A 61,071-nucleotide genomic window follows, 5' to 3' on the forward strand; every position below is an offset into this window, starting at 1 on the left:
TCATCTGGTTATCATTGTACATAAACATGCCACGAACTAAATCAAAGTGAATTTCTTCCAAGATGTTCCCAGAAAGCCTTTCCTATCTGGCTGGTAGGTTGACAGCAGAAGGTTTAGGGATTTATGTTTATCAGTTAAGTCACGTTAACACACCATTTTACTGCAATGTCTTTCCACTTAGTTAAAACCTGCCTTTGGCCTCTGGTCAGCTGAATTATCCCATCAATTTTATGCAAGAATCACGCCTCAATTAGCTCAGGTGTAGCGTAGTTCATGGAGTTAATTGTACCACTGTTTGTGAATGACAGATCATAGGCTGATATTTTCTGTGCTGGTTTCTCATGCTGCAGATTCATCTTAAAGCTCTGGCAGCATTAAGTAAAAGGCTCTAATTAGTACAGGTTAGATGTGACATGCTTCCATGTAGGGTAAACTGAGCTCTGCAGCCTCACCTTTAGGAATGTCATCACTCAATACGTCCAAGAAGTCAGTAGCTGGATTTAATTCACCCATCTCCAGGATGGATTTCTTCTTTAAATTCTTTGGTTCCCTGAAGTGCAGGAAATTGTCAAGCTTCCTTGTCTCTGACTCGGAGAGACCTGAGGAGAATTTCAAAACAACACAGATTTGAAAAATAAATCTAATGTATTGTCAGTGTATGCATCTATGTGTCATATCTGTCATCTTAAAATAAACACAGTACTAAATGAAACACATCCATCATTCATGTGCAGTACCAAGTGTCAACTCTCCACGATAAGACACAAGAACATTAGTGGCGATTGTGGGAAGGATAGAGGTCGACCATTGGGGGGGTTGTGGAGTATTGCTGGCACGCTGTAGGGCGTTGATATATCTAAGGCAGTTTATGATTGCTGTTGCAAAGTATGCCAAAAGGTAGCCGTCTGGGAGCCCACTTTCTCATTTATATCCTCTGCCGTCCAACAGTTGATGCTTCGTTGACCTTCTGATTAATCTACTGTCCACCAACCAACTGAGGGCCCATAGAAAAAGGTTGAAAACCTGCAACCCCCAACAATGGGGGTACTATGGAGGTTAGAAAACTGACATGAGGAACTGTGTAAATGTTGGCGGATAAACAAACTAGTTACTCATCAGTTTTTATATAAAATTAAATCCGCTGCTCTATCCGTACTTGTCAACTGTATGTTTTTTCAAATTTGTGAAACAAGTTTTGATGCCAAGTCTACACAAAGTCAGGATTTGACAATGAGTAGTAGCCCTCTAGTTTGTGGTCAGCAGACAATCAAAGTCCAACAAAGAGTCAATTTATTGTCCTGAGGTCCAGTATACTTACCACCAAAGCTGCGGTTGATCTGAACAAGGCCATGCGGACTTTTGATGAAGGCACCACGAGGTACCACAGACACTTCTTTGTCGATCAGATGAACTGACACAGCCAGCCTCTTCTCCTCATTCACTTTGGTCTGTGACCAAGAACAGTAAGTAATGAAACTGAAATTTCATAGCTCTATGTACAAATAACAATGATGTCAGCCAGAAAAAAATAACAAGTTCAATTATTATGATATAAAACATGTAGCAGTGATAGATTATCTGAATATGCAATAATTTGTCTCACATCCATTCCTGAAAATGTCTTTAGTTATTCTTCTACATAATACATTGATGTGGACTGGTTTATATCTACAGACCACAGGATCATTTAGCACTTTAACTCTGATGCTGCACATGTGCAAACTATGTGATCACTTACCACTACCTCCTCCTCTACAGCCTCTTCCCCCTCTCCTTGTTTATGGGTCTCAAGATGTTCATACACGAATGAGGGGTCTCCTATGAAGCGACCCTTTGCAGCTTTAGACACTTCCTTAATCATAGAGTCTGTGACAGATGGAAGCAGGAACCAGTCCATGCAGTTGAAGCTGGAGAGGACCAACCAGAAGAATAGTGTGTTTCACACATCTGAGTCCAAAAGAACCAAAACAAACAAGTGTGGTGGCTAAAACGATTCACTCTTGTGGCCAACTTACCTGTATAGATTCTTTCTATCTTTCATCTCATCTTCTCCTCTCCCCTGAGCAATAAAATAATCCTCCTTTAATCCCAATATTTTGCCCCAAAACAGGACACGATGGAACTTGTAGTTTTTCTTCATGATCACCAGGGAAGTCTGCAGTGCGGCTCTTTGCTCAACGTTTAAGGTAAGGCCACTACCGGCAACGAGTTCAAAAGAATAGTACAACGAATTTGAATCCATTGTTAGCGACCTTACACCGTAGGTTTTCTTTATTTTAACAATATTATATTCATTAACTCCTTGCTAGTTAACGTTACACCTAACTGTAACCACAGGCACGGACGTTGTGGTGGTTGCTAATGACAACAAACCTCGTTGCCATGGTACCCAGCTTTATTTATTTATTTCAGTATTTAAACAGTCGTGCCATCACTAATGCCAAAGTCAAAACGAAAACAGAGGTAAACATTAACGTTTCAGTTTGTTTGGCGTTTTGTTTGTTTTTGTAAACTAAGACCACGAGTGCATGACGTCATTCCACTTCCCCTAAATGAGCGCGCCTGACAGCTGCAGCAGCAGACGGCACGGGCAGGTCTGTCCAAAGAAAGAGCGCAGAATACCGCGAGATTTAAAAGTGTAAACACACAAGAACATGACTAAAAAGAAGAGGTAATGCTTTATTTGAGCTCAGAAATGTGTTGTAACCAAAACAAAGTATTTATTCATATTACTACAGTGATATATTCCTGCTCCTTCCCTTCCACCAGTCTCAGGAACACAAACCTTTTCAGGGCATACATATAAGACGAAATGCACATGTATCCTCCAGAGGCGTCCTAGCCTGTCAGTAGCCAGTCCTGGCCATGGATTAGCTAGTGAGCTTGGCAAACTTTTTGACTTTTTACCTTCATGGCCTCTTATATTATATTATAGTATATTTACTGTATATTATGTAAATATCTACTTGTTTCTGTAATAACATGTTTAAGACTTATAATATGCTTATGTCATGTCAAAGCCAAAATTCTAAAAATGAACAATGTTAATTTACTTTTCTGTTTATGTCACGTAACCAACAGATACATACTTACAGGCTGGTATATTCTGATTTTTTTTTTTTTTTTTTTTTGAAATCTAGCACAGAAATATGATATAACACTGCCCAGTGCAACAGTCGGTCTCTTTTCAGACAGCTGTGGACTTTTTTTTTGTACAAACATCTGCATGATCACTCCACGCAGTTGTCCCTGAGAAAGACGACAGATTTTAAAACATTACCAAAAACGCTTTGTTCTGTGTCTTCTGACATCCCATTCTTTATGTATGTACCCATGTCATCAATGCCATGTGTGTCTGCTTTTGTATACAGCAGCTCACAGAAAGAACTAAATGGAACAGAGCCTCCTAAAAGAAGCCAACTTGTCGCAAGTAGTTATGAAAGGGCTTAATAACCCATATTGGCATCCATACTAACACTTGATCTTCATGCTGTTGCTTTTACTCACTCTGACAACATAAGTTGATTATTTAGAGCTTGCAGAAATACATTCACATTCCTTATCCATGCAGTGCATGATCATTAGAATAGATATAGTTATTTTCGCCATGTTTCTCTATCTTACAGGCTCTTGCTGAATTCTCCAGATGCAGATTGTAGCCTCTGCGTTGGCCACAGGCACTGCTCGTCTTTCAACCATGAAGCTTGCAGAGAGTGAAGCATCCAGAGAAAGGGAAGGGCTGAAGGCTCTGGCGGTTTCATGCCTGACAGTTCCAACGAACATCTCGAAGACAGAATCTGGTAAGCCATGTGAACATCTGGCAGGATGTATGTGTACTGTAGATCTCTCTAACGTGACTGCATTTCTCGTGGGAATATGACAGCAGTTCCAGGAAATCGACGCAGGGTGCATTTCCTCTGCGCTCACAATTATTGTGTGTATAGTATATTTCCCTGAATATTCAAGTGTTCACAGACTAAGGAAATAAACAAATACCTATGACTTTCTGACACTGCAGCTGTGCAGCCATGTAATTATGGGAATTTTTGCAAAATTTGACTTTCACCCGTTACATCTTGACTCAAGTTTTCAGTCCTCTCCTGTCTTCATAGGTCACGGGTTGCCTGTTAGTTCTCCATACTTAATTTCATTAATTACCAGTTACGTTCTTCTGATTGGAACTGTATTCATAGCAGTGATGTAATGCTATCCAATCATCTATACATACAGACAGACTGAGCACAGTTGAAATCACTGGCTCCTCTGTGCGCTGCATGGAGCAAATCTTGTTTAAGAGACACTGAACGAGCATCAGTTATTTGGCTTATCCTGGCTCTGATCCAGTGGTCTTAGCCAGTATAAGCAGCGTGAAGTTGGCTTAAGTTACACTTAGAAAAACAGGATTGGCTACTGTCCAACAAATGATTTTGGACAGCCTGCTTGTGTTGGAATAATCCTGTGCATGGGGATCCTGTTTTAGCCCTGATAGTGGAGCCTTCCGCTGTGTTAATTCATGCCATATATATTATAAGCCCCAGAAATTATATACCCTGAAAGCACGTGAGGCTTGCAACAACACAACAAAAAAAAGTGGGATGTGCTTTCATTTATCACCCTTCACTCCTACCCTTTAAATTAGTAGCCCCTAAGGTTTTAAAGAAACCGCTGTACTATTTATGATCAGTGTATTTCTAGTTTCAATTTTTCACACACGATATTCACAGGAAATGAGGCATGTGCTATGCTTAATCAAGTGTTAAGATTTGCACACCTGTCTCAATGATATCAGTTTCGCAGTTCACAGTCCGCATACCTAAAGCCGTATCAGTGCTGTGTAAAATTACTGCTAATGCAAATATAAAATTTCCTTCTCAAGTCAACCAGATTAAAGTAAAGCAGCAGCAGCAGCAGAAGGGGATGTGGTTTATGTGCGTGCATTGTTTTCTGTGAATCCCTTGCACATGTGTGAGCAATATGAAAGATGCAAGATGGATCATGTCAATAAAATAAAATAAAATAACACTGAGGAGAAATGACACAGTATACATACATATGATGGCTGTACAGAAAATACGAATCTTTTTGGTTTTAAGATCCTAAAGGTTGAATTGAATTGAAGACCCCGCTGTAGCAGATCTCACTCAACAACAGTAATGACAAAACACAACAAGCAGGTTTTAATTATTCCTAATGTCCATTCATTCCCATGCTTGTCTATTCCCATGTCACGCTGCCTTTCCAGGGCTCTGTGTGTTGGCTGTAATTGTCCAAACAAAGGGGCCTCGGTCTGGAGTCACATGCCTCATCAGCAGCAGTGATTTCAGCTGCCTGGCCCTCCGCCCTTCTGGCTAACGTAGTCCACCAAGAGCAAAGGGAGGGAGAGTGGGGTGACTTCTCTTCAGAGTACCCCACACAGAACAGAACACACAAGGACTGCCCCTCACCAGCCCACCTACTCACCCATACAGACAAACACACTTTGAGCTTGTGACTGAGGATGGCACCTCATTAGAGTTGGCCATGTAGGTGGAAGTTTTGCACCGACACGCACATACACACCACTCCAATGCTGCGTCCCAATTGGGCGGGAAGGAAGTAAGACTTGGAATGAAGCGGTCTGTTTCTGTCCTTGTCCCACTGCTCTGGGAAACTCACCTCCCGGGCGACCAGCGTTGCCATGGCACTAATCCTGACGAACAAAAGATAGGAGTGCCACAGAGCACGATGCTGCCAGAGGCTCCCATTGGTTGGCACGATCCCACGCGATGCGGTGATTGGACGGTGCCATGTTTATATACAAATTGGAGCAGTCAGAGGTCACATCCATCGATCTTGGTGGTGACATGAAGGAAATCTGACCCCAAACTCTCAGAACTCTAAATGGGTTTAATTCCTGTTTGATACACACACATACATGCACCCATGCAAACACAGTGGCCCTTTCTTAAGTTCAGTGGCCTGGGAGTGTAGAATTAAGTGAATACTGAGAGTGAAGGAGTGAAGTGACTAAATAATAGCGTCTGTGGTATACAAAAGCACAGACTACAACAATACCAAGAATGCTCAGAGGGCACAGAGTTCAGCGGTTTGCACACCTATACAAAAACAGAGTCATAGAGGTTTAGGATTAACACTGGGTAAATATTTTGATCCAGAGAAGGGAGTATTATGTATGCGAGTAATACCTCGCCAACTAAATTGCTGGAGTTTCTTTTGACCCGAGGTGCCGAGATTTTATCAGTCTGGCTTAAATTTCAAAGTTTATTTTTTGACCTTGTCTCGTTTCCTTTTTTTTTATATATATATCAAATATCAATGTTTCTTCTTTTTCACTTTTCAGTGCATGATTTCCATGACATAACCCCAATGCTATATCATCCTAACACCGCGGTCAGCTGTTTCCTGTTATATATTTTATTTTTCAAAGTAGGTGCTAGCAAACCACAATATTCAATTAGGACGAGCGCACAGTTCAGCAAATACAGAGCACAAGTTTCCAGTAATAAATGTATAATGAATGAATATTTACTCTGGTTTAAATGGAGCTTTTCTTGTAAGGACATTATAGTTTTCCCTGTAATTTCTACCAAATTACATAGCTCCTTTCCAAGAAACGTTCTGGAAATACTTGGGAGAATATTAGAAAATTACAGTCCAATACAAATGAAACTTCACCAGACTTAAAACAAATAAAAGTTATTTGTATGTTATGAAAGTCTGTAAAGAAACAGCCAGTTGTCTGTGTTGATACATTTCAATTTAACAAAGCGGGAGAGAAAATGAGAATGAGGGACGTGTGATGTGGCCAAATGTTTAACACTTTTTATTTTTTTGGAAGACCGCACAATTTGTGAACATCTGAGCGAACTGTCTGAACACAAGATGCCACAAACCACTCCCAGTTTGCACGTAATTGAATCAAACATTAGATCAGATTTTCACACACCCACAACTAGAAAAGCAGAGAGCCGTGTGGGCCGAAGCAAGGCCAGTGAATTTGTGGCGTGTTTAACACAGGGTCAGAGTTTGATGTGTGGTTTTGGAAAGCTGCACACTGCAGCTCGAGCTGCTGCTGCTGCTGCTGCTGGACAAAGTTTCTTCCCAGGCTCCTACAACCTCTGCGTTAGTTGTATGCTCTACTGAGCTATCGAAAGCCTTTCCAGCAGGGACCAGGTATTATGTACACAAAGCACAGACAGTGTATCAGGTGTCTAACATCAGATTCCAACCTATTTCACCAGCTCATCCTTGGAACCACATGAGAAAATATCTGCAAGTTATTAGCGCCCCCGCATCCGGACCCTGCACAGCTTTCTCATGTGACTTTGTTGAGGTATGTCTGGTAAGATCAGTTTCTAAATCTCTGTGCATGGAAGTCACGCAGAGCATTTTGGTCTGATCACTAGATTATTTATCAAAGACATGTCACATTATGGCTCGTAGTCTCACTTTTATCATGCCGGAGACTGCAGAGTGCCCATAAATGTGTCTTTATTGCTTAATCGCACGATACAATAAGACCTGAGAAAGAATAAGCAAAAGACTGTTTTGTTTTACTTAATCTTTGATTGACATTACAGATTAAGTGCTGTCAATAACCTTTGCACACTCAGATATTACATTATTCTTTGATAATCCTTAACTAAATATCCATTTAAGTGTGATAAAGAGTGACGGTGCTTTTTGTCCTCAATACTTTTGTGCTGCGGATTCTTTTCTGTAGACAGGCAGTCCGTATGTAAGGCATAAAGTGCGCATTCATTTGGAAAAGTGAGTTTGATGTTTGGACTAGGAAGTCGTCTGTAAGCCATTAAAACTCCTTCAATAGTTACCGTTCCTCAACAGTTTTTTTTTTGTTGTTGTTGTTCAAGTGCCTATGTGGTGAGCACTGCTCCCCGTCCAACAGTCCACACTTCTCCTTACACCACAGCCACTAACCTAGATGTGCTAGCTTAGCACTTCATTACACACATTTAACAACTGTGCTAATTGCTGCAGCACCTTAGCAGCCTTGTATTTGACAACATTGGGGTTTCCCTGCAGAGGCAGATACCGTGGTGAGAAAGGGGGAGAGGGCAGGGGAAAAAGGAAGCAAAAACAAAGGGAACAGAAAGGGAGACAAAAGTGAAGGATCAGATGAGGAGTAGGAGCTGCCTGAAGTGTCACACACTCAACTGGGTCATACCAATGTCAGAATAAGTTAGAACTCCTTAATGGTGCTTTATGAATATATCAGCAGTTACACTACGGTACTGCAGCTCAACAGTGCCCCCCAATGACGTGACATGCTCATAACCGTTAAGTTGCTTAAAACTGCAAGATTTTTTAATATTGAAGTCTAAGCTTCTGAACAATTTAATCAGTCAAACTTTGAGAAATCAACAAGAGAACAAGTTTCCTTTTTGGATTGTATTCCTTATTAAATTCATATTAAAAAAAAAAACATAAAAAACATTACACTGTACCCAATAAATACATTTTGACCCGCTAAAACCATTCCTTCATTGATGCTAAACACCTAAAACAAGGTTTTCTGTACAAAACTCCAGAAATACTGATGAAAAGTTTTCATATTATGAAAATAAAAGCATTCAGCTGATTTTGGTAAACACAGAAAAAATACAAAAAGTGCATCATTGAGTTATTCATTTGTCAGGTGCTGCGACATTAAAAATAAAAACTGGAAACCGGATTAAATCTACAGAAACATGGAGCACACAGCAAGCTGTGTCTGTCCACCTCTTTGGTGTCTGTGGTGCAGTTGATTATCAGCACAAGAAGGGAATTACATTCTTTAGAACATTTTCCCATCTGACATTGGAAACAGACTCTCTGACATGCTTCAAATCCAGACTCGTGTCTCTTTTTTAAAATCTCATTTCTATAATCTGCTTTTATTTATATTGCATTGGATGTTTTATTCTTAATTTGCTGTCTGTATTGCTGTTGTATATGTGTATTATTATTATTATTATTATTATTATTATTATAAAAAGCATACGAAAATGGACCCCTCAAATAACATTTCTATGTACCATCTTTCCTGTATGAAGGTTTTCAAAATTAACACAGAGATATACACTGGATGATCGTTTTAACAGCATAGTGCTGCTCTGTGGAAAACAGTTGACTCAGATGTAGAGTTCATGTTCAGACTCATGAAGGAAGCAGATTTATAATCGGGAGCCGTGCAGATCTTGACTCCCAACTTTTAAATACATTCATCAGTCTGAAACGTTTCCCTCCTCTGGCTCTGGGCATGAGCTGGAGGTCCGGTTTTCCTCTGTAGAGCCATAAGACTTGGGCTGTTTAGGTCCTGGTGGGTTGTCGGCAGGTGACTGTGGATTAAGCACTCTGGGAAGGTAAATCTGTAAAAGCGCAGTTAAGAGGAGATGAGTACAGGAAACAAATAAAGCTCTACTGAGTGTGTTTTCTCAATATATTGTTTTGTGTTTGGAGCAGAACTGCACATAATGGCGAAAGCATGACTTTGACGCAAAAGAAAAGACAAAGCTCCCGAAATTTATAAAACTCAGTAAGATGTATCTCTCTTGATCAACCAAAATAACCGATTAGGTCAAAAGTTCACTGCATGATTAACTCGTTATAACACATCAAGACTTTACTTCTCAGGAAACGGGGATAAAAACTTTGTCCCGGTAGTGTACTTTAATTCTCTCGAATGTATAATTCCCTGAGCCACTGTGTTATTTTACGATAGTTGCCGTTGTTGTGTCAGCTGCAGTCAAAAAATATATCTTTTTGTTAGTCATTATTTTGTTAATGGCCAACATAAGAAGGATGACACATAAGACAAATGAATACACAGGGAGGTGAACTTAGGGTCGGGGCTGTCATAAATATATGAAAACAAGAACATGTACAGTACCATAGTGTTTTCTTCCACCCCTTCTACTTTATCCTTGTCCTCCTCTTTGGCCTGAAAAAAAGAACACAAACCATAATGAGTCTCAGTGTGGAGGACGACAAAAGAGCCGCAACGTATGCACGCGCAAGACAGTACTCACATTATAGTTGTGTGGACTGAGGTACTTAAATTGACCAAAGCAGGCATAGCTGAGACAGATGAGGACAGTGAGACACAGGACCACCAGGGTGAACAGAGATGTTGAAGTCCAGAAACCTGAAACATGGACAGAGTTTTAAATCAGGAAATCTGATCTGACACAAAGGCACCGCATCCCATGACTGATTCTTTTTTAGTTAAAATAGAACACTTTAGGAATAATGTAAGCATTAATGTAAAAAAGGGACTGTTGACATACAACAAAAGATTCAACATCCAAAATATTAACAAGGCAAATTTTTATGTTTACTGTTTTCTTTTGTTGTTAGCAAATTTCATGCATTCTTAATTGGTAGTATTTTTTTTGCAGCTTTAATCACACACTTGTGCTAACCTGCTCTGAGGACGGAAAAGAAGTAAAGCCAAATTAAGCAGATGATGGGTGCGGCCAGAGCTTGATTGACAGCCGCCAGGTGGACCTGTCGGTCCAGCTGAGCAGGCAGGTAGGCAAAGTACAGGTTGTGTTTATCCACCATGTGCTTCAGAAGCATGTACAGGAGACCTGATATAGACAGACACAATCATATAGATAAACCGCAATGGATGTATTGAGTGAGGATGTGTCATGTGTGGTATAGAAATAAGTAAATATCACACAATCAGGAAATATTAGAGAAAAAAATGAAAGTTGAATGCTGTGTTTATGCTTCTGAACACTCACCGAAAGGCATAATTACAGGACAAATGATGCTGTAAGCCATGATGACGGTAAACACGCACAGAATCCAACCATACATGGCTCCATACTCAAACTCATAGGCCTGATTCTGTAAACAGAAGTTCATAAATAGTGAGATGAGGCAAACTACAAACTATTATACCGGTAACTTATCAGTGACTCGAGTTCACACGAAGAGACCGCATAGTTGTTTAGTTATTCCATGATATATGGAATGTCTCACTGAAGACTTCTTGCATTTCTTTTTTTAGAATTTCATTCTAAGTGCTAGTCATTCATGAAAGAATAAATACGACAATAGGCACAATGACGGCGCTGAATGAACAAGTACAACAGGTAACACCATTACAAACCTGTTTGACATATTTCCTCTCAGCAGCAGAGTGAGCGAAAATCAAACGAATGGTGTACAGCAGTAACCCCGGCAACCGCAACAGCTCCATCGCAGAGCCTAGCAGGGCCGCTGTGATCACGTAGTTGACGAAGAATGCCCCTTGGTCAGGTAAAAACACACACCTGCCGCAAGGAAAACAATAAAAACAACAACAATAATAAAAAAAAAACAGCAACCAAGACGCTGTGAATTATGAAAATAATGGATCTTAATTTTGTCTTGTAACTTAAAGCTTTTACTTACTCAAACCTTAGCTGCCCTCCATCTATCTGTTTTTCAAACAACCAGCGAAAAAATGCTGCAAGACTAATAGGTGAAACAGAAAGACAAAACAAAAAGTAAGCTTTTAAGTTCCTCGTCTGAGCACACTGCAGATTAACATTTCACCCAGATCCACAGTGACGGTAATGAAGTTACCTGGTGAGTCCGAGCGAGGGCAGAATAAGCACCATGAAGAGGAGGAAGAAATACAACTTCTGCATCATGCTCAGCTGCTCGCTGGATCTGAAGCACAGATGGCAGCGGAATAAACCTCTGGTGACAGAAAACCAATCATGGCACTACCACTGTGTGTGTCGGTGTGATACCTGCTCCAGTGGGCCTCTGCTAGGGTAGAATAATACACTATTGTGGGCAGCAACGCAGAGAAGGTCCACAGCAGGAGAGTGGGGAAGTACTGACTGATGATGGGGCTCTGTGGTAAAAAAAACAAACAACACAGCTTTAAGATTTGTGCCTCTGAAAACATATCTGCAATCATTATATTGTGCATATTTATGTCTCACGTTAAGATACTGGATGGGCTTTGTCACGTTGAACTTGTCCATAGTGCTAATGATGATGGTGGGAGTCGTGAGGAGGGTGAGTATGATGAAAAGGAAGAGGTTCAGCATCACGTAGCGGATGTACCAGCAAATACCCTGCACCGAGAGATTGTCCCTGTGGGATATGGAAAATATCAGGACAGTTACACACAAATCACTGTAACAGGTGGTAAATAATACTAAGGTAGAATAATAATATGTTTTCTGGGGTTTGATAAATAGGTGTTATCTTGGATGCAGTACTCTCAATATTTGCAGGTGACATAAAATCAGCGTTCACATTATTATCAAGAATAATCGCACTGTAAGCGCCAATGTATGCAAGGGCAAACACTGTTCAATACAACAACATGGATGTTCTATTTAAATCGATCAGACCTAAAAAGCTCGTTCATTTTTAATGAGTTTAATTGAAAAGCAAAACTTTAAAACACTGTATGGTTCTGCTAACAGGGACACTGGATTTCTGCTCAGACCTATTGGCACCAGTAGTCATGTGATGTACTTGGTACTTGGGACGTACACTGTGTGAAGTGTTGGTGCTTCAGACCTTACCAAAACACATTTTTGGGATGTGGCGCAAAGCTGACCCGCCATTTCCTGACTTTCAGAGCTTTGCTATTGGACGAGGGCTGAGGCTCTCTACCGCAGCAGCAGCAGCAGTTCGGGCTGCCTCCCTTGAGTGCATTGAAGTCTTTCAAAATGCTGCAGTGGTAAAAAAAAAAAAACAGTCATGTGGTGACAATAAAATTGAGAGATAACAATTCAGAGGACGAGCATAGTCACGACAGATAACAGCCCTGCTACTGGAAAACACCGTCATATGCTGTGTGTCGACTATTGTGTCCTTGTCGCAGGACTGCTCCATTTTTAAACCCAGACCTATAGTTTTCTGATACATTCACAGCTAAATTTCAGAGCGTTAGTAGATACCGTTAAGAAAAACATACTGTTAAACTGATACTCACTACTTGGCCATGGCTTCATTCTCTAAAGTGACGAAGGCGATCCCCAAGGGATTCTCTGGCACTGATTCAGTCTGCTTCCTGACCTCTTCCAGCAGGTCTTTCTCTTTCGCATTGTAGTACTCAATAGCATCAACCTGAGAATGCACAACCGCGGAATAAATACTTTAATCGTGCACAGATGTCCTTTGCACATTGTCTCTGATTTGCAGTCTTGCAGCCAGGGCAACTCTTCTTAACAGAAAGCATAACAGATCGTCTTTTCCATCTCACCCTCTCACAGCTGCTGCAGCAACAGGCGCAACCGCACAAGCGGGGGCTGATCAATTTTCGATCCCCGGTTTTCTCGAGAACACGCTCATAGTAATACAGGTTTTTTCCTGCTCGCATCCTGGAGTGAAACAAACACAAAGACGTTGGTTTGACCTGGTAATGCTTAAGTAAACTTACCGCACCATTTATTATTAAAATAAGGAAGAGAGACAACGAGACTGAACCACACAGTAAATTTATGTAAGATATAAGATCAGTAAAGCTTTTAGTTCCCTTTTGGCACTTTGTCACTGCACATAGAGAGGTACATATTTATTATCCACAAAACAATTACTAACAATGAGTACACAGTTAGCAGCTCTTACAGATCATGACCTGGTCAGTGACTTAGGTCATGCTTCCTTCTACAAATTAGCACAAAGAAAACTTCAGATTATTTTAACAGTAATCTAATTTCTTACCTCTCCTTATCAAGGTGCATGAGTTTGGCAACGTTATAGCCCAAGGTCACAGCACACACTTGAACGCTAGGATACGCCTCCCTACAGGAAAAAAAACAGCACTGTGACTTTGAGAATTGGTCACACTTTGACTTTTTTTTTTTTTTTTTTTAGACACAACGTTAACTTCATGAAATCATTAATTATAACATTCAGTTTACTAACGTGAAGTGGGTCTTTACATCCTCTGCCGTTGCTGTTTTAGGGACCGAACACACAAACAAGGTGTTTCTGGCCTGTGAAAAGAAGGTCACGATGACATGTTCGTTAGGCCCCAGCACAGGTGAGTGACACTGGTTAATAATTAAATGCTGTAATGCGGTCTGTAATCATCATGTCAAGATTGTTACCTCGTGCCGGTACAGTACAGTCTAGAAAGAAAATGTGTAATGAATAGGTGGAGACTCACTGTCTCTCTGGGAATGCCCTTCATTTTTGAAGTGTATCTTCGAAGCAGCGCGACCGTCAGGGCCAGGTAGAGAACGGCGAACACCGTGTGCAGCCATAACAAGTTGTTGCTAGAAGCAAACATGGAAGGCAGCAGTGGGCATTTTGTTTATGCAGCAAGACATTATTATGTTATAAGCTCCCGGTGTTCTGTTTATTGTAACTTGCTCTGTACCCAGTCACTTCAGGGTTCCACAATGAGGCCTCTTTTGTTTGCTTTGTATGTGTTTGCTTTAGACGCCCTATTCTGCCATCTTCTGCAAACACAATATCAAATGCCGCTGACAAACGTAGCTCCTATAATGTGTTCACCTTTGCTGCTTGGGGCCACTGATATCTACCTTCCATGCCCATGCAAGAAACCCCCAGTGTCATTTTTCATTAGGCATTTAAATTAGACATCTAAACAAAATTTCAGCTCTACAGTGAAGGAATGCTATCTTCAGCTGATGAATATTGCCAAATTTACGTGCGTCCCCTTGCTCAAAGACATGACAGTTGACAGTTGTCAGGACTTGATTGTTGCACCTCACTGTCTCATCTGCAGCTGCTGCAAGACTCCTGATGGGTACCAATAAAAGAGGAAGCATTATAGCCGTAGCTATCAAATGCAGAATTGGTTTCATGGTTCTTCTAATTGTTTATTCCATGCTCTGTGGTAAGGGAAGCAGTGCCCCCAGCCTTCCTCTTTTGGTTAAATGTTACATTGTTACACAGCGTATGCGTTATTGATGGCCTTAGAATGCTCTTAGTTGTCTTAGCATTTCAATATAAATATATTTTATATAAATCCAATATATTATATTATTTTACAAATAGACCTTCTCAGTTTCAATCCTGTTCTGTATTTTTATTTTATTATTGATCTTACATTTTCGATGCAACCTGTTCTACACTGTACTGCTCTGGTGGTTTTATATATATATATATATATATATATATATAAATAAACATAAATAAACTCGATTAAGTAGTAGTTACTCCGTTGGAAGATTCCCGATAGTTGTCCTTCCAAATCCCTGATGACTATTTTCTGAAAAAAAAAACAAAAACAACAAAAAAAAACATTTTAGAACAATATTTAAATAAGCAAAGATGAGCATTAACAGAAAAAAATAACTGATTCAAGTGGACAGCACAGCTTGTGTTTTGACTGCTAGATTCATATTTGACCCATCATAACAATGTCCCCATTGAAAAAAGCTGAATTTGTAATTATCATTCAACACCGCCTGATTGTTATCACTTTTAAACACAGCCTCTAGGTGTTTCCTTGCTTTGGAGGCAGGATGTAGGATGTAATCTCAAACTCACGCAGCAGGTCTCCAGTCATATTGACGGGCATTATGACCGCGAGGGAGGCGACTGTGGTGACTGCCAGCAGGACAATCAGATGACGCTGGAAGGAGAGGTAGTGGACAGCATCCATGCCACACCTGGCTTTCACCTTTTCCTCACTGAAACACACACATATACAGTACTAATTAGTATTACGCATACCTCACATACCGTACTCTACCTTGTCTACAAAGCAGGATGACAAGGCGCCAATTGAGAAACATAGATTGGTCGATGTTACTCACTCCATTTGGATGATGTAAGGCAGCCAAGAGCAGAATCCCTGAACAGAAAAAGTTTTGTATGTAAAATATTATGAAGATTATTCTGAAAGATTTGGTAGCGACTTCCTAAAAGCATGTTGTGACACTTCACACTTCACTGAGAACCATGTCATTGAAAAATAAAAAGATTTAAAAATGTAGTTAGGTGTAGTTCAAAAAGTCACTAATGTAGTTTCAAATCATTTGTTGTCTATTTTTTCTGAATACTGAGTTTGGCTATTAAACTGACGTACTTTTACTTACCAATTCATAGTCAGGGTCATCGGTGTTGGACACAGTTGACGACGTACGCCCATAACGACGGTGTCTTGACCCGGTGAACCTGGCGCGCAAAGTTCGGTGTGAAAAGATTACATCAAACCAGAAGATCTAACTTACAAATAAACTAGATTTACTTGTGTGTGCATCATGGCTGAGAAAAAAAGACTGTTAACTGACCCTTCATTGTCTGCAACCAGCGCTAAACGCCCATAGTCCCAGAACTTCTCCCTGATAATGGCGAAGATCAGCAACAGCACCTGTGGGAGGCAAGAAAAGAGAGTCATTGTAACTGCTATGACTTATTTCTTGCATTACAAGCAAAACATGCTTGTTCTAGTATAATGTTCAAAGAGATATTAATTCAAACCTATGAATAGATCACTCGTTGAACACATTTTGGATTTGAGAGCGGCAGAAGGAACCTCAGATAATCTAGTCACAAAAATTCCCAGATGTCTCGAACTTGATCAGAATTGTATGAGAGGCAGAAACGTACAAGAAAGGAAAGGAAGTTGATCAGCAGGACAAGTGGCACTCCTCCAAATTCGAGTCCTGCGAGAACGGTGGTGTGCTGGGAGCTGAAGCAGGTGGTATTGTCAAAAAAGCTGTTGTTAGAGGTATTTGTGCCCGGCAGGGGCCACAGCTCCCACCACGGGGAAGACATCACTGGACTGGGACCAGCAGTTCTTCTGCAGAAAGAAAGTAGCATACCTTAACATATGACCTCCCACAACCACAGCAGTCAGCATAATGATAAACAACAGAACTCCATGTAATGTCATTACTCATTCAACTTCTTGATATTTATTTTTTCCTTGATAAAATCTCTGAAAATCTTTGTTATTTTTGCCCATTGTGCCTTAAAAATAATGATAGAATGATACATTTTTGGAAAGCACATGTTTGGATTTGGTTGCCAGAGCGATGTGGAGACTAAACAGAGAAACAAATGCCCATGCAGTTATCTTCACAAACAGTGTTGTTCCTGATAATTAATTTAACAATTATTATTTCAATATTTCAGGATTTTACAGGTTATCGTAAAAAAAATATGAGTCCCTGTGTCTCTGTGTTATTAGTTACTAGAAACAATTTTACAATTATACAGTATACATTACAGGGGATGCAACAGAAAATTTGTTAAATTTAAGTTGTAACCAACCTCACCATCTTTGACAGTTTTATCAAGATATTACTCAAATGAATAATCAGTTACCAAACTTGTAGTTCTCAAACTATCAGCTTACAAATCGATGAACCAGACGCAACTGTGAACTACAAGAATCAAGAGGATGTGGCTTTCATCGAAACAACTCAGCAGTTTTAACATTCTGCATGTAGAGATTAGATTAGAGGATGTCGCCAGTGATCACACTATGAAGGCCTGAATAGCTATCGGCTGGTTGCCCTGACTCTCTTTGAGAGGATGTTCACAGCCCGTTTAAAGAGCCATGTTGGTGTCACCGTGGATCATCAGTATCAGTATTCCTACCACAGGAACAGATCCACAGATCTTCTGTGGTGCACACAGCCCTGCACCTGGAGAGCAGGGGCTCTTGGCTCGATTTCATGCACTTCACCTCTGCATTTAATACAACAACACCACAGACTCAGGTGACAAAGCACAGGGTGCTTGGACTAAGCTCCTCCACCTGCAACTGGGTCTGCAAAATCCAATCCATAACACCTCCTCCTCCACAATCTCCCTCAACACTGGCTCCCCCAGGGGTGTGTTGTGAGCCTCCTCCTGTTCACCCTGCTGACATATGACTGCAAGGCACATCACCCCAGCTGTCATGTGGTGAAGTTTGGAGGAGGTGCACCTCTGCATCAACGTGAAAAAAAAACTCATGAGATGGTTGTGGACTTCAGGGGGGTCAGACACATCCCCTCTCCTCTGCACACTGGTGGACGGCCGTTGAGACGGTCTCCAGTGTCAGGTACCCGGGCGTACACCACACTAACGACCTCGCGTGCCTGGTGAGGAAGGCTCACCAGCACTTATTTTTAAGGCTGAGGTGCGTTGGACTTGGGGACTCGGTCCTGGCCTCGTTTTACAGATGTGCAGTGGGAAGTGTCCTCTGCTCCTGCATCGCTGTGTGCCACGGTAGCTAGGATCGTGAGAGGCAGCCTGCCCACCACCACAGACATTTACACGTCCAGTTGCAGGAAAAGGGGCTCCAGCATCATGAAGGATCCCACCGACCCCTTACCCACAGACTCAGGAACCACACGTGGTTAGACTGTTAAACTCTGACGTTGTTCGGCTGAACTGGGCCTCGGTGCTTAATTTCACGTAAAAGTATATGTTGTTGTAATGACAATAAAGTTTTGTTCAATTCTTGAAATCAGCTGATCTCATCTTTGCTTGCGGTGAAAGCTGAAACTTTTTTTTGTAGTGCCAGAAACAGTAAATTTTCCAGCAAAAGCATCAATTTTACAGTTTGTTTTTAAAGTCATGCATTAAGTTAATTCATGCAAAAGTGCTCAATATGCATTAAAATTACCTCACTATTGAGAAACTACGTAGTTTTCAAGAAAGTGGAACAAGTCGGGTCGTTTTTGTTTTAGCTTTGTTTTTTAATATTCTTGGATTATTTAAACAGATGCATTAATGAATGTGCAAGCTGCTTTTTCATTCTGGTTTTCGCATGTGGCCGGGTGGTCGGTCCTTAAACAATGTGCACTGGTTAACATTATGACCACTGATGAATAACATTGATCCTCTTGCGACAATACAACGTTCTGCTGGGAAACGTCTGGACATTTGGCATTTGTGTGACATGACACGTAGCACCCAGCTGAGGATCAACTCAAAAAAACACGAAAAACGGCACAAGGTGTTGACCTGGCCTCCAAATAAACTAGATCCCAAACTGATCAAATATCTGTGGGGTGATCCACACAGGTCCCTCCCCTCAACCCACAGGGCCCAAAGCCCCCCCACTAACAGCAACCTGGTGCCTGGCAGTCAATGCAGACACCACAGGACACCCTCAGAAGGCTTATGTCCATTCTCTGACGGGTCACAACTGTTTTGGAGGCACAAGGGAGACCTACACAGTATTAGGAAGGTGGTCATAATGTTATGCCTGATCGGTGTGTAAACCTACCCAATAAAACGAATCTGTGTTAACAAATCACTAGTAAGTAAATGGTTAGAGGTCTTGGGACAGAGGCACTTCCAGTTTCATGTCAGTTCCCACTAGCGGCTGACCAGCCCTCTGCCCCACCTTTCCTGAAATAGCTGAACCAGACTCAGTCACGCGGACGGACGTGCAAACAAGTTATAAAGTACGGTCTAACTTCTGCCTTCACACGCTGTCATGAAAGCGTATGAGTACAAAAAAGTAACAACAGTGTTGGAAATGCAAAAAAATTGTCCATCTTCTCTTAGTTTGACTGACATCTCTCCGAAGCACAAAGTGAAACTAAGTCTCTTTCTCAAAGAGCTTTTTGATGCTAAACGCGCCGTATATCATTTAATATATATACGTAACGTTGTCGCACTTTTCAGCCGATGTTAAACAAGCGCTTACTATAATGTAATGTACAGGCTAATTGAATCGGTAGTTGAAATTGCTATACAGAAGAGTATGCTAATGACGTAAACAAAAAGTTTTCCTACCTACCACTTTCTTCGATTTAGCTTCAGGTCACTTTAATATGTTCTTATGTTGCGTAATAACTGGATTTACAGGAAAGAGATAGGTATGCTGTACGTCCTACCTGTTTGTCTTATTTATTTTAATTTTTTTTTTTACCAAGAAGTTTGGCGAAACTTCCTCCTACTGTAAATAAGAGTTGTGATGTTGAAGTCCGTCCCCACCTCTCCTTCCCGTTCGCAAACGTTCCGCGTATGCGCAGACACCGCAGCCGTAGCAGAGGTCCCTCTTATCCACGCGTCATCGGAAAGAAGCTGGATCTCGTCTTGTTGACTTTACTTCTTACACGCGAGAGCTGGGCGTGAACTGGAGCAGTTATGAATGGAATCAAGAAAGTAAATAATGACAGCAAATACCTTATCCTCCCTCCCCAAAAAAAAAAAAAAAAAAAAAAAAAAATAAGAAAAACCTGCAATACTGCAATTTATTAGATCTGGTTGATGGGACATTTAGAATTCAGGTATGTGAAGGACTCTAGTCTATCAGAGGGCTGACAAAGAGACAGACAACCATGAATCCAAACCCTCATTTCAATTCAAACTATTCTGCGCAGCATCAGTGTATCACCTCAGCTAATATCCTGCTGGCTAAAGCAATTTCACATAGTGTATTTTCACTTATACTGAGGTGCCTTTAAATATGAAGTATGGCACTTATACACACTGATCAGCCAGTTATACGTTATGACTGGTAATAATCACTGGGCAAGTGAATAATACTGATTATTTCATAATACCAGTTATTAAATAGGTATTATGAAATTAGTGTGTCAGTGGGTGGGATGTTTACACAAAGGTGATTTGCAATAATTGGGTAAAATGTACAAATGGAAGGGATTTCAGAGAGTTTGACAAAGGCCAAATTGTGATAGCTAGATGAGTGGGCCAGAGCATCTCCAAAACTATGTCAGTACCTATCAAAAGCTGCCCAAGGAAGGAAAAGGAGTGAACCAGCGACAGTGTCGTCACAAGGCTCACTGGTGCACGTGAAGAGCAAAGGCTGACCTGTGTGCTCCAGTAAAACAGACGAGCTACTTCAGCACGAATTGCTGAAAAGACTTTTGCCGATTCTGACAGTAAAGGTGTCAGAACAGACAGTGCATCACAGCGGGGCTGCGCAGCCACAGACTAATATAAGAAGGTGGCCTGGTCTGATGTGTCACAATGTGTTGCACCATATAGGTGGCTCCACTGAGCAGGTTTTCCCAAAAGCAAATTTGTCATTCCAGGAAACGGGCGGGATTGCGTCACTTTACTACAGCACAGGTGGCCAATTGATTTAGATGCTTTAGTTCGATATGACTAATCTCAATTCTATTCAATTCAATTCAATTCAGTTTTATTTATATAGCGCCAATAACAATACAAATCGTGTCGAGACGCTTCACAAAAACCAGCCTGCAACCTCCAGAGCAAGCCTGAGGGCGACGGTGGCAAGGAAGAACTCCCTCCCAGTCACATTATCAAAACAATACCCAGACATCAGGAAGAGAACCAACATTTTTTTACATCACACCCATTAAAGTTCAGTGTAGCCGAACCATCAGACAATGGAAAAGATGAGGAAAATGGTAAGTAGCATTTCAAGTTTAGGAAGTTTATCCACAACATTCTCTTCTCTTAACACACTTGCTAGATGAGATGTAGACAGTAGTGCTCAGGCCAGAATTGGATGCACAGCAACACATTTTGGAGGAACTTTGAAGGATCTTTGAGATGCAAAACGGGAAAACGATGAGACATTTTTTCAGTCTCTGTATATTTTTCTCAGTCTTAGCGCGCCTGTTTTTTGGTGCAGACTGCACACATGAGGCCATCGCTCCAGGTGACATTATGATTGGTGGTCTGTTCCCAATACATGAAAGTGTAAAAGTTAGCATTAACGCAGATGGCACTGATAACCGGACCTGTGACAGGTAATGTTTAATTCTCTGATGTGACTGTGATGAGGTGAACTGTGAAATGCAACACATTTTTTTTTTCAATTTACTTTTAATATATTTCTTTTAGCTTTATGTTTAGATGCATTTTGTCTGTAATGTGTGCTAAAGAAGGGTATATTTGTGTTTAATCGCTGTGATTGGATCCTAAGGTTCAGTGTAGCTCGGCTGGTGCAGTCTCTAATAATGGTGCAGGCAGTGGAGGAGATAAATAAGAGGCAGGAGTTGGGGAATCTCACCATGGGATACCACATAGTGGACTCCTGCTCCGATGTTACCACTGCCCTGAAAAACACCATGGCCTTCACAAAGAGAAATGGTGAGTACTCTCAGGACATTAATTACACCATCAGTAATTGTTTTTTCAAAGACATTTTAAGTTCAAATGGAAACATAGTTTTAGAGGTATAAACACATACTTCCATTCAAACAGTCTAGAAAACTGTAATACTATTTTTATTCATTTAATGAAATCTAATCTAATCTAATCTAATCTAATCTAATCTAATCTAATCTAATCTAGTCTAGTCTAGTCTAGTCTAGTCTAATCTAATCTAATCTAGCCAACCAACTTGTTAGCATATACATACATCACTACAGGTTTAAATGCACTGAGTAAAACTGCAAGAATTGAGTGTAATTTTACCTTTTTCTTGTTATTTTGTGTATTGCATCTGATTAACATAAAATAATATGTTAGCATTTAATACAATTTACGTTTTAACAAATGCAATGCAATTTAAAAGAAATATCATTACGCTAAAGTTGATTGACTCGTTTTTATTTATCACTAACTTATTGTAATGTAGCAGAGTTCATTTTAAAATTGTTCTAAGTTTTCTGGGGACATTAGAAGAAAAAAAAACAACACAAAAAAAGAACTTGACCTTATAACACTTTTAACTATAAACTATTAGCTATTAAAAAATAATAATCAGACATTATTAATATTTACACACAGACACGGACATGTCAACAGAAAGTTGTCAGTAATCATGTTTAAGCATGACTAAACCACTGAGAAAACTCTTGTGTGACAGTTTTAAACAGATCGCTGTCTTGTTATTTATTAGCTCAGTGCACCAAAAAGAAACACGCCCTTGAAACGAAACCTTAAACTCACCTAACTAGAACTCAATGTTAACACTAAACAGGCTTTCCAGTTCTCAGGAGTTTTACGTTATACGACATACCGCAAAAGCATACTACATGAATACGTGCTGTAGATGAGGCAAAGAAAGTGGATTTCAAAGGTCCACTCCACTTCACAACACAACACAACACAACCGCTCACTGTGACCTAAACCCAAGCATTTACTGAAGAACTTGTCAGCCACAGACAGACCTACTTGCCTCAAAGTTTACCACATGTTTGTGTTTCCTCTGCACTCTCCTAATATTACATCATTTCATGATCTTGTTGGTTAACTTTACCCATTGACACATGGTTCATTAAATCACTCCTATTGAAGCTGCAATAGCATGCTACCTCACCTACTTCAAGTAGCTTTGCAGCAAACTGCCCTTGTTCAGTATTGAAAGGCACACGTATATTATCTTTTGCAGACTACCAGTCACCAACCAGATACTAATAATTCCACTGAATTATCTTGTATTAAAAATGTCAAACAATGTACAGGTCACATTTAATAGACTTGTACATTGTTTAACCTTGTTAATCCTTTTTGCACGTACTTTGTAGAGTTCTGTGAACTAAACTTATTGCAAAACATATGTTTCATTAGACACTGTTTATATGTCAGTACGTCCAATGCTACCTTATTGAAGACTTAAAACAATAAGTGTGAATTAAATAAAAATAATATTTACAGGTGGAGAGCAGTCCTCCCCTCCTGTGCTGGCAGTCATTGGTGGCTACTACTCAGAAATATCCATAGCAGTTACAAGGCAACTCAACCTGGAGTACATCCCACAGGTCAGTTTAAAAACATCTTATTGTTTATTTGTTTACTGTTTATATAAAGCTGCTTACAGGATTATAAGGTTCATCCTGAAGCATTTGGTTCAGAAGATGAAGCATCACGTTTATCATATTTCTGCCGTACTCTGCTGTACGTGTCACACGTCTAAATGATGTTCCGTTCCTTAATCTCTACACAGATCAGCTTTGGTTCAACCTCTGGTTTTCTGAGTGATAAAGTCCGTTTTCCAAGTTTTATGAGGACAGTGCCAGAGGACGATCACCAAGCACGTGCCATTGTCGAGATTCTGAGAAGTTACCAGTGGACCTGGATTGGGGTGATAACAACTGACAGTGACTACGGCCGCTACGCATTTGAGCGCCTCCGGTACCATGCAGACAAGAACAACATCTGCTTTGCCTACACCAGTATTCTCCCAGGTGTTCTGAATCACCACGCAGTCTATGATGATATTGACTCTACGGCCAAAACCATCGCTGAAAATAGAAACGTCTCAGTCATTGTGTCCTTCGCCAAACCCTACCATATGATGTATCTTTTTAATAATCTTCTAAGGAAACCCGAAGGCAGGGAGAAGGTTTGGGTGTGCAGTGATAACTGGTCGCAATCATCTCTCGTCCTGAATCTTAAAAACTCCAGTTTGAAGGACGTTGGAACAGTCTTTGGGATCACTCTGAAATCTGGAAACACAAGCAATATGATGCAGTATCTCGACAATCTTGATATAAATCCTGATCACCACAAGAACAACACATTCCTGTATGACTTCTTAAAAGAAAAATGGGAATCTGACTCTGGCGAAATTTCCAGTGCAACTGAGGAGTTAAAAAGCAGTATCTATCCATATGCCGTGTTGAGCATTGATTTGGCATTAAAGGCAATAGTGCGGGCTGTTTCTGACCTCTGCACGGAGAGGGACTGCAGGACAAGAAGGTTACAACCCTTGGAGGTAAACACAGACACACAGACATGTATAGTGTAACTTCACGGTGTCTTTCATTATTGTCACGCTCACACTTTTCACAACTTTGGAATTTCAGTTACGTGATGCCTTACAGAAAGCAGTGTTTGTCATGGATGGGAAGAACTATTCATTCGATGGCCGGGGTGATCTCGACACAGGATACGATGTTATCCTATGGAGGCAGACTTCGCCGCATTTTGTGGACATGGCCTACACAGTAGCTCAATACAGTATAGAGGACAAAAAACTGATTTTCACCTCAAAAAATGCAAAACGTGATGTCCTGGAACAGACGGTAAGGACTATAGTTCTGCTACTGCTGAGTCATCTTAATCCTTTATAGAAAATGTATCACACTTTTATATCTGTGTATTCTCATTTCTCTTCTGTCCATGGTTTTATTGACAGTGCTGTCAGTCAGTCAGTATACTTCTTTGGCCCAGACATTTACATGCATGAAGTTTAGATCAGCATGTTGGCATTATCATTGTAGGCTGTACGCATGCTTTATGTGCTTTTGGATCTCTTTGTTGAATGCTAAGGTTTCTCCAAAGGCTCTCATGTTTTTCACATTTATCAGAATTTACCTGTAAAAAACAAAGTACATGCCTGTCTGTTTCTGAAAGAGAGTCCCTTCATTTTTTTCCCATTAAAATCTTATTATATCTTATCCTAACCGAGGGTCTGTGGTCAGATGTTTTACACAGCTATGTGAGTAAAACTGACATCACTTCACTCTGACGAGCATATTTTCTCTTCTCAGGAAAATGTCATTTCCAGGTGTTCACACAGCTGCAGTCCAGGCTACAGCAAGAAGTCAGCTGACGGCCAGCCTGTTTGCTGCTATGAGTGCCACCTCTGTCCTGAGAACTACTATTCCAATGACACTGGTGTGTATTTGACTAATATTCAATCACATTGACTAACTAGTAAAATGCGTGACAAAGCAAAATGTGTCCCAATGCTGATACTGTGACAACTCAAAGATGTAAGATAAATACAACAAAGATTATGATGAGATTATGTATTTATTCTCTGTTTGCAGATTCTACAGAGTGTCTGCGGTGTAATACCAGCACTGAATACTCCTCCGAGGATAGATCTGAGTGTGTCCCTAAAAAAACTGTCTTCATGGACTGGCAGAATATGTATCACATTGTGCTGCTGGCGCTAACTGCTCTAGGAATATTGCTCACCCTTGCCGCTGGTATCATCTTCTTTGTGAGGTGGAACACCCCTGTTGTGCGCTCCTGCGTGGGCCCCATTTGCATCCTGCTTCTTTTCTCTCTCCTGGGCACGTTTGGAAGTGTCATTCTATTCTGTGGTAGACCCAACAAATGGCAGTGCCAAGCACGACAGGTGGTTTTTGGCTTGAGCTTCACCTTGTGCATCTCCTGCGTCTTGGTCAAGTCCTTCAAAATCATCTTGGCCTTTGAATTTGACCCCAACACTAAACGTGCCCTGGAGAAACTCTACAAACCATACATCATCATTGCAGTGTGCATGGCTTGTCAAATCCTGATCTGTGCCCTGTGGCTTGCGCTCTGGCCACCAGAGCCCAAATGGGAGTTACAGCCAAATAATTATGAACGTGTGATCATGTGCGATGAGAAGTTTTTTCCCTTATTCGGGGCCATGCTGAGCTTTATTGGCCTTTTGGCCCTTATTTGCTTGGTTGTTGCTTTCAAGGGAAGAAAGCTACCTCAGTGTTACAATGAATCAAAGTTCATCACGTTTTCTATGCTGATTTACTTCATCGCCTGGATCATCTTTGCCCCTGTTTATGTCAATGTCACAGGCCAGTACACTCCAGCACTGGAGATGGTCGTCATCCTCATCTCTGCGTACGGCATCCTGTTTTGCCAGTACCTCACAAAATGTTACATTATTCTGTTCAGGCGGAACGAAAACACAGAGAATGCGTTCATCCAGGACGTTAGGCAGTATTCCCTGCGTGAAGACAGAGCGGCGAGTCTAACCTCAATGAGTTCTGATGGAATCGAGATCCCGGCTTCACCCATGGAGTCGCTGCCAACTGGGTCGTCATCAAAACTACCGACTGATCTGAACGCATCTATGAATTCGGACGTGTCTTTCCTTTCAGTCTCAACGCTACAGCCCGATAAAACTGCAGAATGACCTCAACTTCAGTAAAAGGCAGGTACCACGATATATTTCAGCTTGGGACTTTGTATCTGACATCACCTTTTTTGCATCTATTGGACGGATTGCCATGAGTATTTATACCACTGTAGCATTTATCTTTCCTCCTTTTCTCAGGATGAAATGTAATCGTTTGGGTGATCCTTAACTGTTGATTTAGCACCATTATTAGGACTACATTTATATTGTCCAGTGCAAAACAAATGATAGTCCTAGTAGCCTCAGCTGTATGTGTGTTTTTTTTTTTTGTGCTAAGCATATTACTTATTAAAAACAAACATGATGAATGTGCTAAAGATCAGCAGCCTAGCTTTGAGCCATTGTTAGCATATTAACACTGACATCTAAGCATCTTATTACATTGTCACAGAGCGCCTGATATTGCTATAGACTATGGTTCAGTAAATAAACTGACTCTCAGCTTTAAAGTAACTGTTAATATTTTTCTTCCATATTTTGGTAGTTTGCAACTCTGTCAGTTCTTTGTCAACGTTTAAAGGTTGAGAATAAAAGAGCTTTTTCCAGCAGTTGAGATCATTTCACACAAACCTTAGGGAAAGTTCCCAAGTTGCAGTCTAACAAGTCAATTTTCCAGCCTTATATAAGACAAAATGATTAATAAATTACAGCTTCTGAAATCCACTTTTTTCTCTCACCCCGTGCTGTAATTACCTTGCGTGTGTAAAAGGTGAGAGGAAAATGTAGGCTGATTATTCCGTGTTTAAAACAAGTGTTTCCAGCTTGGGATTTTCTGATTGTGCTAATAAAACCATCACTCAGCACCTGAGGAACAAATGAAAAAATACTTCTTCCTGGTTTTTGTCTCGCTGAGGAATGAAGGAAGTGCTCAATTAATTATGGGATGGAAGTGTGTAAGAGTTCCAGGAATCACCTGCCGAGTTGGAACTGAAACACGCTCTCACGGTTACGTTCTGTTGACAAAAAGCAAGTCATCACGTAGCACAAGTCATTGTATTTTGGCTATAGTTAGGTTTAGGGTCAGGTTTGCGTGAGGCAAGTAAGTCTTTATATGGTTATGGGTAGTCTGCAAGAAATTAATAAGGGAATGCATTATGTTATGTTTTGTGAGGACCATTGTAAAGAGGGCATATCAGGAAAGACTTTCTCTCACGACTGTGTTTGAAAAAAATAAAAGAAACTCTGCTGATAATATTGGGAAACTCAAAACTGAACAAATGGACAAAAAACAAAAAACAGAATTGTCTACTGCAGACTTTCCTCTCAGTAGTCGCACCCACAGAAGTCAGTAACACTGTCATAAATAGTGGAACGGGTCGGTGTGTATTCTTCACCACCAAGCTGCCAAAGAGGAACTGAGAATAGATAGTCTTCGAGCCTTCTCCAATTTCGTCTGAACGGTGACTGGTCAGTGCTGCTCTTCACTGATATTTGAACCAGAATTAGCATAACATCAGACACAGCAGAGCGAATCCAGATTGTTCCACATTTGAGACATCACATGATATGAGTTGTCGTGGTTTGTAGTACAGAGCATTCCTAACCAATGTCACGGGCTCCTATCAGATGTGCCAGTGTTCAAATTAACGAATCCAATGCAATTAGTCACTCAATTTTCTGTGAGATTCTGTGGTGGCTCCGAGTCTCTCTCTATCTCTCTCTCTCTCTCTCTGCTTTCTCTGGTTTTCCATTATGGGATTTTCTGTTTATCTGTTGTGGTCTTGACTGTTCATTTCTGCTTCCCGTGTCTTGCTGTGTGTATTTGTGTGGGTTTCTTGACTCAGTGTGAATGTGTACACACAGAGAGGTAAGTGTTGTCAGTGTGTGAACGCCAACATCCATCTGCTTGCGCGTGTGTCCGTGTGTGTGTGTGCAGTGGCTGTTCATGCCTCACTGTGGGACGCGTTGATTAGCGCTCACTGCGGCTCAGCTCCCAGCTGTCCTTGCGGCTGGCCGCTGATTGAAACCAATCAGGCTTGCGATGGCCCCATCGCAGTGACCCCTCACCCCACCCACCCCCGGCCTAATCACCTGCTGATTGGCCCACGCAGGGCCCCCTCCCGTCGGCACGGAAGGTTAATTTGACCGGCGGATGAAGGCTCCAGGAGGGAATAGGAACGTGCGCTGGGTGATATTGCATGGATATAGCCCACCTGTCAATCACAGCCACTTAAAGAGGAGCAGCTAGGGAAACACTGACAACCGGGGAGGAAGAGAGAAACAGAAAGGTAGGAAGGAAAGGAGAGAAAGATCAGTGACGCTGGTTAAAAGCAGTTTAGATAGAGACTGCCATTTGTGTTAGTATATCAGGTGGAGTTTTCTCAGTATTAAAATGTTGAAAAAAAGGAAGATGGTGAGAGGAAGAGTAAAACTGCAGAGGAAGTGAGAATGTGGAGGTTTTGGTAACTATATAAATGAAGTTCATCAGAGTTAAGTCACCAAGTCAATAAATAAATGGATATTAGGTCATAATAATTTTATTTGTGAAGTTATAGCCCAGCGCATGTTTATTCTTAAATATTCTCCAGAAATAGATCAACTCAAATCATTAAATAACCCTTTATTTAATCTAAGATTTGTTTTTCCAGCCACAACATTATGACCACTGACAGATGAAGTAAACCACAAACCTGCACAATATTAGGAATGTGGTCGTAATGTTATGCCTGATCGGTGTACAGTATTGTATGCGGTGTACTGTACACTGTGGATGTCGTAGTGTGAAGGTTTGTCCAGAGGGTGGCAGTGTTGTACTCAGTGTGGAAAATCGCACCCATTGTAGTAAAGCGTCTCCCATTGCCACCTTCCTCAGCGGTGATGCTGTGATTTCCTCACCGCGTACATGTGTATGTTTACAAACATAAACCACGAATCAATCCGTAATTGTCAACAATGGAAATTGTAGCCCTGTGAAAACTTGTTTCACAAAGTTTCAGCTGGATCGCTCTTTTTAAGTACTACCTGCAGGAGTTTTCAGGAGTTTGTCATCAGAGGTAATTAGACTAAAAAGCTGAAAGAACCCCAGTAAATGGACCTTGAGTTAAGATTCGTTTGTGTTCGACTGCACGGCACTGATTCGTATTCATGCGGTTCTGAAAAACTGTGCGCTTTGCAGTCAGTTAGATTACAGCTTAGGGCTAAAGATCTCATGCGTAATTAACAAAGTAGGAGTACACCTGAGACTCTTCCTTTCACCATCAACAATTTGACAACATCACACACCTTCCCCCACATTGGTCTAACTCTCCTCAGCCATGTCAGTCCATGCACCTCTCCTTATCCCGTGTCTGCGCGTACGTGTGTGTTTGTGTTTGTGAGCGTGTGTGTGCAGTTTGTGGCAGGTTCCTCTCCCTCCTAGTCTCTGGTGGGCAGAATAATGTTGCCAGATTACCATATCATTACCATATCATTTCCATGTCATTATCGCTCTGCTGCCTGCGATATGTTTCTGTGTGTGCGTGTGCACGTGCGCGCGCATGCGCCTGAACTTTCCATCAGATCTCAACTGTTTCTCTTTCCGAAAGCTCACAAATATATATGTTCGCGCGCGCGCGCGCACACACACACACACACACACACACACACACACACACACACATACACAACCTCCCAGAGGAATACACACATCCCCCTGACATGCTCCCTCTGTTTTCACTGTCATAGACTCTATCTCTCTATCCGTGTCCCACACCCATGTAAGCACATCATAATCTGCCATTCATAATCCTTGCATGTGTGTTTGTTTGTGTTAATCCAAATGGCAATTAGAGCTAACCTGTTGGTCGGGGGGGTCACATATCAAACAATTATTTTAGATAAAAGGTTCTTTTCCCCCCCTACCTGTGAACATAGAAAGAACTTATTTTTTAAGAAAATATATGCTAGTTTCTGGATGCTAAACTACTTATTAAACTGTTCTGAGAGTGGAATCTGATTAAGTTATTGATGGAGTTGCTTGAGAGAAAAAAAAAACTATTTAATATTTTTTTTTTTTACTAAGAAATCCTGCAAAATAAAATGGTTGTGGCCTTGCAAATGTAGATATTAATGTCATCTTACTAATTCTTTATAAAGTTTTATATGTATGGATTTTGAACTTTTACTTTGACAAGTTATTTTGATGAACCCCCCACATAGTTTGCAGCTTTAATATCATTTGACATCCTTAAATAGCTGTGATTTGTGTCCTCTAGCCCTGCACATTCTAACTTAACTTTCCTATGTGTCTACACGGAGTGAAACAAATTTCCAATTCAGTTTAACCTGACACCATGTTTCCTCTTGTCATCAACAATACCCTGCGCTGTGACCTGGACCACTAATCGCGGGGCTATTAACGCATTTTGGAAAAACGTCAACGTCCCATCTTTTGTACAGTGTCAAATGCTGCGGTAATGACTAACAGAACACCCTCCCCTGTAAAACAGTCAGTCAGCCATGCTGGCTCCGGTTCTCGCCCCACAAAGTCAGCCATTTTGGGGTCTGCAGATGCCAGAATGAGCCCATTTAGTGAGAGGAGCATGTTTGGGGTCGTGCCCTTGTTTACATGGGGAGCCAGAGCTGATGGTTTTAAAATGGCGTCCAGATGGTGACAGAGGCTTGATTGCAGCAGAGGGGGCTTCTGTGTCCCGCCCACTCCTGCTGTCCAGCTACTTTAGCTAAAGCTGCATCTCTCTATCTGCTCCCTCTTCCTCTTATCATCAAGCCACCACTCCTGTTTTATCACTCCCTCCTCTGCCCAGCGCTGCTCCCGACCATCACCGTGTGTTTCCTCTGCTCATGTGACTCCATACACTTGTCTTTATGTTATCTCTGCCATTGTTTCCCACCCTTTATCTCTGTCACCCCTTCTTTTTTCCCCCTCCTGTTCCGCTTTTGATTCCCACTCATTTATTTTTTTTTCACTCAGACAAACACTGCAGGTGTGCCGTGTATGTACATTATCCGCACGAATGATTGGATAACAGTGTTGCCCCCCCTCCCCACCCCCACCTCCTCAAATCACAAGCTTAACTAAGGGTGCTCCGTGTTGGAGATGGAAAGCAGAGAAGAAAAAAAAAACAGATGCACAGTTTGATGAATGAGAGCGAGAGGAAGACGGGACGCAGCGGAGAGTAGACCAAGAAGGGTGTCAGTCTGTGGCTTTTTATCTCGGCGCATTCAATGCCCGCTTGATCATTTCAGAAAGGGATGGGAGAAAAGAAGTGGGAGCCGAGGATGGGGGAAGCAAGGGGGTGGCGGGCGGGGAGGGAGGGAAGCGAGGAGAGGGGCTCATTGGAAGTGCAGCGGAGGAGGAAAGACGGGGGAGGAGAGGAATCAGAGGGCGGGCCACAGTAGATACAGATGTTGTGATTGTGTTTGTGTCAGTGTGAAATATGATTAGTGTTCTCTCTCATTAGGGAGCTGATCACCCTCGTGCCTGCCACAAACAACCACACACACACACGCACACACACAGTTGCAGAGGGAAAGCAAAGCCGCTAAATGGCTCCACAACAGGCATCAGGGTGTCTTGACTGTGACCTGTGTGTATGTGTTTGCGTCCACGTGTGTGGGATTTGTTGCGTTTCTGTGTGCGTGTGTGTGTGTGTGCGTGCCGACAAGTGTACCTTCTCTCCCCCCGTCGTGGCGGCTGGTAAGTGATTCCACAGGCTGTTGGCGGAGCTCCAGTTTGGAGTGAGAGATAGAGAGAGAGAGGGAGAGAGAGAAGTGAGGGGAAGGGAGAGGAAAGGAGGACCGAGCAAACAGAGGGAAGAAGGAGAGCGGCAGGGAGAGCGAGGGGAGGCAGCGGCTGTGTAATTAGTAGCAGGTTTTCGCAGCCCTCTGCTTCTGTTTAATTAAAAACTGCAAAAGGGAGAGAGGAGACAAGGAAGGAGAGGGAGTCTGCGAGAGTGAAAGAGAGTTTTGCGTAGTTATTCGTTTTTTTTTTTTTTTTTTTTTGCCAGGAGCAGGTGCGAGGCTGGTGCTGGGAGAGATGCCCAATAGCTCCAGGCGTCTCCCACCTGAAGAAAAGTTAAAGGGATGAACTCCACCAACAGCTTGATTCATTCAGAAAGTGCATTAAAAGTGAATATTCAGTAGTTCGCTGAACTGAATGATGCCCTTTTGTGATGTGTTGTGATAACGACAGGGGGAGGTGTGATAATGGAGGTGATAGTGATAAAGTCTTATTTTTTTTTTTTATCCTGCAGCTGTGTATTAGGGGCGATGATGACTCAGCAATATTGGCAGCGGTGGAGATGCTGATGAAGAGTTCTCTCTGTCTTCTCTAACCCAGGGCTATGGATCCATATTGCTGAGCAAGCGCTTTCTCTCCCACAACAAACTCCCTCCTTTGTCTCCACCTCAGCTTCCACTGCCAACTTTGTTGCTGTCGTTTGTCTCGTCTTGTTGGGGATCAATGCCCCGTTTTTTCGCTTCTGTCAATTTCTGTTTATCCCTTTCTCCTCTCGCCACAGTCCCACCGCATCTCCCCCTCTCTGTCCTCCCGCTATCTCCGCTCCCTCCGGCCTCATACACGGGAGCTTCCGCTATCGGGATCGTTTTTTTTTTGTCACGCGCTGTTTTCTCACTTTCACACAATCCTCACCTTAATGAAACGCAGTGCCAGAAGCTGCTGTGGTGTTGGTTTCCCAGCCACACGCTGACGCTGGAATAGATTTATCCGACCCAGCTTTTTGTCACTTAAAGCTCAACTAGTTGATTTGCTTAGGCCGCTTAGGGGTGGCGCAAGGAGCTGTCAACGCATCTTTGACATGAAGCTGTTTTTTTTTTTTCATTTGAAGTTTGTGTTTCTGCCCATCTGAGAATGTCAAGCATTTAACAACTTCTTAGCTCTGTTGTCTGAGCGCATGAGGGACATCTTAGTTACTGTGGGGTCTGTTTAGAGTTTTTGACTGAAGATAGCAGCTTTGTTGAAACAACTAATGGAAACAGAAAGAATGAAAGAAGGTACAAGCTGCACAATATATGACCAAAACAATGAGCTTAAAGGTGCTAAAATCTTTCATTTCACATCACAAGTAGTTATTAGATTTATAATTTAAAATATTGGTGCAGCTTTAGTATGGAGATGAGCTCAGGATTGATTCATTGGCCAAAAACAAATTCAAATATTTGTTTAGTCTTGCATATATTCTTTTTGTCAAATAAGGCTGCTGTAGGAAGTCAAACACAGGGAAATGCGCTGTACAACCAGTTTGAGTTGCTGGCGATGGATTATTACTGTATGTTTGCTGCATTCCAGTGATACAGCTTTGACACACGCAAAAAGCGCACGGCTACAAGCGCTGCGTTTTATCTGCTCTTCCACCCTGTCCTCACCTCTGTTTTCCTTTCGGTGCATGCGGTGCATTCCCTCAACGAACAGTGTTTTTTTTCTCAGTTCCATACAGTACTTTCTTCTTCTTTTCTATTTCTTTCTTTCACAAAATGCCTTTGCAGGCAGCCTCTGTGACGCGCTCCGTCTCTCTTTCATTCTCTTTGCTTTTACTCTTTCATCTTTTGCTTAAGTCTTCCTGTCTTGAGGAGTAAATGAGAGCGGGATGAACTGACATTTGGTCAGGTAGGAAAATAAAGACAGGAGGAAATAGAAATGATGTGTGTGCGTGTGCGTGTGTGTGTGTGTGTGAGGGGCGGGTGGGGTGGGAGGTGGGGGGATAAAAGAGGGGAACAGAGGAAAGGGGAGGGGAGTTTGGGGAGTGAAGAGCAGCTGCCAAAGCCAGTCAGTTGGAGGAGAGCGAGGAGTAGGGAGATAAGGAGACAGCCAGAGAGAGGGAGCTAGCAGGCGCCCGAAAGAAAGACACTGATACCCCCTCTCTCTCTCTCTGGCTCTCTCACTCTCTCCCAACCACCACCTCCCCCTTCTCTTCCTCCTCCCTTCCTCCCTCCACTCCCAGCCTCCTCTCCTCCTTTGTGCAGTGTCTCAACGGAGCTGCGTTTGAGTGGCAGGCCGTCACAGATCAGCTAGCAGCTAAAGCAGAGGGCTCTGTGTGTGTGAGTGTGTGTGTGTGTGTGTGTGTGTGTGTGTGTGTGTGTGTGTGTGTGTGTCAGCCAAGGCAGGGGGCTGCCAGCCCAGAGCGAACAGATCAGGGAAGAGTCTAAGTGGGTTTATCGGTGCCGCCGAAAGCCAACACACGCGCACGCACACACTCCTCACATGTCATAAACATGGGCGCACACTGTCGTGCACAAACTGAAAGTAAAGAAACAAAGAAGTAAGGAGTACAAGACACACATGGAGTCAGATTTAGGCATATGCTCGCGTGCGTGCTCACACGCACACGCGCACGCACACACATACAGAGAGAGAAAGGGGTATTAGACCCAACCAAAGCAAACCTGTGAGCGTGAAAGCGCCTTACTGCCTGCCTGCTAGCAAGAGATGTGACTGGATTCTTAAGCAGCCAGCTAGAGAGTGAGGGCTGCTAAATACACACACACACACACACACACACACACACACATTGCCTCTATCTCAAGGTTCAGACGAAGGCTGGTGCCTCATTCCTCTTGTAGCTCGGTGCCTCGGAGCCCCACCATGCTTGTTGAGGTAACGATTAGGTGTGTCTGTGATTTCCCAGGGCGTAATATATCTTTATTTTGATCACATTTATTGACTTTTATAGTTATCTTTAAGGCAGTGATGTTTTTATTAGACGTTGCAGTTTGGGCAGAATGAACACGGGGTGAAGGAGGGAACACTAAGCGAGATGTCATAAGCGCAAAGCACACCTTCAGCTGAGCAAACGCAAGGACATAGCGGCGGAAGCGACGGATTACGGCGGCTAAAGGGGCTAAATTTGCTGAACTTCACATTTGTTTCAATCAATGTGTTTAGATCAGCAGTAGTTTAAATAACTACGTGTGAGGTGAAAGGGGCAGTTGATGAGATTCATCCCCTAACTCTGCAGATTCTCTCAGCTCTCTGGGGCGTTTTAGCTCCTTTCAGCTCATTATTTTGGTTTGTAGGATCTGCACAACGTAAATGTCTGCTTCAGCCATACTGCTCTCATCAGCGTCAGTTAAACACACAGCTGCTACCTGTCCAACGCCGAGCAGCAGAGACAGAATCGTGACTACAAAACTGTATACTGCGTTTCCTAACTGTTTTTTAAGGTGACAGTAGCTACAAGTAACTTTGTGTTTCTGTTGCCCACAGATGTTAATCTAAAAAAAATAATCTTAAAATAATCTAAATAAATAGATGAAGCCGACAACAGTACAAAAACATGGTTAAAACTGAAACACGATTGCCTCCTTTAGCTGACATCAGCGACGTTCCTTCCTTCTTTGTGTCACGTGAAGTTTCTAATTGATATTTCGTGACTTTTTTTTGCGTTATTTTATAATTAGAGCGCGTCGAGCTCTCCATGCGGCCCGGACCCACAACACACAAAGCAAACCAAACCGTAGCATTTGTTTGCAAACTGTTTGTCACATACGTTAAGTCTGCACAGTTAATATCTTCATTAACATGCATGCGTGTATGCATATTTGCTTGGCCATGTGTGAACCTTCTCTCCCCACCGAGTGCCTTGCTTGGCGTACTGTGTGATATCTCTTTGTGTAGCAATGGAACAAGCGGGCCTAATTACATCTTTAAGTGTGTAATTAGAAGCAAGTTAAATTGGTGGTTTGCACACACGGCACACTCCTGACTGGAAAACACAAATCATGTCTGACACTATTCCTAACATGGCTATTTACTGCAAAAACGACAGGTGGTATGGGCATCCTTGAGGAGGTTCTATACGAGTGCATTCACAGAGCGGTGCACACAAACATGAAGTATTTATTTCTAGCTAAATAAAATAAATACTTTACTGGGTGGCAGGATATTTGCACCGACTTGTTATTATTTGTTAGTATAAAGATAGAGGACTGTGGTATAGAGCTATCTTATTTTGTGTCTTAATCACTCCAAACTATCAATTCTTTTCAATAAAAACATTTTTTTTTTGTTTGAAAATAATAGTAAATCCCCACCCAAATTTTATGTCCAAAATGTCTTGCACAATACTGAGGGATAAGAGTGCTCTCAAGATAGATAGATAGATAGATAGATAGATAGATAGATAGATAGATAGATAGATACTTAGTTTAATATATCTGTATCTAGTCGCATCATTACACAGACAGGGTAATCACAGTCAGTAAAAGATGTGAATATATACTACACATTAGAATATATATTTTTTATGCAATGCAGTAAACAATCATATGAAAATATGTGGTAATATAAAATGTATAAACTTTGTGAACAATATATTTAATGAGCTTACATTACAGAGGGCCACACCGGCGAAAGCAATTACACCTATACGCCGGTATGTTGGCAGTGTTCTGTTATTGCGCCACTAAAATGCTAATCTGTGTCTAGTCAGCTGTGTTTAGTTTCACTCTGCACTTCGTGGTCCAGAGTGGCGAGTGGAACTCATGTTGGGTGTGAAGTTGATGGACCTGAATCAACGGTAACTTCCAGTGAAATCACTGCAGCACAGAACACAGAGAAGACGTCTGAGTAGACGGTGTGTAGGATAGCAACGTGCTCATCGATGCTGAAATATCGATACTAGGACCAGGACTCTTTATGCTCTAAAATTGACTCTCAAATCAAAATATCTATACTTTCGATACACAAGTTACTCTAGGTAACGCAGGAACACAGTGGAAAGTAACTAAATTTGAGTTGTGGGAACACAACAAACTTTGTAGAACACCTCAGGTTGAACCACAACACAGGCATTTATGATGAGGAGAAATTAAGTCAGAATTAAGATGCAAGTTTTAATTTTATAGTAGTTCTTAATAGTTAAACAATAATTTATGTTAACGCTGTATGCTACGACGTAGAAGTGACACGCAACTGTAAACCATACTTTATACCCAACACTTGTGGCTACATTATGGGTGTGACTTGTTGCATATCAGAGTCTCATGTTTGTTTCAGCAGTTCACTTTTAAACAGATGACAGTTCAACGAAAGCCTGAGACACTTTGATGACGTTTGCTCATAGCGCGATCGCAGCATTAGATGTACCCAGGTTATGTTTTCCACCCAATAATCCCAAACTCAGATATAGCAACAAATGCTAATATTTGAGAAATAGTAACCTATGAATGTTTATGTTTTTTTTTTTTTGATGGATTAATTCCTTACTAGGCGTCCAGACTGAATACGGCTGTTTTGGTGGGGGGTGTAACAGGTAATAATGAGACAATGAAATATGATCCGGACAAGCGCCAAAACTGTGCGCAGCAGTTTTTTCACCGACATGCTAATAGTTGTAGTCACTTTTTCATTTACAGCACTCGCACACATAACTCACGTACGCGCACAGACGCACAGGGGAGCTGGAGGAGGACAGAGGGAGGCAGAGGAGAGGGGAGGGAGATTGACAGGGCAGGCCTTCAGCCTCTCTCCTGTCCACAGTAGGGCTGTTTGTTTAGAGGAAATGACACGTGCTGCCGAGGAGGAAATGATCTGCTTGGCCCCATGTAAGATTCTCCCTGGCACCAGGACCACTGCACTCAGCTCTTTTCTCTCCTCCAACACGCCCTCACACACACAGCGCCCCCCCCCCCCCCCCCACGTCCCCTTCTTCCCCTTCATCTTCTCGGCTCTCCATCCATCGCTCGTCTGTCACGGCAGGAGTGCAGCCAATCCATCACGGGTCGGAGCTAGGCGAGCCGTTAGGGCGTGTGTGTGTGTGTGTGTGTGTGTGTGAATGACTGAATATGTGAGTCGTGTTTGTGTATCAAAGTATCACTGTAGCGCAACACACTGAGCACCCGACTGTGCTCAAGTCCATTTTATGTTTGTATGCAAGCTTCTACACACACACACACACACACACACACACACCTACCTTTCCTCGCTCTTTCACCTTTAATAAACAGTGTGAGCGCTGTGTGTGTGTTTGTGCGTGACACCAAGGGAAGTGGATTGGCCCTGCCTTCCCCGCGCTCTGCTGACAGATTGTTGGACCACGGCTGGCTGAAAAGAACCACGGCATGCTGGGATAGAGACTTGTGATGAAATATCAAATTATGTAGCGGAAGAGTGTGTCTGTGTGGGGGCTTGCTGGCGCGCGCACGCTTGCGCGTTGCACAACGACACACCTAATCGAACTGTTGCCGTATTCAACTAAAAGTCTCCCACTGAGTCATTATGATCTGGTGCTAGCGACGAGCCAGTATTACTGATGGCGTGTTGTTTTATTTACATAATACATCTCCTTTAGTCCGCTGATGTGGTCTCTGTAAAACCACTTTGGATTTATGAGGCCATTTTCATGCTTGTTACCGCAGGAAATATGAGCGTCTATCAGCATGTGTTAGAGGGGAAAAGAGTCCTAGCTACGAGCAGCACTGACAGCTTCACACACACACACACACACACACACACACACACGTGCACACACGGGTCGCCGTGCTTTGTTTTTCCGGTGACACTGAGTTGTGGCTGTGGCCTGCATTCAGGCCTATAAAACATACTGAGTGCTGAAGCTGTGCAGGTTACTATAGGAAGCATGTGTCGGGCATTATGTGTTCCTAAACGCGCGTGTGTGTGTGTGTGTGTGTGTGTGTGTGTATCTGTTGCAGGTTAACCACAGAGTGGGTCTTCAGAGTAGCAAAGCCATGAGGGGCAACACCGGGATCAAGCTAAGCCCAGCAGGAAGCTCTCGGCTGGGCATCAGTATGCACCGCCACAGCCTCTCTGCACTGGCTTTCGTCAGTTGAATGCGTGCGAGCTTGCGTGCGTTGGTAAGTACCTGAGCACAGATCCAGTGTGTGTTTTTGACTCTCAAACTGATTTTTGTCTGTTGGCTCTGGGCACCGTGTGAGCGTAACGAGGTTGCGAGAGACAGTGATGCTCTTTGTCCTTAGCGGGGACGGTGTTAAGCGGCCAGCTCAGAGCATTCATCGCATCCAGCGACACCAATCCCATTAAGCATTTTTATCCGCTCACGTGTAACCGTCTCAGAAAGGATCTAAACAAGAGCGTGACACTTGTGTACAAGAGGTGACCACAATTAAATGAACACAATCAATCACAGATTACCTAAAGAAAAATGATACTTATTTGAAGAACTGCAGCCATGTTGTAACGTTATGATGTTCAGTATTTGTTCCAAATAACTATGAGAGCTGTTCGTTAAAGTGTATTTTCATTTTGGTGGCAGTGGCTTGTAGCACTGCTGAATTGTATTGTGTTGTCAAGACACATGTTTGTATTACTTTGACAACCCCACTTTGGTCTGCGGGCTAGGCTAAATAACATAAACACTGTTTAAAACAATACAGCTTAACAGCAACACAAACTACATCCTCCAAAATGATCATATAGTTGAATTATCACCTTTCTGGCTCCATTTCAATATAAAGTGAAGGGGTATTTGGTAATTTTATTGGAAAGTGTTTGTTTTCATTAATGTACATAATGTTTTGGTGAGTGAGTGTACATACTATAAGGTTTTATGACATAGGTACGGCATACATACATTCAATAGAAATACAGTTCAAGAACACGTGGGTATATGATGAGACATAATATAATAATACAATATTAAATATAATATAATAAAAAATACTATAACCATACGCCCTTATATTCTATATACATTCTCTTTCTCGATTAGACCCAATTATGGCATTTTCATATTTAAGGGGACTTTAAGGGTTGTACTTAGTGTGGGAAACCACCCGGGTATAGATGGTGGTGATGCCAAGAAGCAAATGTTTGCATTTTTGCCAGATGCAGCTGATGGTTTCCAACACAAAAAGCAGTTAAAAAATAGGTAAAAATTGTTTATCAATATGTAACCTATCATAATAAACAGCATGGCCATCTAATCATAAAAATCCTACAGCAACATACCGATACTGTACTGTACGTACACACACAGATGCAAAGTCTTGGAAAGAGATGAAGCATTTTGTTTTAGATCAGCTTTAAAAAGTAATATATAAACGTCAAAATGATACAAGACCAGCCTAAATCCCATTCAGGCTCCCAACTCTGTTTTTACCTGCAAAATAAAATTCAAAAGCACCCAGTTGTGATGTGAAACAGCTCAATCTGGCACCGACGAATGCTGGAGATCTGCATGGGTTAAAGAGGCAAAGAGTGGACTGATGAGCTGGGCCCTGGATGTGAAGATGGGAGGTCATATTTAGATGGTCACAGCAATAATGTGAGCGGCTGATTGAGACTGTGATTGGCTGACGTTTAAGCTGGAAACTCCCATTGTCAACTGATTAGAGAAGCAGAGAGAGAGAGAGATGTGTACCAGTATAAAGATGGTTTGGGGTTGCGTTCGGTAGCTGTTCTGATGTTACACAACCTGCCTACAAACCGAATTTGTTTAGCTACAGCTTTCATTTACATGAAAGTTGTGCGTCTGAAACATGTTCAGTTTCTCTAATTAGCGTATAGATTTAACGAAGAGTTGAATGCCTTTCAAACAAAAGGGGACGATAGTATGTTAAAGTGCTCTGCAAAGGACAAAACCGCAAACATGGAATTTCATGATTGAAAGCTCTAAGCTACTAAGTAAACCTTAAGGTGTGACAGTCTTGTCTGTTGCTATTGCTGATGTCAAGAACACTTAAAATGTCAGTTTTGTTCGGTTATTTAATATGAAGGAATGGGTGAATTAGTTACTGAAAATAATTGCACAAGGCTGATAAATAATACCTTTATTAACACGGTTGATGGAAGTCAAATTCCATTATTTTTTCTTTCAGATTAATAGCCTTTATCGCCGAAACTCGAGCCAATTTATTTTGAAAATATCTGATATTCATTTGTATAAAATTAAACAGTTTCTCCAGTATAATCCAGCAGGTGCGGGGTTTATTTGTGCGGGCCACAACTCAAATTACAACAACAAGATGACTTAAATGACAATCAAACCAGATCACTGGGGAAACAGACACGCGGGGGCAGAAACCCTGCGAATCAAAAGCAATTTCGGTATCGATGGCTCATGTTTCAATAAAAATCAATGGTGCTTGCCTTGTGTCAGGCAGGGTCAACTCTCCAATTCAATTTCCTCCTGAGGTAGAGCTACGCACACGGGGGTTAGAGAGAGCAGGACGTGTGTGTGTGTGTGTGTGTGGGTTTAGTGTATGAGTATGTGTGATGCTCTGACAACAAACCTGGAATAGCTACAGCTGCGCCACGTGAAACATTCATTAAAGCTCCAATAAAGCTCTTCTAGTCAGTGGTAAGCTGCATAGTTTTACTCAGTTACACATTCATCCTCTGCAAGAATCATATATTAAAGTACCCTCAGAGATTTATTATAGCTTATAGCTTTTGTTAGGGGTTTAACAACTGAGATAATTGTACAGTGCTGCTCTCTTTTTTTTTGCTCCTAGTGCTTTAGGACTGATTTCTTTTTAAGCAGGCTGCACAGAACACGACAGACAATTCTCTTCTTCACTTGGACACCGACGCCTCATTGAAAAATACAGACACTTCTGAGATCAAGCTGTGTTTCTTGTAACATTAGACATTGGGTTTTCCACACACTTAGCAGGACATGAGACGCACCAATCAGCCACAACATTATGACTGCTAACATGGGGTAAGTAACGCCGACCATCTAGTGACAATGCAATGTTCTGCTAAGGAACATTAGAAAAACCTGGCCTCCAAATTCTCTAGATCCTCACCTGATCAAATATCTGTGGGCTGCACTGGAACATGCATGATCCACCGAGACCCATTCCCCTCAACCCATTGGACCCAAAGACCCCCACTAACAACATTTTGTTGTCAGACACCATGGGACACCCTCAGAAGGCCCATGTCCATTTTCTGATGTTTTGCAGGCACAAGGGAGACCTACACAACATTAGTATAATGTTGTAGCTGATAGGTGTTTATGTGCATTTAAGGCTGGATCTCAAATTGACTTACAGCTTTTACAATAAACAACCTTCATATGATGGCAGAAAGTGATTACACCGCTAACACAAGCATATCAAGTAGACCTGAATATGTTGAAATACATGGACTACATTAGACATCTTATTTGACTCAAAAAAAACTTGAATGATATTATTAGTGTAAGAATTTTGTTAACAGTGACCTGATAAAAATGGGTGCTTTGCAACAATTAAAGAGTCTACTGGAGCACCTCAACCACCACGCACAGTCATCTCACGAGAAACCACCAACCTCCAATCTCAAAACAACCCAGTTACACTCGGACACAGTGTGTTTGTTGGTCGGTGGTCAGTGCCTGGGAGTTGTAGTTGCGCCCTCGTCTGTTGTGTTTCAGGCAGGAATTGAACAAAGAATCCGTGGAGCAAATGCTAATTGCTAGCACAGCAATGCTGCTTGGCAAGTTGTTAACATTGCATTTACGCACATTCAATACACTAGGGACTAAACAACGTGCATTTCAAAAGTCGGTGTAAAAATCCGTTTGCAGGTGCTCTTCCAATTACCATTTGCACAAGCCAATGAATTAAATAATACTCAACACTGTCTACACTAATTAGTAGCAATACACTAAAGAACATCTTTCCTAATTAGGCCTACACTGAATCTTAAGGTTAAAGCTCGAAAAGTTTTCTTCATTCTAGGATTTAATGTTAATGTTATTATGAAAAATAGTTTGAATTAAGGGCTAGAAGTAGAAGTTATTGTTTTTTAGCGATAGGTCATAGGAAGGGATTAATCAACTAACAACAAATAACTGATGTGTTAATTGATTAAAAAAAAATAATTTTTTGTGGCCACCCTAGAACTTTTTTAGTTTTATTCATGCACATGATTACATAAAATACCCATAGACTCTCAGTTTAGAATGTGTTTTTTTTTTTTCAAAAAAGTAATGATGAGGAAAAGATGAAAACTGTTCTTCATCCGTAAAAGCAGCTACTTGGTATGGTTTGTACTATATGAAAGCTGTCAGTATGCATCTCTAGAAGTGCCTGTCAGATGGTCGGATAGCTTTTAAAGCACCTTTGGGGGCCATTTTTATAAATTTCTGAAATCAGCTTTCTCACTCTCTCCAAACCATGATTGGTCAGCTGTGCAGAGGTTACGCTTCATGTGAACAACCATGTGCAATGCTACGAACGAATTTGAGTGCAGCCTCTCATGTCTGCAAGGGTCCCAAACAGTCGTCACATCCTCTTTCTCTGGATGACAACCTGTTTCTCGTCTTTGCCAGCTTTGCCAGGAAGCAAGAAACCACAATTATTCATTAACAAGTCTTCCATTCTGATAGTTTTCTTCGAGCCTTCAGATTTTGTTTTGCAGATGTCCCAGTACAAAACGGAGAGTGGCCTTCACTGTCTCCTCCATTGTAATCTTCGGTAAATCACACATTTCACTCGTCAGTGCCGGCCTGTCATCAAAGTAACTTTTTGATGTGGAAGTCACCTTTCTGCAGCGTTCGTAAAGCACATTTTCATGAATAATTAGTTGCTGAAACGCTGACATTTTGTAATTAGGTGTGACTGAAATAAATTAAAAAAAAATGGGAATAAATCATTTATTGGAGCAAGTCTCGTTTTTACCTTTTCACGAGGCTGGAGTGAATCTTCTCAACAGCAGCGGCTGTGTCGTGTGTGTTTGTTTGTGTGTGCGTGTGTGCGTGTGGATGGATAAAATGCAGAAACCAAACACAAGGACACAGATTTTTCCCCTTATGAATGTAGGTGATATGACCCGTACCAGTGAAGGACTTTTTTTTTTTTCCAGCATTGGACACACTTCTGAAAGTCAGCATATTTGGGGGTCAAAGTTTAGTTTAAAATCCATGGCAGCGATGAGATTGTGTGATCCCACCCACCCTCCCTCTCTCTCTCTGTCTCTGAAAATAAGGCTGCACACTGTTGCTCTTGAACGTTTGGTGTGGACGCAGTATACTCTGTTCTCTGTAATTAAATGTAAAATTTGGGATTTAATCGTTTCTGAACGTGAGCAAACTGTCAAACGTGGTTGGGGTTGTCCCCGGGGTCGCCCACATGACATGCCGTGACGATATTCACGGGCTGTATATTCACATACCAAACAGATAACAGATGAAATATAGCCCTTCAAAAAGAAGGCAGAAGATCACCTCCCACCTTTACTCGTAGCCCCTTCTCCCTCGCTCCACACACATATATATACACTTTACACCGGCTACGTGCTGATTGGACGCGGGCAGGGGTTTGCAAACAGAACTGCCACTGACAGGAACTACACAGAGAGAGAGAGAGATGAGAGGAGCCCCTGCAGTGCTGAGGATTGGTCCGCAGTCCTTCATACTCTTAACGATGAAAACATCAAAAAACACGCCGAGGCGCACGGTCGAGGACACAGACAGCAAACGTCTCGACACACACATAAAGAAATACTGTGAGTGGCCTTGAGGCTGGCTGGGTTTTTATGTCCACCTTGTAAACTGGCTGCACATCTCTCCGGTTGCTTGAGTTTATGAATGTGGAGGTGCTTTGCAAAAGAAAGAAAAAGAGCAAAGGAAAGGACGGGTGGCAACAGGAGTGTGGCTCGCTGACCCCCCCTCACACCCCCCCTCACCAAGCTTCCCATTCCATTCAGATTGTGTTGCTATTTCCCGACTGATCTATGCCATCTGGCTGTGGATCTAAATTTTGGCACCCCATCCATGTGGAATGCCCCGACACACGGCTCAGCTCGCGGTGAAATGAAGGGAAAATGAAAATGAAATGAGCTGAGCTTCTCTCCTGATCCCGGTCTCAGCTCTGTCCTCTGCTCAATCTCATCACCCCCTCCCCTAGTCTTCTCCTCTCCTCTTCCCTTCCCTCCCCTCCCCTCCGTATCATCGTCCTCCTCCTCCATCCTCTCACCCCTCCCTCACCCACCTCCTCCCCTCCCTCTTGCCACCCCTGGGTAATCAGTGTGCTCTCTCATTCTGTGGCACACGGAGACACATTGATCTGGCAGCGCGCACCCGCGCTCGTGGACACGCACTTGCGCACACACTCGGGGATTGTGTCTCACTCACATAAACACACACACACATACATTGATCTGGCCCGCAGGTCAAGTTCAATAGGAACAGCCAAGCGGCCTTTTTTTTTTTTTTTTTTTTTTTTTTTTTACTGACTAGCTCTGCGGTATACTGCAAGGAGCTCTCACTCCTTATCTATCTCTCTCACACACACGCACATACACTCATGCATACACCCACATCCTTTCTTTTCTTTTTACACATTCAGTCACCTGAATCTGAAATGAAATGCCCTCCTCAAGCATCCATCACTTGTAATTTGAACTCTTTCTGTGCCAAAGAATAAACTAATTCTCATGGTCGTACAGCTAGCTGCTGTTTGAAGGGTATAGATACAAATATTTAGGTTGACGTCAAAGAATTTAATTAATTTTGGATAGTGTTTGGGTCTTGTTTTCAGTAGTGTGTATATATATATATATATGAAAAAACTCCCACCTTAGTCGAGCCCTCTTGGTCTCATTCTTTTTGTCAGACACTGAATATGACATAAATTTTAATACAAATAAGCATGAATTTTCCCATGACATCCGGCTCTCTGAGACGCACAAATACTATAAATACATGCATTGTACAACCAAAGACACAGAGGGAAACATGCAAAGATAAAATCAGAGAGACTCTCCCGGCACATAATCCAACGTGTCAGTGAGCAAAAGCATGCTGGGATTGTTTGGGAGAGGGAATCCCACTTGACTTAAATCTCACTTTTCCTCTCTCGCTCCGTAATTTTTTATTTTTTTTTACTCTTTTATGATTCTGGAGTAATTTATCCCTCGGAGAGAGAAGGAGACAGACAGACGGTCATACAGAGAGGGAGAGAGAGAGAGAGAGAGAGAGAGAGAGAGTCCCACATTTGGCACTACACTTTGATTTAGCGAAGCAAATTTAATTTTGTTTGCTTTATGCAAAAAAGCGGCATCGGCCTCGACTTCTGTTGATTTCCACTGGAGGCAGAAACACCGCTAATGGGAGCTAGCGCCGCACTCACCACAGCTACAGGGCTACGACACTAACCGAATTAGCCTCATGCATATATTTAATACAGACCTGCTACACAAATTAGCCCGGTGGTATGTAGCCTAGCACCTCTCCAACAAGGCTTTGAGATCTGAGCTGCAAATTAATTGGCTAGGTTGCCTCCAAGAGTAGCTCCTCTGTTTTTCCTCCACCCCGAATTATGCTTTTCAATTGCAGACACATATTTGATATGCACGGGAGGAATGAGCGTGCAAAGCACAAAAAAGCAATGCCTGCTTTCATTCCTTTACTTTTTTGCGTCCGCCAATCATGTAAAGAGACTATATTTGTGTTTGTGTATGAGTGATTGTCTCAACGAGGCAGAAACACGCAGAGAGCTGAACATTACTCCGGCAGAAACATTTCCTTTTGCCACATACTGAACAGCGTCGACGTTTTATTTGAAGGTGAATTTGTCTCTTCATTACGAGTCACACAAATTCCACATGCTGAGAGACACTGTAATGAACTTGAGCACATCTGTATCCCATGGTAACTAGAGACTGGAAATACTGGGGGACTATTCCTTTGAAGATCCGATACTCAGAAAAACTGTTACAGCAAAGTAAAGGTACTTTCGGAAGAAGGCAGCGAAGAAAACTCTCCTTAAGGAAATGAGATACTCTGTTAGTGCTTGTGTGTTAGAGACAGGAAACAAGTAAGAGAACAAGACAGAGATTAGTTTGATTACCACTCTGAGAACAACCATTATTGGTCCCCGAGGTCTCTCCCCTATCCATCTTGGTTCGATCCCGCACATACATCTTCGCTGAGCTTCAGGATGAGATCTTTAAATGTAGTCATGGTGTAAGTCACGCCTCATACCGCCTCTGTCAAGAGGCATTTATTGAATTTTACATTTTGACCTTGAACTTAACCTTGTGAACACCTTTTTTTATTTTATTGAAATAATGCTTTAATTAATGTCTTAGAGAAACCACACAGATCCTTTCATCATTTTAAACAGTTAGGCCTACCCCAGTGATTTTATGGAATAATAACGCAACGCCGGCATCCGCGTTTTAACACGTGCACGTTTTTAGTGCCCTTATAAATTCGGGAGAACATATGCTTCTTTCTCCGAACGACAGCCCTTCCATTCGTCAGTGGGTGCAGCAGTGGAGGGGAGTCTGTGTGTGTTTGGTGGGGTGTTTAAAAAGGAGACACAAAAGTAAAAGGTCCACTGAATAGGCTTCCCTCTGCCCTGCCCCCCAGCCTGTAGGAGTGATGGAGTACGCCGGGGTGGAAGGGAGGTGCTGGGGAGGAACAGCCGGGGCTCTCTGGTAAAGACAAAACACGACACGACAATAAAACCTCATTGATAAATTAAAAAATAAAATCAAGTACTTAAGGCTTGGCATGGGCAAGCATTTAGTTTTATTTTACAGCAGTTTTAGCTGTAGTTTTTTTTTTTGCCTTTGCTTTAAAACATAGATGTTTCTCTCTATAAAAACTGTATATATATGTGTATAAAAATTTTAAATGTGGCGAAAATAGAAATGCCTATCTACTCAAAAACATGAAGATTCCAAGACCTTTTTGAAAATGCAGCGTCTTCTATAATCTACTTTTTTCTTCCTCCTGTTACTGTGACTATGCCTCCGGCCATATCTCTGCAGCGTTGAAATCCATTCATCTCCAAATAGCAGAACTCACCTTCACCCCCTCTCCTCTGATTTATAATTGACCAATTTAATAACTAGTGTTTGCACCTGTGAGTCATCACTGCGGCCAACCGATCATGGCGTTTTGAAAGACAATGCTGTCCACGTGAACGCGAGAGCACCGTGCCAAAGTCGGCCAATTGTGTCGTGTATTTGGAAAAGAAAAAAAAATGTGATACGAATTTACCATCTGAGTGAAAAGCGACTTTTTGGGGTTTGGGACAGAGCTGTCAAGTTTTTTCATTTGTGAGTGTCAAGTTCACTTTTTCACATGTAAACAAAAAAATATTTATATATATGAAAGCACCAGTAAAATAGAATCAGAGCTTGGTTAAAAGAATTATCTATATTTCTAGACACTTTAAAGCAATGTTATTGTCTTGTATTTTGCATTAGTTCTGTTCTGTTGACAGCATTGACAGCTAGCATGGCTCTGTGTGGAGCTAACAGCTTACATGACAGCTCTGGATCTCACTATTAAATAACAAAGTATGTATTTTATTGTTTTCAGTTTGTCAATGAAAGTGTAAAAATGCTTACAGTTCCATACAAGGCAAACTTTCCCAAATGTCTTTGAACTCTTTGTATTAAGTCTATTAAGACTAAAAAAAATAAAAAAATCAAAGCAAGTGACTAACTGTGGCGTGTAGACGCAATAGAGACAAAGATAATAGAGACCAATACAGTTACACATGTCCGAAAACTGTGGGAAAACACTGTCTCTACCTTAGGTTCCTACAACCAAATTCACCACAATGACAGCAGACTTTGAAAGCAGTGACAGTAGGTGGCGCTAGCTCTGTCCATACAATAACAGTATTTGTTCTGCTTGTTTCGTTCAAAGACGTTTCTGGTGGGAAGCATCTTACAATACGGTTACTTAAGCTGGAATGTCCCCATGTGATCACCAAGAGTGCTAGCCAACAAGCAAAACACTTTATATGAGGGCTGGCCAACTGTTTGTCGAGTGGTGTTGAGAATCCAGAGAGGCTAACAGTTAGCAAACTAGCATGCATGTAATGTAACGTAGGAAACACAGAGACACAGTAAAATAAATTTAAAAAAATAAATAAATAGGCCATTGCAAATATTAACATTTTCCTCAAAGATATCACAAAATAACAGAAAAACAATGAACCCTCAGAATATTTCCACTTTCACTGTTATGAGTCCCACAAGATATGGCTTCTTCTAGCAAACAAGATTAACACAGCAACTCCATTTGAAGGCACCGTAATTCCTACACTACTCCTATTATCCTGACCGGTATCAATTTGATCAATTTTTTTGCCTCTATCTGTTTTGCGGCCAGAAATCTGTCCTTGATGATTACGGGAAACAGATAGCCATTTAAGAAAGCGACATAAATCTGCGCCGGAAAAATTAGCTGATTGGAATGTACACATTCAACAGCTTTTCAATGCTGCTGTCTGTCCTTATAGCGACATTGATCAGTATTGGTAATTGATACGCAGACCCGTGCTTGTAGGATCGACCCGAACGTTGATGCCTGGTGTGAAGCAGTCAATCATGCATGTCAGCTCTTTGTCTATAAGACATTCTCTCCTCCATCGCTGCTTCCTTGTGTGTATTTGCACGCACGGAGAAACAACAAAAAAAAATTACTGTTTGTTTCTCACTCTTCGCACACCGTGCACCTCTTCAAACACGTTTACGAGAGCTTTACTCACTCTGCTCATCTGCATCGATGAATTCAAATTTACTGCCTCGATCTTGTGGCCAGACAGAGTACATTCGGATAGATACAACCAGATGTGTTGCTACTGAAGGCTTATACAGCACTCATTCATATCGACTCCACTCGCGCAGTAACCCATTGTGTGACCATTTGCATGGAAAGCTGTAGATTTATCTGTACTGTAGGCCATAGTGCAGACTTGTGTATGGACATGTATGGAGATTTACTCCTGTTTTAACCCCAGGGTTAGCCATCAGTATTGATTGGAACAGACTTAGCCCGATTTTAATCCCTGCTTGGCCCAAGCCTATCGATCAGGGCGCTGAGCTTTCAAGTGGGTTTAACGACCTACCTGCCCCCTTCTCGGGTCCCTCTCTCCCCTTTTCCTGATGCTCTCTTTTTCTGCTCGAGAAAGAAAGCAAGAGGTTTGTTATCACGCTCCAAAGCAGAAGTGACGGGAGGGACTGAGTGTGTATCGGCAAGGCCACACACGCTCCTCTGCTAGCGCTGCCCTCCACCACCAGACCTATAGAGCAGGATGTGACAGCGAGCTGCCAGTAAAATATGGCTGCACTCATGCTTCTCCTATCTGGAGTTTGTGTAGGACATTATAAAGCAGGAGACGAGATGAATCTGTGCACCTCGACAGCAATGTCACGGTAAAAATACCTGCTGGTGAATTATGACCACTCAGCTAGGAGGTAGGAGCGTCCCTTTATGTCTTTATGGGTTCTCTGAAGACAGTTATATGGGACAACATGGGAAGTCTTATAGGAGCCCTGGTGTCTTGGGACTTGGGGAGTGTTGTGAATTTATAGTTCTACAGAATGGTCAGTACTCTGATTGGTCCGGCCCAGTAACGCTCGATATGGAGACCTGGGTTTTAGAGGTATTTGAATATGTGTGTGACTTTGAGTGCATTTCTACTCCTGGAAATGTTTGTCACGATGCGAGAGTGTGTGTGTGTGTGTGTGTGTGTGTGTGTGTGTGTGTCTGCTTTGGAGGGATAGTTGCTCTGCTTGGCGTTTCTCCTCCATTTGTCCTCCCAGAGGCAGATCAGGCGAAGGGGAAATAAATTGGAGAAAGAGAATAAATCAATGCTAAACTGAGCACCAGTGAGACCTCCTAACCCTGACACTGTCACTCACACACAAACGTGCACACCACACACACAATGTGAAACGTGTCCAGGGAAATTGGTGTATAGGTCCATATATCTATACAAACCTCATACATATAATCTAAGAGAGGAGAAAGTGGCTGGTTAGATGCGCAAAATCATCAGCTCCACAGGGGGTGACATCATAACTCTTCAATCCACGCTGTATTCAATTACAACTAGGAACCGGAAATTTCTAATGCTACCAGAGATTGGATTTCATTTGTAACTCAGGAAATGCTTCTTAACTCCAACTTCAACAGTTTACATTGATCCCTGAAAAAGCGGCTTTACACAGTAAATGATTTGTAAACTTCTCTGCTTTTCATGAGATTAGTTGTACAAATGTACACAAAATCATCAGCCTTTGCTTGAGAATGCTTTTTGTTTCGCTCTAGCTTTCACTCTACGCCAAACTTCTGTTGAACGTTAGACACCGTAGCCTTTATGCCTTTTTCTGGCTTAAGATTTCTGTGAAGTTAAGCACAGTGGTGATCCTAGGTTTTCGGGGGCCACAGGCAAACACGTATGTATCATCACCCAAATCCAAACTAGGGGAGCCTTTAGGGGGATTGTGGAGTATTATCAATGCACTGTGGAGCTTTCATATGTATAAGGGCGTTTATGGTTGTCTTTGCAAAATATGATAAAGAAAGCCTTCTAGGGCCCCTTTCTATTTTACTTAATTTTTTTTTTCACAGTGCCCCAAACCATTTCTTGGTTTGTGTCTCCTGTCCTCACTTTGTGTTCTTCTAAGTCTTCCTGTGACTTGACGTCATACAAAATTTCAGTTCATGTAAAGCCAAAGTTCAATGTCAGCTGACATTTCAGGAGCTTTTATCTTTTACTCCGAATGACGCTCCAACAGCTGTCATCTTTCAACTGACAGTTCAACAGTCGTCAACGCGAAACTTAAAATTTCAGATTTGATAAGCAATTGAATTCCTATCCTTTCTGGCTATAGGCCAGAAATATGCTTAATTTCTAGTCACATGTTTGTGCAGAATGCTAGTTGCTCCAAACGGTCCAATTTCAGACTGGATCATTTTCAATGAAGCACTTCTAAAAACGCACGGTGCTAATGCATCACTATGAGGTGTGGGGAAGATGGAAAGTTTGCGGCAGAATGACAGGACCATGAAAACGTGGAAAAACTTGTTCCAAAAAAGGTGTCGTGTCAGTTCTGCGGGTTCACGATTTTAGCGTTTCATGAATAAGCAAAAAAATGTTGCGCACAGACATAGCAGTTCATAGCAGCATATGTTTAAGCAGGGCTCTCAAGTCTCACACGCATTTCAGTAAGTTCACACACCCTCACGCCACGTATGACATTTCTCATGCTGAAAAATAATAAAACTCGCTGCACATAGACTTTAAAAGAGATTAGTAATCTATGAATAGATGAGCCAAAGACTGGCTGCTCTGCTTAATCACTAGCCAATCAGAAAACAGTATTTGCCAGGTGAAATGGGAGCGCTCTAACCACGTCTACCACAAATGCACGAAATTGTGCACTCCTCAAAGGACAATGGAAGTGGAAGCCTGTGATGTGGTAATCACTTCATCGCTTAAATTATTATCATTATTATTAATATTGATATTATTCCAGCAGTTGCTTATTAAACTTATTAAAATTACAGATTGCACACATGAGGATAATGCACACCTGACCTCCAAGCTTGTCCAAACTTGCATCTTTGCTACACATAGACGAGCAAAACTGATGCTCAAAACAGATGCAGAATGTGTGATGCAGCCACCACGTGGACACTCCTTTAAATCTTTAAAACTTTAAGTGCTCCAACCTAAATTGCAACTTCCATTCAACATTTCTGATGCAAGCATTCAACAATTTAAAACACTTCGCCTTTTCCATCTCAAGCGAGGGGACTCGGATTTAAGGCTTTTCCAGTGTGTCTCCAGTAAATGTTCAAGACAGAAAGGGGTGGATGTGACACATTCCTAAAGACGTGCTGGTAAAGCTTTAAATCTGAGGAGACTCAGAGAACATTCACGCCAGCGAACGCTGCAGCCTTCGTGATGCTGGAAGATATCGGCGTATCAGAACGCGAGGAAACAGGCTGAACGTGTTCTCTGACGGGAGAACCGAAAGACGGAATACTGAGGCATTCTGACATCAACAAGCAGACGCTAAGTGCACTGTGCGGAGCCGAGGCTGCCTAGTTCAGGCTGCAGATGGAGTCGAGCACTGGCGGTTGGGGGCCAGAGGGAGTGTATAGATTGGGATTATGGGGGTGCATTGGGGAAAGGCTCTTCACTGTGTTTTCTATTCAACCTAAGTCCTCTAAGACCTCCTCATCTCTTCTGAGAGCAGCAAGCTGAGATCTGATCTAATGCTGAGTGCCACATGTGAGGGTGTGTGAGCGAGAGAAACACAACACTTTGATGAGAGCCTGCTGGGGATGGCAGTGTGTATGAGTAATGAACAAGTCCGGAGTGTGTGAGTGTGTGTGTGTGTGAGAGAGAGAGGGAGTTTGTGTGCTTACATCCAGGGGTAATGAATTAGTCCAGGGTTTATATATTTCTGTGTGCGTGTGCCCCGTGTCTGTGCTCTTTCCCTCATCTCTGAAGGGTTGTTTGGGGTATTCTGTGCAGGTTTTTTGCTCAGGGGGGAGGTGGGATCTCGGGGTCTTGCATTCAGATGTAATTAGCCCAGACAATGGCCTGGTTAAAGCTGGAATCCTCCAAGCCCCCTCTTCCTTTGATTGTGTGGGCCAGCTGTGGAGGAATGGCCATTATCTCGCTGTGTCCGGCAGCATAAAGAAGCCCCTCTGCCCCAGTTACCCCAGTGTTAGGGTTCCCACAGGGGGAGGGACATGAGCCGGTCACATACTGGACCGGAGAAAGTGAAAGCGGCAATAACACTGGCCGCTTGCAAACATTTAAATGGCTTCACCTCGCACTTGGACCATTCCTCCTCAAAGCAGGGTGGAAGAAGGTTTGCCGCCATGCGAACGGCTTTTCACATCTGGATATCAATGGTGATGATCTTTTACACAAATTTATTCTCTAACAAAACCTTCAAACCTACCTGTAAAAATCTACAGGTGCCTGTATTCTAGAGGTGTTTCGGTGCGTGTTTGTTTTCATTTCTCTCTGTGTGTGTTTCAATCATAACTATCTCATGCAGCCTTCTTTGTGCGCATAGGGACACTTGGGCCCATTAGACTTGCGAAGAAATTGAATCTTTACAGCACTGGGGCCATATAATTACTGTTAATTTAACGCTCAGAATCTCCGTCATTAACTCTCTCTCTTGAATACAGACAGGGAAACTGAGATGTGTGTGAAGCGGCTGCCTGTGTTGACAGCATACCCATTCCTTTGACTGAATTAACAGCGACCTCTCCGTCTTGTAAGAACAGGACTCGCATCGTTTATGCGTTATTAAGTCCTGTAATTGGGCAGCCAGTAGTTTGCATATTAGTCTATTAGGGTAATATGTTTTGCTTCTCTCAACACACGGCTTGCCAGAGCCCCTGGCGACACATTTGGTAATTCTCCGAATTACACCCTAATCATAAGCCACTGTTCTTTCGATCCCAATAATTCAATGTGCGTCAATTTATGTCTACGCATCCTCAGCTTGATACATCAAAGGATTTATTGATTAACCTATCACTTATGTGTAATTTTATTGTACTACATTTAATAAAAGTTAGCAGATAAATATTATGCCCTTGGTATTTTTTTTGAATCTGCAAAAAAAAAAAAAAAAAAAAGTACACACATCACATGTAACATTCATTGGTACATATGTGCATGGCATTCCCGTTTGAAGGTGAACCGCTGATATCCTTTTTGTCCTTTGAGGTTCTTTTAACCTCCTAATAGCTGCAATGTTTTATTGCCAGTGCCCCACTTTGAGCCAATAAAATCACATCTCCTAAATACCAGTAGTTTCCAAAGTAGGTCCAGGGCCCCCCCAGGGGTCTAAGAGGGTTTCAGGGGGACTCAGCAGAATGAAGAATAGTTTAATTTCAACATTGTTGCATTAATTTAAACACAGGACCAGCAGAAAAGTGCAAAATGGGTGCTTTGATGAATTTTTACAAACTCCGCTGCTATGTTCTCGCCATTTGTTCTGTCACCTTTGTGATCCTGTGCTGCAGTGATGGAAGAACTGTTGAGAGCCTTCACTTAAGGGAAAGTACTACAGTTTTCATTATAGGAAAAAGTCCTTCATTCACTAAAAGCATGAACTTATTAGTGTGATATGATGCATTAAAAATTAGCAGTTGTGGAGTTAATTCTATCTGCATTATATGCAAACAGCAAAGCATTGTTACTGTTTTAACAGCTTAAGTAACCTTTAACGGTCAAAAAATGCAGATGAGGAGTGGAAATAAAATTATCATTTAAAACGCCTGAAGGTGTAATCAAGTATGACTTATTTACTTCCATCATGCTGTGTTATAGGAAGACACATGTTTGTGAATACCTGACGTGGAAAAATCTGACATATAGTCAACTGTTACTATTTTTGATTAAGTTGGATGTATTTTGTTCCTCGGACAAATAATAAAATCTAAGGGCCTGCTGTTTTGGAAGGAGGTTTGGGGGAAACATGAGCCTCGCGTGCCAGTGTGGGTGCATCCATCTCAAAGTTTACCCAACAAGCAGGTGGACTGGGGCTCGGCGGGCGCAGAGCAGGCTGGAGGATCCATTCTTGTAGCCTCTCTCTCTTTGGCCCCGGGTTGCCCTCTCCGCTCGCCCCCCATTATTTGTCCCGGCGGCCGAGCGCGCGGCCCCAATGAGCCCTTTGGAACGGAACGAAAAGAAGGAGCGAATTGCAGCTGTGACGTGGGCGTTGTTGTTCCATTCACCGCGCTCGCCATGGCAACGGGGCAGAAGCTGGAAGCACGCAGCAGCCCCTCTCTCTGGACAGCGTCCTGAGGGCAGAGAGGCAGCTGGAAGTTTCTCCTCATGATCACTGCTCACTGCTTCACGGAGCAAAGTCTCCTCCAAACATTCCACTTCAAATGGAAATCAGACTAGAATGAGATTGGCAATTTTCAGTGATTTCACACTGAAAGTTCTATTCTTGAACGCACAAATGGGGTCACTAGACTACACCAATTAATGTGTATCAAATGCAACTTTTACGCAGCGTTTTTTACGCACGGAACTAATAAATGTGACACACTAACCCAGATCAAGGTTAATAAACTATTTTCAACGAAAAGAAAAAGGTTCTTCTCTTTTACTTTTTTCCGAGCTTGTTCTGTCTGTTCTGTGTTTACACTCGGCAGCCCGATCTTTCCCTCCACTTTGTACTCTTGCATGCTGCAGGACTGCTAGTATTGTTGGGCAGAGTGATAGGGGTTTCTGTACAATCTCCCGTGACCAATGAGCGGGGTGCTGTCAGGGGTAACCACATCTGTCAACCATTCTTGGCCAATAAAGAGCGGAGCGAGGCGGACCACAGGTGCGCGCCTCTGCGTCCCCTTGGCACAGCGCCCGGGAGATGCTGGAGAGAGACGCCTAGCTGCCCCGTGGCGCAAAAGAGTTACTGTCAAAGGGAGCCTCCTTTTAACTCCAGCTATCACTCTGGCTCCGATAGTTATGGCGACCGCAACGTCCAACCACTACAGCGTCCTCACCACCCCCAGCAGCGCGCCGCCGCCGCACTCGGAGTCCGGGAGCATGCAGCAGGCGGCAGCGTACAGGGACGCGCACACCCTGCTCCAGAACGACTATAGCACGTTACCGGGCGGTGGACATCCGCTCAGCCACGCGCACCAGTGGTTAACGGCGCTGTCTCACGGTGACAGCGGGGCGCCCTGGCCATCTAGTCCCCTCGGAGAGCAGGACGTGAAGCCCGTACTGCATGACAGTGACCGAGAGGAGCTGCAGAACTCCAGCAGTCTGCAGCAGCAGCAACAGCGACACCCTCACCTAGCGCACCAGCAGGCGCATCACGACGCCAGAGCATGGCGAACCAGCACAGCCTCCACGCACATCTCCGGTATGGCGACATCTGAGGGCCAGAGCCTGGTGTACTCCCAGTCCGGCTTCGGTCTCATGCCGGGGGGAGAGCAAGGAGGGATGCATCACCACCCCCTGCGGGACGAGGACCACCACAGCCACAGCCCGCACCTCAGTGAACATGGAGGCGGCCCAGGGGCCCACCAGCAGTCTCTTTCACACCATCACCAGCACGGGGGACATCAGGACCAGTCAGACGAGGACACACCGACCTCCGACGAGTTGGAGCAGTTTGCCAAGCAGTTCAAGCAGCGACGAATCAAGCTGGGCTTCACCCAGGCCGATGTGGGACTGGCTCTTGGGACGCTGTATGGAAACGTTTTTTCTCAGACCACCATTTGCAGGTTCGAGGCGCTTCAACTCAGCTTCAAAAACATGTGTAAACTCAAGCCGCTGTTGAACAAGTGGCTGGAGGAGGCGGACTCCACCTCGGGGAGCCCCACCAGCCTGGATAAAATCGCGGCACAAGGAAGGAAAAGGAAAAAGAGAACCTCCATTGAGGTGGGCGTCAAAGGGGCTCTGGAGAGCCATTTTCTCAAATGTCCAAAACCCGGAGCAGCGGAGATCAACTCCCTAGCGGACAGCCTGCAGTTGGAGAAGGAGGTGGTGAGGGTTTGGTTTTGCAACCGGCGGCAGAAGGAGAAGAGGATGACACCCATTGGGGGACAGATTTCTGGTGGAGAGGACATGTACGGGGACACCCCTCCTCACCACGGAGGACAAACTCCTGTGCAGTGACCCCAGTCCGTCATTCTGAGCAAAACGCGGACCCTTGAAGGAGGAATAATGCCTCCTATTTGTTTAATTCTCTGTGCTGGAACGCTCGGAACTGGACCTCGGCCAGTTTAGATGTTTGGACCCACGGACACACACGGTGGGGACGCACAGTGGCACCCGGGCACTGAAATAGTCACAGCAGGGCGGCATGGAGAGGTTCAATGCCGCGGAACTGCCGAGCGTGTTGGGCTGGTGTGTGCTAACCAAAAAAAAAAAAAAAAAAAAAAAAAGAAAAAGGAAAAAAAAAAAAAAAACGAGAAAAAATATATAAAAAAAACAGCGACGTTGAAACGCTTTTCTATATCTTTGACCTAGGCGCCGGTGTGTCATTATGTAATGTGTCATTAAAGAAAGGCAGTGTGTGGCTGACAGTTGTCCGCAGGGGGAAAAATACCTATAAAAACAAGCTTCGGGCATGATGATTTAGTCGCAGTCAGTGTGGGTAAATAAACGCCATCTTTCCATCATAACAAAAGCAACAGGGGTTCTTCGCAGCTTGTGGCAGAGAGGGCTGAAATGGCAGACACCTGCTGTACAATGTTAAAAATTAAAGCCAATACCAGCCAACTTATTATTATTATTATTATTATTATTATTATCATTATTATTATTATTATTATTATAGAATTTTCGTGATTTAATTATTGGAATTTATTGTGGGGGCATTGATTGATTAATAATATTTAAAAGGAAATTAAAAAAAACATTATAAATTGGTTATAGCAAATGTTAAATTAATATATATACATCGTTATATTAATAACAATATTAATAATAATAATAATAATAATAATAATAATGTGGCCACAGAGACTACTATTGGTTGTCTTTAATGTTTTTCTTTCTGTGCAGACATTTCTGTGCGCCTGTTTACAGTGTGTTTTTGCTGTTTGTTATTTCTGTACTTTTCCAAAAATGCTGTGACAAGAAAGACCGAGACTGTCCGGCTGGAAACACTCAAAGCAATCCAGCCCATTTTGCCTTCCTTTCCTAAGAAGAAAATTGAAACACACACACACAGACAGAAACTGAATATATCCTGGTACCAGCTCTGGCCACAGTGGCTACAACTACTACTACTGCTGTATGAGTCATTCATTCACGGAGACGACGATTTGTGGGATGTATCTCCATTCGTTTTTGTATTGCTTCGTTTGTCTGTTTGTTCGGTTTTATTATTATTTTCTTCTTGTCAGTCTGTGCCAAAGCACAAACACAGACACGTGTTCTTGTGCCACTTAAATCCTGTGATTAATAACCTGACCTGATCTGAGGAGTTTGTGTGTTGGAGAAAAAATCTCTGACTGAATTCTAAAGAAAAAAAAAAGAAAAAAAAATACAGAAACTCAGAAACTCAAATACAGCCGAGGAATTTAAAAGACCGGGGAAGAAAAAATATTTTAATATAACTATATATATTTTTTTCTTTTGGCATCTCCAAAACTTCCTGAATATACAAATCTCGGCTAACAATGTTCTTTAAATACGCACATGTGTATTCTCGTTATCTGTGGGTTTATTGCATAATAATTTGCGTTTAATTTAAATAAGGCAGAATATTTGTCTAACCTAAAAACTTTACTGTAATTCTGACTACACCATATGTGATCCTCCAGTTGAATTTGAGTTTCTGAAGTGGGTGGAGAAAAAAACGACAACAATAAAACCAAAACAAAACAGCATCGACCTGAAATCTGTGAACACGCGAAGAGGAAAAAGAAAACAACGATTGCACAATTTCTACATGCTTTTTGTCATTAAATCGTATTTGTTTTCTATAACCCTGCAGTCTCTCACGTTTATTGAGCCCCAGGAGAAAGTCTCGACACTGGCAACAAGCTGTTATTTTAGTTAACCATTATTATTGCGCGCGGCCTCGCATTATAATTATGGATTTTTATCCTTTCGTCTCGGTTGCTTTAAATTGTCCTTCAGCTGCGTCGGTAAAGTGTTTACTACCGCTGATGTGCACTGATCCCGAGATATCCGTGAAGACGCTCAGACAGGCGACCAATGAATGGCCTCAAATTAAAATGCAGAGCATCAGTTCATATTTTTATCAGGATAAATATGAAAACTAATTGGCAGTCAGGGCGAGGCCTGATTTGGAATATCAAAACAATTAAAGCAGATTTGTTTGCTCACAGGCAAATGATCGTCCTCTCTGTATACTGTAGCTGAAAACACCACATGATACTGCAGGTTTAACTACAGGTGATGGGACATGATGTGACTGATGCATTATCAATCGGGCCTGTTGCGAAATAATTCTGCCTCTTGTGTAATTTTGACAACTGCTGACATTGAAAAGAAAAATCTCTGCAAATATATGAAACAGAAATATTTTGTGGAAATTAAAATTACGAGCAATGTTTTTTTTTTTAATTAGGCTGCAAATCTGACGTCTGTGGGCGAGTTACAGTGAAACTCACTTTAAAGTGGCATCTTTAATGTTTTCAGATATTTTGGTTTGTTCGTCATCTAGAAATGTGTAGCCTATTTTATTTTATTTTATTTAATTAAAAATAGCAAATATGTCAGAGCTCATGTCAAATATATATTTTCCTGTATCCGGGGTTGATCGATGGCCAAATCAGAAACAGAGTTCTGATGCCACCTAGTGGTCAAGGGCAGAACTTACTTGAGTATCAGGTAATGGATTTATGAATACTGATTTAATCTTTTAAAAATACTATATATATTCCTTTATTATTATTGGATTATTATTATTATTATTATGAAACATCTTTTCAGTTACCATTAAGCAGACTGCTCTACTCTTCATTTTAATTATGATTTGTTTTAGATCCAAAATTATCCGCTGCCCTTCACTTTATTTCCCGGACACAAAAAAAGAGTTTATATTGCAGCTTTGTGATGTCATATGTATTTTTAATTCATAAAAATATTTCCAAAATATCATGTAGCAGTTATTATCTACAGAAGAAACTATTATTTATGTTGAATTCAGTTGTTGGATTTTGAATTTCTGTGAAATAATTACTTCACGCAAACAAATATATTAGGAGATGAA

General features: G+C 42.2%; 4 protein-coding genes across 7 annotated transcripts in view; 2 read left to right on the forward strand and 2 right to left on the reverse strand.

Moving 5' to 3' along the window:
* Nucleotides 1–2,386, reverse strand: part of rsph9 (radial spoke head component 9) — a 3,927-nt gene extending 1,541 nt beyond the window's left edge. The window contains exons 1-4 of the mRNA XM_047574258.1: nt 2,016–2,386; nt 1,739–1,907; nt 1,319–1,448; nt 453–599 (exon numbers count right to left, since the gene is read on the reverse strand). Of these exons, the coding sequence (XP_047430214.1) occupies nt 453–599; nt 1,319–1,448; nt 1,739–1,907; nt 2,016–2,242 (673 nt within the window). The 5' untranslated portion in view covers nt 2,243–2,386. The remainder of the gene's footprint in view (nt 1–452; nt 600–1,318; nt 1,449–1,738; nt 1,908–2,015) is intronic.
* A 5,912-nt stretch (nt 2,387–8,298) lies between these two features.
* On the reverse strand, nt 8,299–19,975 carry tmem63a (transmembrane protein 63A). Of its 4 annotated transcripts, none has more exons than XM_047574438.1 (23): nt 19,882–19,975; nt 16,549–16,741; nt 16,230–16,309; nt 16,035–16,113; nt 15,753–15,790; nt 15,484–15,626; nt 15,151–15,202; nt 14,132–14,240; nt 13,888–13,958; nt 13,684–13,764; nt 13,223–13,340; nt 12,953–13,086; nt 12,540–12,689; nt 11,946–12,099; nt 11,748–11,854; nt 11,578–11,664; nt 11,404–11,466; nt 11,120–11,282; nt 10,749–10,854; nt 10,422–10,589; nt 10,029–10,144; nt 9,890–9,940; nt 8,299–9,368 (listed from the first exon to the last, which is right to left on the reverse strand). In XM_047574438.1, the coding sequence occupies exons 2-23, from the start codon at nt 16,714–16,716 to the stop codon at nt 9,225–9,227; spliced, it is 2,382 nt and encodes a 793-aa protein (XP_047430394.1). In that variant the 5' UTR covers nt 16,717–16,741; nt 19,882–19,975; the 3' UTR covers nt 8,299–9,224. The 4 variants fall into 4 exon arrangements, with proteins under 4 accessions (XP_047430394.1, XP_047430393.1, XP_047430392.1 ...); XM_047574437.1 differs by having other exon boundaries at nt 19,782–19,914; XM_047574436.1 differs by having other exon boundaries at nt 19,685–19,906.
* On the forward strand, nt 17,908–27,219 carry LOC124999464 (G-protein coupled receptor family C group 6 member A-like). The gene is made up of 10 exons (XM_047574380.1): nt 17,908–17,992; nt 18,113–18,289; nt 21,515–21,632; nt 21,809–21,975; nt 22,707–22,709; nt 23,489–23,592; nt 23,778–24,548; nt 24,640–24,858; nt 25,327–25,453; nt 25,609–27,219. Exons 1-10 carry the CDS (start codon nt 17,908–17,910, stop codon nt 26,700–26,702), a joined length of 2,865 nt encoding a protein of 954 aa, XP_047430336.1. The 3' UTR covers nt 26,703–27,219.
* A 29,380-nt stretch (nt 27,220–56,599) lies between these two features.
* pou3f2a (POU class 3 homeobox 2a) lies at nt 56,600–59,818 on the forward strand. The gene has a single exon (XM_047574460.1). The coding sequence runs from the start codon at nt 56,622–56,624 to the stop codon at nt 57,996–57,998; it is 1,377 nt and encodes a 458-aa protein (XP_047430416.1). The 5' UTR covers nt 56,600–56,621; the 3' UTR covers nt 57,999–59,818.
* The last annotated feature ends 1,253 nt before the right edge of the window (nt 59,819–61,071 follow it).

This window comes from Mugil cephalus, chromosome 21 (assembly GCF_022458985.1).
Source record: "Mugil cephalus isolate CIBA_MC_2020 chromosome 21, CIBA_Mcephalus_1.1, whole genome shotgun sequence".
NCBI classification, from domain to species: Eukaryota; Metazoa; Chordata; class Actinopteri; order Mugiliformes; family Mugilidae; genus Mugil; species Mugil cephalus.

Coding starts and splice junctions, on each gene's coding strand:
- tmem63a (XM_047574438.1), bottom strand. CDS start 16,716: ATGTCTTCCCCGTGGTGGGAGCTGTGGCCCCTGCCGGGCACAAATACC. Junction 12,690..12,952: donor AATGAAGCCATGGCCAAGTA/GTGAGTATCAGT, acceptor TTACCACTGCAG/CATTTTGAAAGACTTCAATG. Junction 11,665..11,747: donor GCAGAGGCCCACTGGAGCAG/GTATCACACCGA, acceptor TCTGTGCTTCAG/ATCCAGCGAGCAGCTGAGCA.
- pou3f2a (XM_047574460.1), top strand. CDS start 56,622: ATGAGCGGGGTGCTGTCAGGGGTAACCACATCTGTCAACCATTCTTGG.
- LOC124999464 (XM_047574380.1), top strand. CDS start 17,908: ATGGTTGTGGACTTCAGGGGGGTCAGACACATCCCCTCTCCTCTGCAC. Junction 18,290..21,514: donor AGACTCAGGAACCACACGTG/GTTAGACTGTTA, acceptor TTTTTGGTGCAG/ACTGCACACATGAGGCCATC. Junction 24,549..24,639: donor GAAGGTTACAACCCTTGGAG/GTAAACACAGAC, acceptor TTGGAATTTCAG/TTACGTGATGCCTTACAGAA.